Below are 72,089 nucleotides of genomic sequence, written 5' to 3'. Positions count from 1 at the left end.
AACAAAACATAATATAAAGCAAGCCAACAAAAGTCATGAAAACATCAAAAGATATGAGAAGCCTAATAATTCAGTGATCATAATCAAGGAACTACTTTCTTGAGGTGAGGTCTGTTCTTCATTGAATGCCTTGGTGGAGTTTTAGATGAAATATGAGACGATATAGATTCCTCCCCCTGAATTGGAGACTCCCCTTGGATATCAGGATTTGTCGAACCAATTATATCTCCTGGTAGGACAAAGCTCCCCCTCAACTGCAGGCACTGCAGAGACTGTATTCTCCATTGGAGCTATAACTTCATTCTGAATTGTAGATGCTACTTTGAGCATAGCAGCTTGGGATGACTCTTTATTTCTAAAGACAACACGAAGAGATGACATATTAGATTTGGAGGTGCCATGACCACCAGATGGAGAAGAGCTCCGCTTCGAAGACTGACCCGGAGACCCATCAAACTCGACCCCAAAATCAAGTGGTTGAGACGAAATAGTAGGAGGTAACCTAGATGGAACATATTTTGATAGAGATGGACTAGTTGAAGCCGCCATTAATACTACACCCGACCTTTTGATTTCTAGGGTTTTGCTGCAAAAAGAAACAAAGCTTATAGTGCTCTTATAAAATGTAATTGTAAGTGATATAAGCTCTCTCTTATGGAAGTATGTGACACAAAACAAAACAGCCAAACAAGGCCCTTACTTAAAAAAATATCCAATGAACACGGTATAACAAACAAAACAAATAATTATCAGATTTTTTTTAAAATTTAAAAGTTGGTTAAAACAATCATGTTTTTAAAAATACATGAAACCACATACAATAAAAAAATGATATTATTCACTAAAAAAAATGCACACTAACCTCATGTTCACAACATATAGGATAAAAATGAACCTCTGTTCAAAATAAAATCAATAGCCAAAATTGTAAGAATATGTTGTGATTCATAAGATCTCATAAAGCAAAACTCTTAAAATGGGGAAGTGAACAAAACATCACCTATATTTTCAACAAGAGTTTTGAGCCTAAATTTACCTTATGTGGGTGCACTTGACCTCATGTGAGCCAAAGTTATAGCTCACTCAATCCTATTTTTTTTGTTATTTTTTTTAATGTAAAAACTCTCTTTTTTGAATGATCTACTTATAGTGAGTTTTACAAAGAAACCATCTATGAATTTCACTCATCTCTAGAGATGTAGCCATCTCCCTTAGTCAAGACACTAAGAAGAATGAGCAAACTTCTCAAAGCATAAATTTCCAAAAGGGTAGCTCTTCCCATTGCATCCAAAGATGGTAGCCTTTTTAGATGAGACAAATAAATGCTCAAATCAATCTTGGAAAAATGGGAGATGACAAGTACCTTTCAAGTTAAGATGATGAAATGACAAGCAAAAGTTGAACCACAACACAAACAAACAAAAATTAGATAAGGAGTTGCCAAAAAAGTGAACAGATGCAACAAAAGAGAAGTCAGATGGCTAAGAGACCAACGTTGTTTCTTAAGTGAACATAAGTGTCATCATTCAATGATTTTGTGAAAAGATTAACTAATTGTGCACATAAACATGTGAAATAGTGAGCATTTTTTATTGAACTAAACTTCTAATGCAATGATGTCTGATGTCTATATGTTTATGTCTAGAGTGCTGAACAAATTTTTTTGAAATGTTAATGGCACTTGTGATGTCACAATATAGTGTTAAACACTCTTGTGGTTAAACATAATCAGTTAACATCTTATTAAGCCAAATAAGCTGAGTGCAACAACTACCAAGTGCTATATATCCATCTTCAGTTGTGGACAAAGAGATCAAATTTTGTTTTTTACTCAACTAGCTAACAAGATTGTTACCTACCTAAAAAAACCCACCAGATGTGTTTTTACGATCATCCAAACTCCCAGACCAATCAGAGTCACTAAAACCCATTAATGAAAGAGTAGTATCACTAGCATACCATAGACCAAACTCCACGGTTCTAGATAGGTATTTGAAGATTTTTTTAAACATCCATCTAGTGGGATTGTTTGGGATTTGATTGATATCGAGCACAGAGACCCACACTAAAACAAAGGTCAGGATGACTGGCTGTAAGATACAACAGGCTGCCTATCCTACCCCTAAACATTGTAGGATCTACAGATTCTTCAGACTCATCTTTGGTGATTTTGGTAGTAGTGCCTATTTGACAAGGTCCACACAATCTGTCACTGGACACTTTGAAATCTAGAATGCCTCTTACAGCTCCTAGTTTAATAATATTCCTTAGATCTCTATAATTGAGGTGGCTAAGGAGATAATGCCACAAATCAGGTTTGTCAAGGAAGGTACGATGACACATAACATTATTGCTGAGAGTATAACAATTATTAAAAGGCATGTTTCCTGTCAGAATTGAACACCCGTTAGATGAAACTAAACATTGAGTTTTAGCAAAGCTTACAATGTAGCTAGTATCATACAGTTGACTGATACTCAAAAGATTGGCCTTTAGACCTTTGACATACAAGACACCCGTGAGAGGTGGGAGCCCTGCAAGAACATCTCGCCTTTGCCAAAAATAATACCCTTATTACCATTGCCAAATGTAACAAGTCCTTCCTGAGACTCTTCGAAATTTAACAAGAGAGATTTTTTTTCCAGCCATATGTTTAGAGCAGCCACTATCAAAATACCATTGGTAATTCTTGAACGTTGAAAACGAGGTATGAATGATAAGAACACAATTTTCGGTGGGTTTAGGTTTAGGTCTCCATTGACCATGAGGAGGCTGGCCATAGTTTCTAGAGGGTTGAATCAGGTTGCCACCCCATTGAATCATTACTATTAAGGAGTGCTAAATTTTGTAACACCTTGGTCGTATATGGTCACGCTTGTGGAAAAAATGACATTTCTGAACAAATCTCGAGCTTTGAGGTTGTGGTACTAACACGGCGGTTTCTCGGAGAGAAGAAACTTTGGTTGAAATGGTGGACTCTTTGGAGATCATGATGAAATCTGCAGATGAGCCATAGTCATCAGTAATTTTTCTTACAACAGCATAGATAAATGGTAACTTTGGTACTGATGAAGATGATAATGGCTCATCTATAGTTAGATCCTTTCCCTTTTTATATAGCATTTTGTAACCAAGAGTAGTTCTGTCACCATATGGCTCTTGAGTATGGAGAGATTGATTAATCACCACTATCCCAGGTGGAATGAACTAAAGAGCTTGTCTGGCACGAACTAGATCAAATTCTAGCTTGTAGATCAATTCATCATTTTCTTCAAGTTTCATAGTGAGTTCTTTGACAGTGCCCTCCATCTGAGAATTTGTGTCATTCAAATCTTTAAACTTCTTGGCCATAGATGCCCATTGTCTAAACATCTGCTCATATGCAATTTGCTTGTCCACACTATCAGAATCTGAATCAACAGAATCTGCATCCTCCTTAGATGAGTCGAATGGGTACTTTTTGCAAGGAACGCCACCATTTGCTTTTCTTGATCGGAACAATCACTACCACTTTCATCTTTATCTTCATCACTATCGCTCCATGTAACTGCTAGTGCCTTTTTCTTCTTCAGTGTGTTTGCACATTCAACTTGTATATGGCCCAAACCATCACATTCATGACATTAAATACCTCTATTCTTCTTATCTAGTGACTATGTTGGCTTATTAGTGGCAAGGTTGAAATTCTTGAAGGAATTTTATTTACCTCCATAGTTTTTCTTTTTGAAAGTCTTTTTCAAAAACTTAGTTCTTTGTCAATAAGGTAAATGTATCATCAACTAGACATTCATATAGGTTTGCAGTTTTATCTTGCAATTCTTTGTGAACAAAAGCAAGACTATTGCTAGGCTTTTCATTCTCATTTTCTGACTGCTTCTTGTCTTTAATCCATCTTTTCAAAGTCAGCTCAAAATTATGCAAAGATCCAATTAATTCATCAAGATCTAGGTCTTCTATTTCATGTACTTCCTCAATTGATGTGACTTTGGCCTTGAACCTTCTTGGAAGAACTCCAAGAACTTTGAAAACAAGCTTGGCATTAAAATAAGTCTCACCTAGGGCATAAGACTCATTGGATATGTCACACAATTTTGCATGGAATTCAGCAATAGATTCATCCTCCTCCATCGTCAGATTCTTGAAGGCCTTATCAAGAAAGCGAAATATTGGAATTTTTGACAGCATCAGTACCCTCATTCTTGACTTTAGATTTTTCCCAAGCTTCTTTAGCGATCTCACAATTGGCAATGACCGTGAGCTGATTAGTGGAGACTACATTAAAGAGAACATGTAAGGCCTTTGAATTGAAATTAGCCTTTTCGATTTCGGTAGTGGTCAAGTCCTTCATGGCTTTGGCTTTTTCGACATCACCTTCCTTGACAGTGAGAGGTTTCCATCCATCGGAAACATCCATCCACACATGCTTATCTAATGCTCTGAGAAATGCTCTCATTTGCGTCTTCCAATAGGGGTAATTGGCTCCTTCCAGCATATGAGGTCTTGTGGTAGGTCCACCTTCCTTAAATGTCTCCATGATCAACACAAACAAAAAAAATACTCCCAGAGATGAAACTCATAGAGTTTTAGTTGTAACAAGAAAGTAAAAACAAAAAAATAACAAACAGATGGAGAACAAGAACGTAATCACATAGACAAAATAAAGCAACTAACAACGAAAACACCCTACGAATCATAATTTCAAACGAAATAGGGTTCTGATACCAATTTGAAAAGTTAATTTAGTTGTCTAAGAACAATATGAATGAGCCAAACAATTAAATAATCAAAAAACACAAGGAAAGTAAAGAACACACGAATTTTTACAAGGTTCACTGAATAAATCAGTTATTCCTTGGGTCACAAAGACCAGGGTAAAAACTTTCACTATATCAAATCCTTTTCTTAACAAATTGCAATCTCAAATACTAATTTGCTGAAGAACAAATGAAACATATAGAAAGAATTACATTCGTCCACTATTGAGTCTCTCACTCAATCTTCTTTCTTCTAAATCCCTTAGAAGTAATGATGCAATCCCTTCAACACTTTTTCTGAAATCCCTTAACAACTCTTTGAACAAATCCCTTTGTTCTTCTACTTCAAGTATTTCGAACTCAGCTTCAAACCCTAATGAAATCCTACAGCCAAAAACAAGAGAGTCGATCCAAGAAGACAACAACAAAAACTCTCTGCAAAAATAAGTTCGTAAGTTTTAACGTCCAAGTCCCAAAAAGACCTATATATATGTCCTGCTAACTAATCCTAACAGAACACTTAACAACCACTTAACCAGAACTAGTTAAAGCTAACTAAAAACTTATCCTATGTGGCAAGTGAAAATGTTGAGATCCCTAGATGCAACAAACCCACAATACAGATGCATCTAGGATCATGATTTTCCATTCATAAAATACTTGCACAAAACATGGTTATTATAGTTAAGAGGTTGGATCTTTTCTATTGTTAATGTATGAATATATTTCAAAAAAAATTTAGGATTAGGGTTTGTGGTTTGTTATTGTTTGTTTGATCATTGTCTCTTGTTTCTATGATACTGAGTTATTCTCTAGTTGTTGCATGATTATCTTTTCTCATTTTATTATGGTTCTCTAATTGTTGAATCTCATTGTCAAAATTGAGACCTAACCATGTATTGTATTTGTTTGTGATGTATTTAATAAAATGTTAGAGAGGGCTTCCTTCTTATTTTGACCTTTTGTAACTTTCTGTTTCCATTCTGAGCATTTGAACAAATGAGACTTTAGATTTTACTTTATGAGAATGAATTGAAATATTAATTAGCTTTCGATTCATACACTAGCTTTGTAGCGCCCTGGATAGCCAAGACCGCTATACTGTGTACTTTTAAAGGTGCAAGACTTGTTAGTCAAGTCATTAATTTAAAAACGTGCCACTAACATGTATGAGCTAGGGTTAAAAAGGTTTTTGTCTCAAAAGTTTCATTTTATATAATTAAACAGTTATATACATGGGATCCCAAAAGAGACAGAGTCTAAAAGTTGGATTATAGACTTCCAAAATAACACAAACAAATGTTAGCCATACTAAGGCAAAATGGACAATCTTTGGGTCTCGCGTCCCTACCTAAACCTCAACCGTGGCGGCTGAGCAACTGGCCATGTACATTCCGCCCGCAGATGTAATGCCCCGAATTTCCTAATAAGGGTTAGGACCTTAATTAGGAGGCCGGGAGGGCTAAATTGATTTATTATGATATTAAATGATTATAGGCATGTTAATGTGAATTATATTATTATATGATTGTAAACGCATGCATATGGGTTCATTTTTAATTATAAGGGCATTTTGGTAATTTGGCCCGTTGAGGGCGTGATTGTGTATTTTCATGCATGTGGGTGAATTATAAATAATACCACATTATATGTGGATTGGTTCAAGCCATTCGGCATGAGATGATCATGGAATGCAAGTTTTCGGTCTAGTCATAACGGGATTAAGTTTGGGGCTTGGAGTGAGTCTCGGGGTAATTTGGTAATTAGAACGTTGCGGGGAATTGGAGGGTAACGGGATATGAATTATTGGTGTTTGAGAATATTGAGAATAACGGGAATTGGAGGGTGTTAATTATAATTAACAAGACAGGCGGGAAATGACGATTTTACCCTTGGGAGTCTTTAGAAGCCTTTATTTGACCTAGGGGCAAAATGGTCTTTTCACCCCTAAGATTTATATCAGCCTTTGAGTTTAGAAGGCTGTGGAATTATTGAAAACAGAGCATCCTCATCTTCATTTCTTCTCTCCTTCCCGTACACCATTTCTCCTCCTTCTTCCTTTCAATTTTTGAGAGCCAATTTGAGGTAGCAAGCTAGGAGATCAAAAGTGGGAGCTTAGGACTTTGGTTCAATCATTGAAGGGGATCTAAATCAAGCTTGAGGTAAGGAAATTCAGCCATGAAAATCTTATATACCCTGTTTTTCTATTAAGTTTTCAGTTGAGGATTTTGATGTGTTAGTTGAGAATTAATGGAAGTTCTTGAGTTTGGTTGCTTGGGTTTTGATGAGGGTGTGATGTAGATGAGGCTTGGGTGTTGAATTTGATGTTTTGATGATGTTTGGGATTGGTTTGGAGGTTTGTTTTTCAAGGGAAATCGCAGGGGAGAAGACCAGAAAAGTTTCTGGTCTGCTGATGGCGCCCCAGCGCCATTCCTAGCGCCCCAGCGCCATTCCTAGCGCCCCAGCGCTAGGTAGGGCTGATTCTGGAGCTCTCTGACTTTGGGGCAGCGCCCCAGCGCTAGTGTATTTTCCAACAAGCTTATTTTAGGGCTCGGGAGGACTTTTAAGGCTCGGGGGTTGGTTCCTTTACCCCGTTTGGGTAGATTAAGAGTCCCGAGAGTGTGGGATGGATCCCGGAAGTGAGGTTTTAGATTGTAAACCTTTTTATGATTTATTTTATTGATGGGATTCCATATTTGGTTATGACTAGGTGACCACTAAAGGATAAAAGGATTGATCGTTCTCAAGGGTTGTTCTTTTACTAGTTCTTGCTCGAACCTGAGGTAAGAAAACTACACCCTGTGTATGTGTGACATGCATGGTTATTATTGATGCATGTTGGATTATTAAATGTGGCATGCATGATTATTGTTGAGGCATGTCAAGTGGTTAAATATGATGCATGTGATGCATGAGAAACATGTGATTAGGACATGCTTTGTATACTGAGTATGATATTGTTCAGAGCTTGAGCCTCTGTGTTTATGCATGATCCTAATTGTGCTAGTATTTGTTAAGTAAGCATGCTGAATGCCTTGTATTCGGATATTGGATATGTGATATATGTTTGGTGGCATTGCTTACTTGTATATGTACTGACTAGTTAGGGATACTGACCTAAGAGTCGGAAATGGCATAGCGTCATGAACGCCGAGCCAAATGAAGATTAGATCTAATCGATATCAACGTTGAATGACTCATATGGGGTATTAATGTTGGATCGACCTGAAGGTCGATGAAAATTATAAGCACTTGTCAAGTCTTTGACTAGTTATTCAGAGCCAGGGCCTAAGGCCTCGGTGACTGCTTGTCACGTGGCTAGGGAACAGAGTTCCATAGTTATGACTCTAGGGTCAGGAGGAAGGTTATGTTGATGACTAATCATCATGCACCTATCCTGTTTAAACTAGTGAAAGGTTCACTTATCTGTTAAGCCGGAAAGGCTAAGGTGACCTACACGTCACATGGGTAGGAGGGTATGGGACCTTCGAGAATGACTTATTAGTCATCTACCTCAGAGAGACTTATTAGTCATCTACCTCAGAGCGAGAGACTTATTAGTCATCTACTCAGAGCGCAGGACCTCACAAACATGTATTTGTATCTGCTTGCATGCATGAGTAGGGTTATTACTGCTAGGCATGCCTATAATGATTTAGCAACATGTTATTACTTGTTCATGAGCATATTAAGTTTTCTTGCTGGGCTTCGGCTCACGGGTGCTATGTGGTGCAGGTAAAGGCAAAAGAAAGCTGGACCATCCTTAAGTTGGAGAGCCTAGGTGATGATGTGTACATATCCAGCTGCTCGACCACCACGGCCAAGGTTTGAAGAGGAACTTGGGTTTAACCCTGTTTTGCCGCTTAGATCGGCCTGTTGTAAATATTTTCTTGTAGTAGACTCTGAGATTATATTTTGGGATCCCAATGTATATATTAAACGTTCTAATGAAATGTTATATCTTAACCAAAATTTTTAATCCCTAAACTGCTAATTATACTTAGTTACACGATTTTGGCCAAATGACTCGATTAGCGAGTTTAGCACTGTTTCCAAGGCACACCGTAACAGTCCCTGGAGTTAGGGCGTTACAACTTGGTATCAGAGCGAGCCAAGGTTTATGGTTCCCGAAGACAAGCTGGGCATGTACACTCATCACTGAAGATAGCTTCAGTCAGGGAATGGTAACTATTTTTGTAGTTATGTGCTTAATCTGCTTAAATAGAATGTAAATGCTTTACCTGCACATTGTACTAGGGAGCATGAGATTTTGATAGAGCATGACTCTTGACTATATGATTATATGCTCCGTGATTATGTATATGATTGTGATCATATGATTACCTGCTCCATGAATATATAATTGTGATATTTGCATGCTGGAGTTGGAGGCATGGTTTGAATATTGGAAGAGCAGGGATTATAGTTGATGTATGAATGCTATGGGCATGTGTTTAGCACTGAAATTGGTTGTGATTGTGGTGTGGTAAGATTTATCCCGTGGGGAAAGTTCTTGATATGCTCATCATGATTAATGGGTCAAGTTATTGACTGCAGATTCAATCAGCAGGTTTATAGCCAAGGCAGATAATGAGGCCAGGTGGTGGTTATGCAGAGGCTGAGAATTTTAGCTAGGGTATCAGTTCTTCATCTGCTCCTATGAATTTTCAGCAGATGATCAGAGATTTGCAATCAAGATTGCAAAAGCATGAGGAAGAGATTAGGTGTCTGAAGCAACAACGGAATCAGTTGGGGGCACCTCTTCCTTTGTTATGCCAGGAGTGGCATTAGCTTTGGCTCAGCCTAGGGTTGAGAGTAGATGGGAATTTATCTGTGGAACTTTCCAAGAGTATTACCCTCCAGTCTTTGAGGGAGGCCTAGATCCAGTCGGAGCTGAACAATGGATAGGCATGATCAGTTCCATTCTAGATAGTATGGGGCTGGTAGGTCACGATAGGGTGATCTGTGCGACTTATGTATTGCGGGATGATGCCTGAACGTGGTGGGAGGTAGTATCCCAGACACGAGACACAGCTGTGATGGATTGGAAGGAATTCAGGCAGCTGTTCAATGAAAAATATTATTGTAATGCAGCTAAGACTGCTAAGATGAATGAGTTTCTGAATCTCGTTCAGGGAAAGGCATCAGTAACCGAGTATGTTAGCAGATTTGATGGGTTGGCCAAGTTTTCTTTAGACATGGTACCCACAAATATGGCTCGGAAGGAAAAGTTTGTTCAGGGATTGAATCATGGAATAGCTCAGGGCATTAGAGTTGCCCCAGTGCATGAAGTCTCTACCTATGCTCAGGTGGTAGAAAATGCTCTTGCTGTTGAGAGCATAAGAGATGGGAAGAGGAGTGCTAGGGAGCACGGAGCTCAGATAGTGGTATCTCCACTTGTTGGAGCAAGTAAGAATGAAAGCTGGAAGATTTATCCAATATGTGTTCGGTGCAAAAGGCGCCATTTGAGAGGGTGTTGACCAAAGACATGTTTCTCATGCGGAATGGTTGGACATATAAAAAGGGATTGCCCAAGTCGAGGGACAGAGGATGAGAAAAATGGGATAGATAACTCGATTCCAACTCGAGTGTTTATTCCGAGGCAGTCAGAGTCTGAGACTGAGACTAGTTCCTTAGGTGTGGCAGGTTAGTTTTTAGTTCTGATTGTTAAGTTATGCTGATTGGTTTTGGTGCTATGCTGTTCCTTTATTTGTAGCATATAGAGAGGCATAGAGTTGCTATGCAGATCACATGGTTATGTTGTGATGGGAAGATGGTACTGTATCAGTAATCCAAGGAATGAGTTGAATTGCGATGAAAAAGGATTTATCAGTGATTTGATAAAGCCAGTTATGACTAGCTTTAGTTTGATCCAGGGTATGGATTGGCTACGTAGTTATGGGGTAATTTTAAATGGCAAGGAAAGTATAGTAACTCTTGGGTTTGAGAGTGGGAAGCTTTGTAGTAGTTGACAATGTGTGTGGGTTCTGTATGCTTATGATATCTGTAGTGAGAGCTAGAGTTTTGTTGCAGGGAGGTGCATGGAACTCTTAGCTAGTGTGGTGGATATCACTTAGATCGTGCTAGAGAGATCAGGACAGACTGGATTAGTTTGTGAGTTCAGGATGTGTTTCCAGGGGGCTTGCCAGGGTTTCTTTTATATGAAAGGAGACTAGGATGGTGATGGGATCAGTGCCAGGGATGGAACCAGATGTAATCACTATTTTGAATGGCTCAACGGAGTTGTAAGAATTAAAGGTTTAGTTATTGAGTAAGATGAAATTCTCTAAGGTGAATCTTGGATCTGGTTAGGACCAGTTAGGGATCAGAGATGAAGTTATTGTAATGCCCCAAATTTCCTAATAGGGTTTAGGACCTTGATTAGGAGGCCGGGAGGGCCATAATTGATTTGTTATAAGTATTTAATGAATATATGCACGTTTATGTGAATTATATTATTGTACGATGGTAGATGCATGCATATGGGCGTATTTATAATGATAAGGGCATTTTGGTAATTTGGCCTGCTGAGGGCATATTTGAAAATTGGGTGCATATTGTAATATGTGAATGAGATTTCATTATTATGGAGATATATTCGAGCTATTCGACATGAGACGGTCATATATTATGGATTAGCGGTTTTGTCATAACGGGGTCAATTTTGGGATAATAGAAATGTTTATTTGGTGATAGATTGGGAATATTTGAGATCAGGGTGAAATTCTAGAAGTTTTGACTATAGTGTCCCCGGGGGTGTTTTCGGGACCCCGGGCACTAGGTTCTATTTGAGGTTACTTAAGCTTGAAGTAGCTTGTCAGATAAGAACGTACGTTAGAAAACCTTTCGTTCTCTCTCTGACGGTCCGTTTTACTGTTTGAGCATTTTTGAGGAAATCTTGAGTTCTAGGAGTCGGAATCAAGCGAGGGTCGAGGCATAGCGATCCTAGGAAAGATTAGGAGCTTCTTAACCGAAGTATTTGACGGAAAAAAACCCAATCAAAGGTAATCTAATTTTTAAGTTTTAAGTTTTTAAAGTTTCTAAGCTTAGAATTGGACTTTGTTAATTGTTGAGTTTTTGGTCGGTTTGAACTTTGGGTTTTGAGGGTTTTGGAGTATTGGGAAGCTTGGGAACTTTGATTTGATGATTGGGGAATGTTTGGGTATGTTTTTGGAGGATTTGGAGTGCTTGAAACACGTTTGGGAATGGCCCAGGGTTGGGGGCCGCGGCCCTGTTCTTGTGCGCCGCGACCCTAGTTCGATGAAGCAGGTGTCAGGGAACTGGCCTTGCTGGGCGCCGCGACCCTTGATAGAGGGTGCCGCGGCCCTTGCTTCAGAGAACCCTGGGGGCCGCAGCCCAAGGTGCTAGGGCCGCAGCCCTTGCCCTGTTTTCACCCCGTTTGCTCGTTTTGACCCCGGGAACTTAGCTATGGGCCTCGGGAGTGTCCCTACTACTTGGGTTAGTTTGGATTGATCTCTTGGGGGCTAGATATTGGTGTGGAAACCTTTGATTATCATGTTATTGATGGTGTTCCATAATTGGCTATGATTAGGTGCCGCTAAGGGCTTAAAGGTTGATCGTTCTCAAGGGTCGTTCTTATATTGGTTCTAGCTCGAATCTGAGGTAAGAAAACTGCACCCTGTGTGTATGTGACATGCATGGCTATTATGGATGCATGTTGGTTGATTATTGAGCATGACATGCATGGCTATTATGATGCATGTTGGTTGGCTATTGAGTATGACATGCATGGCTATGATTGCTGCATGTTGGATGTTTAAATGTAAACATTGATAGCATAATGAATGCTTGGCAAGCTTTCCCATTTGCATATGATTATTAATGAGGCATGCTGGATGACTAAGTGTGATGCATGTGATGTACGAGAAACATGTGAATAGGGCATGCCATGAATGATGAATATGAGATTGGCTAGAGCTTGAGTCTCTGAGTTTGTGCATGATCATGATTATGCTGGCAACTGTTTAGTAAGCATGCTGAATGCCCTATTCTTGGATAATTGGCATATGATATATATTGGTAGCATTGCTTACCTGTGCATGGTACTGACTAATTAGTCAGATTTGGCAAAGGTGCTAGTATCAACTGTGAAGCTGTGACTCATTAGTCAGGTTCGGCAGTGGTACTGGGCACTGATCACGTTGCACTGACTCATCAATTAGAATTGGAAAAGGTGTTAGTATCAGCTGTGAAGCTGTGATTCATTAGTCAGGTTCAGCAGTGGTACTGGGCACTGGTCACGTTGCACTGACTCATCAGTCAGAATTGGCAAAGGTGTTAGTGTTAACTGTGAAGCTGAGACTTATTAGTCAGGTTCGGCAGTGATACTGGACACTGGTCACGTAGCGCTGACTCATTAGTCAGAACGGCCTTAGCGTGTATCACGCAAGCCAACGGAGATTAGATCTAATCGACCATCGGCATTGAATGACTCAAAGAGTATTAATGCCAGACCGACTGTGAGGGTCGATGAATGAAATAAGAACTTGGAGGCTAGTGCCTTACCTAGCAGCCACTCTCCCTCTTGAATTATGTGATGTTCACTCATTGGTTTGAAAATTTTACGCTCAGTATGGTTATAATGATAATCATATGATAATGATTATGAAAAGTATTATGTTTTCTTGCTGGGCTTCGGCTCACGGGTGCTATGTGGTGCAGGTAAAGGCAAGAGGAAGCTAGACCATCCTTGAGTTGGAGAGCTTAGGTGATGACGTATACATATGCAGCTGCTCGTCCGTCACGGCCGAGGTTTAAAGTGAAACTAGGGTTGAACCCTGTTTTGCCGCTTAGAACGGCCTGTTGTAAATATTTTGTATAATAAACTCTGAAATTTATGTTTTTGGGATCCCAATGTATATATTAAACGTTCTAGTGAAACGTTACACCCTAACCAAAATGTTTAATCCCTAAACCGCTAATCATACTTAGTTGCACGATTTTGGCCAAATGACTCGATTAGCGAGTTTAGCACTGTTTACAAGGCACACCGTAACGGTCCCAGGAGTTGGGGGCGTTACAGTTATATATATATAAAAAAAAAGAGATCGTGTTTGTATTAGATAAGAGCACTGAGAGTGCTGAGTATGATTTGGGGGAAAATCGCTTAATGCCAAGTGTTTATGAATCAGATGAATAGAGCATTCAAAGGATTATTTGAATGGGATCTGTGATCGTCCTGAACGATGGTATTGTGGTATTTTCTCTGCTGAGATTTTCCAAGGTCAAGGAACACCTTAGGGGCAGGAGTTTCCTTGGGCGGTAAAGATATTTCAGGTGCCTTGGGAAATAGTTCTGAGTCTTCTTGTAGATTAGAACCAGTTAGTAGGTCGTTATGACATCTTAGTGACAGAGAAAAATAATTGCCTAAGCAATATGTTGGTTAAAGGATCTGACCAGAACTAGAGTAGAGTTTCTGGTGGGCCAGGTGGCCAGTTTATTGTTTGAGATTATTATCTCAGGGAAGATAAAAAAGAAAAAGAAAAAAACAACTAAATGAACCACAGATAGGAAAAATTGAATGGAAAGCTTTAGTTGGATTAGCTAAGAGTTGTGTAGTGTCAAATATGAATTTATTGTGGTATAAGGGTCGAATTTGGAATCCGATGGACATTGAGATTAACTGGGAGATTTTGGATGAATCTTGTGTTATTCTTCTACTCTTTTCATTCAGGCATCATGAGAATGTAACAGGATATGAAAGCTTTATAGTGGTGGCCTGAGTTGAAGAGGGATGTAATGGGATGCGTGGTAAAGTTCTTAACCTGTTAGCAAGTCAAGACAGAGTTTCAGGAATCAACAAGACCATTACAGCCTTTGAGTATTTCATAATGGGGATAAGAGAGCATCGCGATGAGGCTCGAGGTGGGATTTCCAGGTTAGTGGATCAGCGTGAGTTGGCATTGGGTCATTGTGGACCAGTTTATCCAAGTGAGTTCACTTTTATCGGTAAGGATAAGTAAATAGTACGGCTGATCAGTACTCAAATCCGTATGTAAAAGGAATAGAGCGCCTTCATGAAACACAAGGTCTATCTTATAAGATGAAGACTCTACTACGACTTCCAGGTTTTGGAAGGGTTAAGAAGGCGATGAGAATATAGATGGAATTCAGTACAGTTTATTACTCTCAGACTGATGGTAAATTAGAGAGAGAGGGTTATCCAATTATTATTGGAAGAACATCTTATAAGATGAATGAGTTAGTATATATCTGGATCCTGAGGTGGTTCAGGGGACTATTGAGATTATTAAAGAGTGGAGCTTGGATGCTCACTTCTCAGAATAAATTGAAAAGTTTGCTGAATTGAAAAATAGAAACGTGGAATTCCAGGTAGAAGAATATATCTTCTATAAAGTATCGCCATGGAAAGGGGAGAGGAGTTAGGGCAAGCTAAGCCCTAGATTATCTCGACAGTTGAATCATGCATAGGTCTGATTAGGTTGACTTTGGATCAGCCTTACTTTTGGCACTGTCAGTTGTAAACAGTGTGTTATGTACTTCCATGCAGTGGACATGGGTTAAAGGAACTCATAGGTTGAGTAATAGGAATCTGAATGTTAAGGTTAAGTATTCCGGTAAGGAATAGCATTTCAAACTGTAACAGAAGTAGCAAGGTTCTGAGAAACAAAGTGTACCTTGGGATAAGGTATGTGGCAGAAACAGTGAGGTCAAGAGAATGACCTAGGAATCTGGGATCAGTTGTGCGGAATTCTTATTCCGAGCTGTATAGATAAATTTCAAGGATGAAATTTCTGTAAGGAGGAGATAGTTGTAATGCCCCGAATTTCCTAATAAGGGTTAGGACCTTGATTAAGAGGCCGGGAGGCCCATAATTGATTTATTATAATATTAAATGATTATATGCATGTTAATGTGAATTATATTATTATATGATGGTAAACGCATGCATATGGGTTCATTTTTAATTATAAGGGCATTTTGGTAATTTGGCCCGTTGAGGGCGTGATTGTGTATTTTCATGCATGTGGGTGAATTATAAATGATACCACATTATATGTGGATTGGTTTGATCCATTCGGCATGAGACGATCATGGAATGCAAGTTTTCGGTCTAGTCATAACGGGATTAAGTTCGGGGCTCGGAGTGAGTCTCGGGGTAATTTGGTAATTAGAACATTGCCGGGAATTGGAGCGTAACGGGATATGAATTATTGGTGTTTGAGAATATTGAGAATAACAGGAATTGGAGGGTGTTAATTATAATTAACGAGACAGGCAAGAAATGACGATTTTACCCTTGGGAGTCTTTAGAAGCCTTTCTTTGACCTAGGGGCAAAATTGTCTTTTCACCCCTAAGATTTATATCAGCCTTTGAGTTTAGAAGGCTGTGGAATTGTTGAAAACAGAGCATCCTCATCTTCATTTCTTCTCTCCTTCCCGTACACCATTTCTCCTTCTTCTTCCTTTTAATTTTTGAGAGCCAATTTGAGGTAGCAAGCTAGGAGATCAAAAGTGGGAGCTTAGGACTTTGGTTCAATCATTGAAGGGGATCTAAATCAAGCTTGAGGTAAGGAAATTCAGCCATGAAAATCTTATATACCCTGTTTTTCTATTAAGTTTTCAGTTGAGGATTTTGATGTGTTGGTTGAGAATTAATGGAAGTTCTTGAGTTTGGTTGCTTGGGTTTTGATGAGGGTGTAATGTAGATGAGGCTTGGGGGTTGAATTTGATGTTTTGATGATGTTTGGGATTGATTTGGAGGTTTTTTTTTCAAGGGAAATCGCAGGGGAGAAGACCAGAAAAGTTTCTGGTCTGCTGATGGCGCCCCAACGCCATTCCTAGCGCCCCAGCGCTAGGCAAGGCTGATTCTGGAGCTCTCTGACTTTGGGGCAGTGCCCCAGCGCTAGTGTATTTTCCAACAAGCTTATTTTAGGGCTCGGGAGGACTTTTAAGGCTCGGGGGTTGGTTCCTTTACCCCGTTTGGGTAGATTAAGAGTCCCGAGAGTGTGGGATGGATCCCGGAAGTGAGGTTTTAGATTGTAAACCTTTTTATGATTTATTTTATTGATGGGATTCCATATTTGGTTATGACTAGGTGATCGCTAAAGGATCAAAGGATTGATCGTTCTCAATGGTCGTTCTTTTACTAGTTTTTGCTCGAACCTGAGGTAAGAAAACTACACCCTGTGTATGTGTGACATGCATGGTTATTATTGATGCATGTTGGATTATTAAATGTGGCATGCATGATTATTGTTGAGGCATGTCAAGTGGTTAAATATGATGCATGTGATGCATGAGAAACATGTGATTAGGACATGCTTTGTATACTGAGTATGATATTGTTCAGAGCTTGAGCCTCTGTGTTTATGCATGATCCTAATTGTGCTAGTATTTGTTAAGTAAGCATGCTGAATGCCTTGTATTCGGATATTGGATATGTGATATATGTTTGGTGGCATTGCTTACTTGTATATGTACTGACTAGTTAGGGATACTGACCTAAGAGTCGGAAATGGCATAGCGTCATGAACGCCGAGCCAAATGAAGATTAGATCTAATCGATATCAGCGTTGAATGACTCATATGGGGTATTAATGCTGGACCGACTTGAAGGTCGATGAAAATTATAAGCGCTTGTCTAGTCTTTGGCTAGTTATTCAGAGCCAGGGCCTAAGGCCTCGGTGACTGATTGTCACGTGGCTAGGGAACAGAGTTCCATAGTTATGTCTCTAGGGTCAGAAGGAAGGTTATGTTGATGACTAATCATCATGCACCTATCCTGTTTAAACTATTGAAAGGTTCACTTATCTGTTAAGCCGGAAAGGCTAAGGTGACCTACACGTCACATGGGTAGGAGGGTATGGGACCTCCGAGAATGACTTATTAGTCATCTACCTCAGAGAGAGAGACTTATTAGTCATCTACTCAAAGCGCAGGACCTCACAAACATGTATTTGTATCTGCTTGCATGCATGAGTAGGGTTGTTACTGCTAGGCATGCCTATAATGATTTAGCAACATGTTATTACTTGTTCATGAGCATATTAAGTTTTCTTGCTGGGCTTCGGCTCACGGGTGCTATGTGGTGCAGGTAAAGGCAAAAGAAAGCTGGACCATCCTTGAGTTGGAGAGCTTAGGTGATGATGTGTACATATGTAGCTGCTCAACCACCACGGCCAAGGTTTGAAGAGGAACTAGGGTTTAACCCTTTTTTGCCGCTTAGATCGGCCTGTTGTAAATATTTTCTTGTAGTAGACTCTGAGATTATATTTTGGGATCCCAATGTATATATTAAACGTTCTAATGAAATGTTATATCTTAACCAAAATTTTTAATCCCTAAACCGCTAATTATACTTAGTTACACGATTTTGGCCAAATGACTCGATTAGCGAGTTTAGCACTGTTTACAAGGCACACCGTAACGGTCCCTGGAGTTAGGGCATTACAGTAGAGCTCTCCATATCAAGGATGACCAAGTTTACCTTTGCCTTTACCTGCACCACGTTGCACCCGTGAGCCAGGGCCCAGCAAGAAAACATGATGTGCAATACAAGCAGTAATAACATATAACAAACTCACTAGGCATGAACTCTCATCATATAATCCACATTAATCATTCAGCATAAATTTAGAATCATGGTGCAATCAAACACTTATAACATTCATATCACATAATAATCAGGGCCGAAAACTTAGGCCGCACCCTCTGTTTACCCCACTGACTCCGGCTCGCTTAAACTGAGCTCAGTGCATATTAAGCTGTCCTCGGCTACCAGTGGCCAAGTCGCGCCCTGTTCGCTAGTGTAACCCTTGGCACCCTTAGGCTGTTGGTTCACTAATTAGCTTGCATGGCGTAATACCATCTTTTCAAGCATACACAATAGGGAACCCTTAGTCCCATTACATATACTCAACCAGGTGCAGTTTTCTTACCTTTAATCTTTGCAGTTACTTATTACGAGCAACGCTCCTCAAGCACGATCTGTTCTCGAGCCTAAGCTTTTATCACCTAGTCACAACCAAGGTATAGGGTTCCATTAATATTCAGATAAGGGTTTCTCGATACTAAAATAACTACCGGGAATCCGAATTCCACCAAGCACGGTGGTGAAATTGATCCCGAGCATTCTAGACCATATTCCCATGCCTAAGATCTCCAAAAGTTCAAGTGTGCACCCAAGGGCTGTGGCCCTTGAAGCTTAGCCGCAGCCCTGCCCTCAAAACAGAACCAAGGGCTTGCCTGGAAGGAGACATGCGCTGCGGCCCTTGCCTTGGGCGCCGCGACGCTCACCTTTGGCCGAGCCCTCCTGGCTCATCTTCATCCTAGGGCCGCAGCGCTCTAGAACAGAGCTGCGGCCCTTCCCTTCGTGCCCAGAAAACCCATCATTTCCAACATCTAAACCTCATCCATAGCCATCCCAAAGCTCTCCAATTCAAAACCAATTAATCCCAACACCTTTAGAATGACTTAAACAACATAATTCCACAAAAAGACCCAGCCTAACACATACTAAAATCTCTTTTCAATTTCTGAAACTTAAGAACTTCAAAGCACTAAATCCAACCATACAAACTTTGATTAAAACCTCCAAATCACGAGTTGAGACTTACCTCTTCTCCAGAACCACTTTACCAAGCCAAACCCAAGCTAATTCCCAAGCTTTCCTCCTTAATTTTGCCCTTAAACATCAAAACCACATTTACCTCAAAACCCAGCCAAAACCCAGAATTTCTAACCACAGAAAAGGAAATTCAGTGCTTATCTTAGTCTTGATTAAGTTCTTAATTGATTCTTGAACTAAGCCTCTAAATCACTCCTTCAATCAACTGAATTCCAGCTGAATTCCCCTAAGATTTCAGTGTTTCTCCTTGTGTTTTCCTTGAGAGAGAATAGAGAGGAAAGGCTGAAAATAAAGGTCGGTTTAATTCCTATCTACTACTTTCCTTAAGCCTCAGTCTAATCTTATCCCATTAAGTCAATCCCTAGGCTCGGGGTGCCGGAAACGTCCCCGAGGGAAAAACGGTAAAATTCCCCAATATTCCCGCCTAGACTTCCTAACCTCAAATATATCTCCATATGTTTATTTTCATAACCCGATAGTCTAAATAACTACCCTATACCTAAAATACCCCTGACTTATCCAAAGTCAACTGTTAAGCCCTGATGTGACTTTTTCCCCGCTATCTAGCTCTAGGATCGTCTCGAGTCGTGCTCTGCAAACCTACCCACATAATAATGTGGTTCTCACAATGCCATATATATATATCATATTAACACCAATATAATCATACAAGCATTATTAATCATATAATTATGCATTTAAATCAATAAAATCATTCAAATTACATTTAACCCAATAATGCCCTCCCGACACACTAATCAAGGCCCTTAAGCCTCATTAGCGAATTTGGGGTCGTTACAAGCTTTTCTTGTCAAATTACAATGAATTAAATGTCAATTTTGTATTTTTAATTTCCTATTTCATTGTTGATTTTCATATTCTGGTCATCATTACTTCGTGGATGATATTTTGATCGGTTAATTATGAAGTTTTTATGTTGAATTTTGGCCACTATTTGATAAAAACTCAGGTAGACATGTTCATACACTAGCTTGGCTTGTTTGATTACAATGAATTGAAATGTCCTTTATCCATTGTTAATTGCATATTTTTTTGGTTGGCTTTGGTGTTTCGGTCATGGTTACTTTGTGGATGACATTTTAATTGACTGATTTTGAAGCTATTGCTCTGAATTTTTGTCATTGTTTGATTAAAAAATTCATGCAGACATGTTCATGCTCTAGCTTAGCTCTGCTTATTTTGATTGAAATGTCATTTCTCCATGCAAATGAGAAGAATGACATTTGATAAATTCAATATATCTCTAAAAAAGATCTTTTTATATTTATTGTAGTAGTTGGTTTCATTGTTTTCCTTGCATTGTTTGGATTGGAGTGAGAATTATGAATAAGCAAGAGTGACCTTTTTTAGTTTATGAATCTTTAGGCATATATTCTCCTAGACAATCATAAGATATCCCAAGAACAAGTATATGCAATTTGTTAACACCTAAAACTAGATTAGAAAGACTACTAAGGGCACAATGAATAATTTTCATTATAATTAATTGAAAATGGTATAAGTTCGTTGACACAGTTTTTCGCCAATAGTAGATTAAGAAATCTAGTAAGGATATTAGTGCTAAATTATAAACCGTAACAAAATAATAAGAACCCTCTCGTACACACACAACTTTTACGTGGTTCAGTGGTTAAAATCCACCTAGTCCACAAGACAGTATTATTGTTTTTCTTTCACAATTTCTGCAGAGTTTTAGTAATACAAAAAGGTTGTCCCCTTCCCTATCCATTATCCTTAGTATTTATAGGGGAACTTCCTGAACAGGTTTGGGTAACCGCGTGAATAAATAAGGTATACATTTAATACAGATTATTCCCATTTACATTGAGATATGATTTAATAACAGAATATAATATACTCCTGCTATCTCAGATAATAAATGATAGATATGCAATACAACCTAGGCATTAATGAGCGTATAAGGAGCCTCCAAATCTCTTGGGATCCTTTAGTATGCGTTCTGTCTAGTCTTCCATGAGTTGAATATCTCTCCCGAGCTTGTGTTCAAAGATTATCTAAACCTTAGTTAATGTTAAGCTCAAAGCGCTCGAATGTGGATCTAGCCACTACAAATCTCGAACTGGATTGAGTCTCGAGTTGTTCACATCATTGTTAGCCAGATATTCTACTTGGCTATTTTTCCACATATTCATCTGCCAGCCGTACCCGAGCTGAGTAATTGAACTCATGCTAATTTTAGGGTACAACATTTTCCCCCTAAGCTCCTGCTCGTGCTTGATGTCGTCACTTTTTGACATGCATAGTAGGAGCTTTTAGGCTTATGCCATATAAAATCGTGCCTACCCACTACTCGAGTATTAGACACATGGCTATTTGTAATTGGCATCCATTCGGGTTTTGAGGATTGTGACAACTATCCTGTCAACTTTTTGCCGCCGCATGGTTCATTTAATCTTGACCTTTGGATCTCAAGCTAACCCAATCGGATGGACTGAATTAATTCCCATAGTTTACGTATAAATAAGGTGTTCAGACCCAAACCCTCACCACCTTTGCATTAAAAAAAGTTTCCTTTTTCAAAAACAAAATTTCCCTTTTTCTTCTCCAACTTCTCCGAAAAACCCTTCATCGCCTATTCTAATATTGATATTAATTCAAAACACAGTTGCAATTCTACACCATTAATTGCAACTGGAATATGTATATGTTAAAAGCACAAATTAAATAATCTAGATTAAATTGAATCTAACTCCTCATTTCATAGCATATCATATTATATATCTAAAATAATGCAGTAAAAGACATACAATATAATAAATATACTAAAATAAATTAACAATCTAAGTTACATAAGAAAAGCATGACTGAACTTATGTAAAAGATGCTAAATAATTTTAGAAAAGAAATTAGAAGATGAGAAACAAAATAATTAATGAGATATGGAAATGAAGCATAAGAAGAATCAATATCAATATTGAGAATGAAAAGTACAACAACTACACTCCAACCTCACCAATATTTCTGAAATAATTCACTCATTTTTGTCACCTAAAACAAGCAAAATTAAACTAGAAATAAGAAAAGAAACAAAATACAAAGTGTCTTTTTCCACTCTCCAATATGATGATTCACACTGGCTTTGGTTCTCTATTTATAGAGAAAATAAGATAAAAAACATGTAAAATCGTGTACAAAATAGTGGGGGAAATGGCTGCATAATTGGAGCAAAGTGGGACAAGTGGGAGACAAGCTTCAACAATGGGGAGACACGTGTCACGCGGTGACTGGCTTCGGTAGAGATGTGTTGGGGGCGTGGGAGACAAAAGCTAGGCGAGTGGGACAGGTGGCAGGCTTTGGTTGGCTCGGCAGGCTGTGCGTCAGGCGGGTGGTAGTAGCATGGCAGGTGTGGTCGGGCGCGTGGGGAGCATCTGTTGGCGGCGTGGGACCCGCGGGGCAGATGCATCAGGTGGCAGTTTGTAACGTCCTGCATTTTCGGGTACCTTTAAACGACTCGGGTCGGGATTTTTCCCCCGGGTTAAGAATATTATTTTAAATAATATTATATTTTGTTTGTAAGTATTCTATGAGTTATTGCTAGCCAAAAAATGAATTTTGTGATTTTAAAAGTCAAGATAAGACTTTCGGTCCTGGACCGACACAAAAACCCTGATCGGGTAAAAATCTCGGAAAATAAAACGAAAAATCATGGCAATTATATTTTGGGCATAAAATACATTCATAAAAGTTAAAGTTTGGTAAAAAAATAATAAACCTAAAAGAAAATGGAAATTTTAGGGCATTTTGTGTTAAATGCCTAATTCTACCGAAATGATGAATTTTATTCCATGAATGGACCTTAGGTTAAATTTTATTATGTGATTAATTAAATTAAATGTGAGAGACATTTAATTTAATTAATTAATGTTAAGTTTGGTGATTAAAACTTAATAAGAGTGAAAAAGGTGTCAAAAGCCAATTTGAACTTTTCTTCTTATGAAACCTTTTTTTAACCTTTATTAAAAAATAAATAAATGAAATGATTATATATAGCAAGGGTTGGCCAGCCATGTGGTGTTTTAGGTGGTGTGAACCCAACTTAATAAAGATAAATCTCATTTTAACTAAGTCAAGTCAAGTGGGCAAGTGGGAGGAAAACACTTGAGTGTTTTTGAGATAAATTAGATACCATAAACTCTTCTAACCCCCCCTAAGAAACCGACCACTCTCCCTCTCTCATTCACTATCATCTTTTTTGAAGACCTCTCAAAGTGTTCTCTCAATATTCAACCTCAAGAACACCAAGGAAAACTTGGAGGCTAAGTCTTGGTCTAGGAAGTATTTTCCCTAAGGTAAAGCTTCACTAATCTAGGCTTTTGTAAAGTTTTAAGCTTAGAGTTTCAAATAGCTAATTAACTATGTTGTTGGGGGAAGTTGGTTAGGGTTTTTGAAAGGTTTTGGAGGAGCCAAAGCTAATAGGAAGGTCCAAACCTTAAGCAAGAACACCAAAGAGGTAAAAAGTTTACTTTTGATGATTTTGTTGTAGGGTTTTTAGTTTTAAGCATTATTTTGTATATTTAATGCTTAAAGTTTCTTGTTGGTGATGTAATAAGGTTATGGTAGTTGTTTAATAATTTTTATGATGCATGTGTATTGATTTTTGAAAATGGGAACCAAAACCCCCAAGGGTTTTGTAGGATACCCTAAAACAAAACATGTTTTGAGCTGTGACTTCCAAGGGGTCAAGCAGCCACTGTATATTGTTTTTGTAAAATTAAATTGTACTGTGATGTTTTTGAGATTGAGTACATAAAATTGAGCTTTTGAAACATTAAAAAATGTTTAGAAATGAGTAAGTTATGCTATTTCAAAGATTAGGTAAAAAACTGTTTTTTCGTATTCTTATTTTCGGAACCAAGTTTGGACAGCCACTGTATAGGGCAAATGAACCCAGTTTTTTCTAAAATTTTGTGGACATATTACTAGCATAACCTATTATTCCACTGTAAAATTTGGTAAGAAAATATTGAACAGTTTGAAAGGTATTAACTGTCAAAGTTTGGAAAAAATAAGGACTTGAAAATAAGGTCATTTTTACCTCATTGTTGGAAAATGATTTCACCAATAAAAAATGCTCATTTTGACCTAAGATTTTACAAAGGCCTAAATGGCATAACAAAAATGGAATTGGGAAATTTTGGTAACAATTGGGTAAGTAAATTTCAAGTTATGAACTAACGAAGTATGTAGTTAAAAATGTGAAAAATAGGTTTTTCACACTTAGTGTAAAAATGAGATTTTGGAACATAAGGTAAAAAGTAAAATTTTGCTTATTTCAAGATATAAATTGGTAAGTCTTGAAATCATATTTTCACTAAAATTACCCCTTTGAGTTTAAATGAATTATTTTTATTAAAGAGTTTTTATTCTTTTTAAAAATAAGAGATTTAATTTATTAATAGTTAATAAATTAAAAGAGGGTTTAAAACCTTATATTTTGAGAAAATAATTAAATGAATTATTTTTCTAGTAAGTAAAAATTGATTAATTGCTTTTGGAAAATTAATTAGTCAAGATGAGAAATTTATAACGGTTTTCCTAATTAAGACAAATTATGCAATTTTCTTAAATCGGTTTTTAGATATTAAAAACCTTAAGAAAACAAAAAGGAAAATTTAAAGAGTTTATTTTCTTTAAAAATAATTAAGGAATTTATTTGTATTTTCTGGATATAATACCGGCTAAAATCTTACATATTTTAATCGACTAGTCGAAAGTGCGGGTTAATAGCGATACCTTGAAATAGTAAGATTTTTAGCGGGTTGTGGGGAAATACCATTGTGATACCCGAGCCTAGGTATCGAGACCTTAGGATAGGTCTCCCCGAGACTTAGGGTTTAGTCTCGAATATTTTGTATAACTTTCCTTAATAGGTTTAAAACCAAATAAGGATTGTAAATCCTTACAAATGACTTTTATTAAAATGACCAAACTGCCCAAAATAATAATAATGAATTATGAGTGCCATAATTAATCCGAGTATACTGTATGGATAACTACAGTATTGGCTAAGCGTGACTGGACTGAACGTTGGAGGGTGAAAACTTGCTGAGCGCTAAGGACTCCAAGTAAGTCAACTTATATTGTATGGCTGCAACATGAAATGATTATTGTCTTGTATGTTAGTATAGGGATACATGCATATATATAGGCTGTCATAGAAAGTTTCTTAGAGACGTTAGTCTAGTGAGTGCTGATTTAGAAAATATGAACGGTAGAAGTCCGTCATATCCTAGACGGTTGATCCCCGTCACACTGCTTGATTTTATTTATGTCCGGTTCATTACCGCGACGAGTGGCCATGAGATGAGGATAAGCTGGTTAAACCTAGGGGCGCCAAGATAAATGGGACCTAGGGGCCCTCATGCTTACTTAATCATTGGACGGTTAGAATCCGAGCAAGTGCTCTGATAAGTTATTCCCGGATAGCAGCCGTGAATATTGGCCATTTCGTGAGAGTGCCTAGAGATACTAGGGGTTGCCAAGATTGAGTGAGGTTGAACACCCTAGGGGCAGCTGCTCACCAGCACCACTGATTAACATAGAAGTCTCCGTAAAACCGTGTAAATTGGATTACACTCTTGGATAAGTCGTGATGCCCTAGGTAACACGATAGTTACCATTGTTGAGGATATTTATTGGCTAGATCTTAGTGTGGAGACTCGGTTCTCTTTTACAGATTAGCAATTATGTTGGAGGGCGCGTTACGCCTGATTTGTTGGAAATTGTCGAGCGTTGGTCTCGAATTATATGGTGGTATAATATATCTGCTTGCTCTGGGATTTTCTGAGTGTAGGGATATAATTGTTGATAAGATATAGTTGTGATATAATATATCTGCTTGCTCTGGGATTTTCTGAGTGCAGGGATATAATTGTTGGTAAAAATTAGTTGCGATATAATATATCTGCTTGTTCTGGGATTTTCTGAGTGCAGGATTTTTATCTAGATGTGAATTAATTTATCCTTGGTTATCAGGCATGACCATAAGTTTGCCAGGACACTTTAGCGTTCTTGAAATTGATTGTGTAGGGTCCGGATGGGTCCGGATCCCTATTTCTCTATCTGCTTTGTTTGGAAGTTGATCTTATTAAGCGTTTTCGCTTACCTAGTTGTTTCATGTTGTAGGTAAGAGCAAGGGCAAGGCAGAGCAGTGAGCGCTGGAGTCTTCCTTGCAAATGTACATGTGGACTGACCTTTTGGGAAGCCTTTTTATTTTTGGAAATGTTGTGTAATTTTCATAAACTAGGCTCACTCTAATCTTTATAAAACATGTTTGTAACTAAATGTTAAGTATGGCCATATGACTTTTTAAAAAGTTTTTTTTTTCTATGGGTTTTTGAGACATTTTGTTAAATGAAAACATTTATATTTCTGCATTATCGAGTCTTGAAAATCCGGGTCGTTACACAGTTAGTGGCAGCGCGTCAGGCGGCTCGGCATGGCTTGGCTCGGCTCGCAGCTCGGCTTCGCTCCGTGGGCACAGCTAAAAACTTGGGCCTAGGCTCATCCTAGGCTTATTTGGGCCAATTCATCTTCAAAAATGCCATTTTTTTTCATGATTTATTCAATTAGAATCCTTTCTTTCTTCTTTCTTTTTCTTTGTGTCAAAATACATTTTATTTCTTGAAAATTGAACACAAATTAAATTAAAATTAATATTTTCAAATATAAAATATATGACAATAAATACATGAAAATATTAATTAAGACTTAAATTAATTTTAAACTTTAAGACTAATAAAATGATATTTTTGAGCACTAATCACTTAGTCAGCTTCAATCTTTGCTTCCCTAGCCTTTACTTATCCCTTTCAAGTCTCCAAATTCCAAGTGAAAGCTGAACTTTGTTCCTTAGCTCCAAAACCCTTCTAAGAAGGTAACCAAGAAAGAAAGAGAGAGTATATCACGTGGATGTCCCAAAGTGCTAAGCACTTAGACTCAGTTTTGTCTAATATCATAATCAAAAGACCACTTTACCCTTACTTCCAATCGCACCACAAGTCTAAGCCCAAGGGAAAAATAGTAATTCTCAGCCTAATCTCCCATTAACCTCATATTACACCACATATTTCCAATTAAATCCATTACGCTCAATTGCCCACCAAATTAATTCCCATTAAGAAATAAATCTTGGTAATTTACCAAATTACCAAAAATACTCCTAAACTCACCTTGAGTTAGGTATTTATCCCCGTTGTGACTTTACTGCTAAATTGTTCACTAGGACCGTCTCGTGCCAAATATCCCAAATATATCCCACATAATAATGTGGTCTCAATCACATAGCAAATATAATTACAGATATACCCTTTGTGGTTCAAAATTACAAGAATGCTCTTTCCAATGAAAATAGACCCACAAGCATATTTAATACACACAAACATGCATAAGCAGTCATATCATAATATAACTCATGTAATTCACATAACCACATAGATATATTCATTAAAATCACAAATACATCCAATTATGCCTTCCCGACACACTGATCAAGGCAATAAGCCTTATTAAGAATTTTGGGACGTTGCATGAACCACCTCCTATAAGGCGGCGATGCTACTCTTTTGAGCCTCTATTTCATGTTGCTGGGAGGCTACTTGACCTTTAAGGGCCACCACTTCTGGTGGCTCCTCCGTGTGGTATGACTGTGAGTACTCACTTCCATAGTTGTCTCCATCCTCATCTTCGTAGCCATCGTTACCTTCGTAATAGTCATCACGGGCCACCTCTGGATGAGCTTGTGGAGGTGGTCAGCTTGGTTCTCCTCCCACTGCGATGGTGGAGGGAGCATCTTCAGTGAAGTTTCTTCTAGTGTTCACCATTGCTGTAACTCAAAGCTTTCCTCAAGCTCTCAATGATAGCACCAAAATGTTGAATAGTTTTTTCGCTAACAACTAATTATAATAAAGCTTAAAGAAATGAAAGTTAAGACACAAAGGTTTATGTGGTTCATGTTATCAATAAACCCTAGTCCATGAGTCACTTGTATTAGGATGATAAAAGCTTGGAGGTATCAAGCTTCTATGGAGGTTTTCAAGCAGTGTTTTGGCAATGCTCTTAGTATAAGGTAAAATTTGGGATCCTTTACAAAGTGTGCCCTAGCCCTATTTATAGATGACAGGGGCAATTAATTCCCTAGTGATGGTTTATTGCAATTATTCTCCCTTAATGGGGTTTTAAATGAGTAATAAATGGTAAAATCCATCACTTAATGTGCTAGCGGGCCCCTGCGTATCTTAGTGGGCCCAATTACGAGGTTTCAGCCCACTATTTTATGGGGTAACACGCTCCTGATAGTGTCAGGAGGGTAGCTGAACGTTTTCTCATGTCAGGCGGCATCGTGAGACATCTTGCTTGTCACTTGTACAAAATCGACACCACGACTTATGCAACAGTGAAAATGTCAGACGGCTGCTTGTGGTGCAAGGTCACTATGCTTGATAGGTGGCAGTTCTACTCCCGGTCCGGAGGAGGAATCTCGTAGACCTGAAGGATATGAGTGGAAGAGACAGTCTTGCTAATGACTTGGAGTAACATCCTGGAACGTGGTCCTCAGGAAGTAGCTTTTCCACGAGAACATACTCCTCCAGTGGTGGTGAACGGTGATTAAAGGCTAGACTTTCCTTTTGTGGAGCTCCAAGCGAGCTCAAGGGGACTTAATTAGCTTCCGTGAATACTTAGTTAATATTTAAAGCATGCCACGTGTCGCTTGGTGAAAACACAGACAATAAATTCCTATTGTCATGTTTAGCAAAATAAGTAGTAATTACATAGAAAAATAATATTATGTAATAAATACTGTTTAAAATTGATAGTAATTAGCAATTACATAGTGTAATTACGCCCAATTCTCATTAGGGGCTATGAGAATTGGAAAGTGTGATTGTGACCATTTAATTACCTCAAATTACATAGTTATTGTGTAACTACTACAAATTACACTGAATTCCAATTACATAATGGCTTTCCAAACGCACCCTATACATTTAAAAAAAAATACTTCTTTATGTTCAATGAGCTTTTTATGTTGGTTATGTACCGGTTAATCTACTTGATATGTTTACAGTTTTTTTTAATGCAATTTTAATGTATAAATTAAGTATTTTTAAAAAAAATTAGTTTAAGTGTATGTAATATAGTTTTTTTTGGCATTGAGGGAAGGTGATTCAAATTTGAGACATTCAATTTGTTGAGGAAAAATGTAGTGACACTACTATGTCTACTACCATTGTTTGAATGTATTAATTGATTATAATAATAATAAACTTATGGGCAAATTAAATTATATCGTGATTTACAACTATGTTGAGACTGAAACTTAAAATTTTGCTACTAAAAGAAAATCACCATACCCATATCATCATTAAAAATGTATAGCTAAAATTATTTGTCATAAAATTTATAATCTATTATGAGTAAATGTGTTTTTAATCACAATAAATTTTATTATTATATATAATGTTGCGACTAATGTCGGTAATTAATTTACCAAGTGCGCAGTGGAATGCACGGGGTGATGGGCCCAAGAGTTTTCAAAAATGTTTATTTAAACAAAATTTATATAACTAGATCTATTAATATGCGTGCATTAATCAATGATATAGAAAAGATAAGGAATTTTACTAGTTGAAGAACTATCAAGATTCATTGCTATCTATTTGTTTCTCTAACAAGATCTTCCAATATATATTTCTATACCTTAAGATGCGAGTGGACACAGAGTAATTGTGAGAATTTCAGTGATTCATCACAAGATATTCTCAACACATGGGAATGGGAAGTTGAGATCATTATTATTAAAGACCAAAGTTCAGGACATTCATAGCCACAATAGAAAAGAAGCAATCATTTATAATTCGATCCTAAATTATATTCTTGATCGTTTGAACAAAAAGATAATAAAAAACTCAATAGCACAAAACCTGGATACACATCATGATATTACCACATGCAACAACCAAATGTTGTGGCTCCTAATTACATAAAACATATATAAAATCAACAGATCATAATCTCTATTTCTAAGAAATCAAACCTCACCACAGCAATCGATCAACATGTAACACAGGGAAAAAATAATCAAAAAATTAAATCATGTTTGATACACAAGTATATAAACATCAAATTAACAAATGAGATCACTGTCCAAGCTAGGTAGAAAATAATTAAAAGCATATATATCTTCAAACTGACATATGATCAGGATTATTATTAATCTTGTCAGAGTTCAAGGTTGGAGGTATGAATGATTTGTAAACTTGTTCCAAGTCAGCAACTTGTTCAGAGGCTGTAATTTCGAGAGCAATGTGGTGGAATGAACGGTGGAACCTCTTCTGGCAAATGAAGCCAAAGAGAAAGGTAAGGATTGGGAGTGGGAGTAGGAGTGGTGTATAGTAAAATTCCTTCACTCCAAAGTAACCAAACATGGTCACTTGGTATAATATCATTGCAGCTAGGATGCGAAATACCATGTGTGGCCACAACTGTCCGTAGCTTTCATATTGTGTCACATATACATTCAGAGCCTGCAATCATATCATATACATAATTATTTAAAGAAATAGGGGTGAAAAAGCAAAAAGTATTTTGAAATAATTATAGCTTTATTTTTTTATGGTGGCCCAACTTTGACTACTCTCAACATTGGGAGAAAAATCCGAAAATAATATCCCAAGTACTAATATTTTTAAGTGGAATAAAAGTTTCAACGTGTTTCTCTGAAATTATTTTTTAGTACTATTTGATCCTTGATGGACCAGTCACATATTTCTTTAAATGATAGAATATAGTCAATCTAACTAAGGTTGACATTATAATTAAGTAAGGAAATCTTCAAATATGTACATGAACTTATTAATTGTAATGTCTCGAAATACCATCTTATTACTTGTATATTAATATAGATAAAATAGAAATTGAAATTTTAGGGTAGCAGCAATAATAGATAGGTATGTAGATATTGGAAGAAGATTAATGTAATGTGTGGTACGTATATACCTGATTTCGTACAACAAGCCATCCAATGCCAACATGTGCGACCCCGAATGCAATAATTATTGGAGAAATGACAGAATAGCATAGAACAATAGTCACCACAAGCATGTCTTCAGGAACCTTAGTATGATATCCAAGATCTCCTGTAGGCCAAGCTTCTTTCTCCTCAGCTTCTGTCTTGAAAATTAATTTTCTCTTTATATGGAAAGCAGTCAGAGCAACAATTCGAGAAAGTTCAACCCCATACCCCACGAAAAACCTAATCAGAAGTCCTTAATTAGCTAGTTAATTAGTCAAACAAAGAAGCTCATGTGTTACTATAACTATATATATATATATTATTAAATATTATCTTACTTTAGAGCGACGTAGGAGATAAAGAAGGCTGCATTCTGCGGAATACTACTAGCTAGTAGTTCAACAATGGAGTTTGGATTCTTCTGAATTTCCTTGAATGTACTGAACAAAGTTCCTCCAAGCGTAACACCAAGGAACACATTCAACACTGTGAAGTAGAAGAACTTTCCTGCAGCAGCTCTCTGTGCATGGCTCAAAGAAGAAATACCCTCGGCCTTGGACAGAAACAAAAGCAACATAGGCAAAACAGATAAGAAGGTAATGAGCACAATCTGTGGTAAGTATGCTTCCAACACTGTCCTTACTATGCTCAGTTTCAATAGTGGGTTCAAAAATATGAGAAATTTCTTCAAGTTCGTCAAGGTGGTGAATGCTGATATAAACGTTATTGGAATCATGTAGAAGAAAATGGTGAGAGCCACAATGAAGTAGACAACATATTTCCTTAGATGCCTCTCAAAGAACTTCATTCTAAGATTGGGCCATAGTAGTTGACATGGCTGTGGAGCTTCGGTCACTGTCCATTGGTCGACCAGTTGGGAATGGAGAGTTTGAGCCGCAGAAGCTGCAGCCACTCTACTTGTGAAAAAAACAAGTGCAGCATTTAACTGCTTATCTCTTAGGGTTTTTTTTCGTTCCTCTTCAAGTTTGGGTTCTAAGTTATTAATTTTCTGTGTGTAGTATTCAATGCTATCTACTTTTCTCCCACATAGACCAAGAAAGCCAATTTTGTGAGTAGGTTTTGCTCCTTCTTCAGGTGATGATGACTTAATGCCTTTTCTTTTCGACTCCTCATATATTGCTTCAGCTTGTGCAAGATTCTTCCTATGCTTTTCTAACTTTTTCCAAAGTACATTAACCTATAACATCGAATTAATTAGAATATTTTTGTGAGTTCAACAAACACAACTAGCTAGCTAGTACAGAGAATACAATTTTTAAAAAAATATATTTTGAATTAATGAAAAAGTTAAGAATGCTTAAAAGCAATGAGACAGAGAATGACGAGTTAAAGTGACAGAAGAGAAGAGGAAAAGAAAAATGAGAGAATAACTATGGGCCTGTTTGACATTGTTTTTTATTTTTTGTTTTTAAAGTTGTGTTCTTAAATGAGAAAAATAGTTTTTGAAGTTTTTAAAAAACAAGAGGTATTTGGTTAATGTTTTATAAAAATAATTTTTTAGTTTTATTTTATAGAATCATAAATAAAAAATTAAAAAATATATTTACAGAGAGAAAAATCTTTTAAAAGTTTGTAATAAATAATGAGAAAAAATAATTTGAAAGAAAAAATGATAAAAAATAAGAAGTGAGAAAGTAAGGAAAGAAAATTTGAAGAAATAGAAATTGAGAAGAGAGAAATTGATCGATGCAAGAAAAAATGAGAGAGAAGGTGATGGCAAAGAAAGCGAAGAGAGAAGAAATGACGAGAGAAAAAATGAGCATATATTAAGTAACGAGAGAGAAAGTGAGAATATAGTAAGGGATGAAAGAGAATATTATAACATAATAATAAATGATGCAATAGAAAATAAGGAGATAGAAAATAAGAAGAGACAAAATAGCGAGAGAGAAATTGATGTGAGAGAAAGTGAAGAGAGAAAAACTAATAAGAAAAAAAAATGATGTGACAATAAATGATGTTAAATAATAATAATAATTAAAAAAATAATGTAAGAAAAAAAATAGGCAAAGAAAATTTGAAAAAAACAGAAAACAACTTTTGATTGTTTTTAAAATTTTATGTTTTTTGTAACTTTGTTTTTAAAAATTGTTTTATGATAACAATGTCAAACAAACTAATTTGTTTTCAAAAAACAATATTTAGCTTTTAAAAACAAAAAACAGTTTTTTAATTAAGAAGTCAAACACCCTCTATATTTTTCCTGTTTATCAATCTAGAAGAATATATATTTTTTTTGGTACCTAATTAGGTCCTTAAATTTTAAATAATGTTACAATTAAAATTTATTGCTGAATTTTTATCAAAATTTGAAAATTTTGAGTGAAATCGGAAGTCCCGTATATTATTGTATACACACCTAATTTTTTTTAAGACAATATAAAGACTTAATAGGTACTAGTTTTAATATTATATTTTTTTTTTGAACATGATGATATGCTAACCGCTCATATTAGTTCTATAAGAGTATTTCAGTTGCAAATTAAAAACAGTGTTTTAAGAGTATTAATTAATAATGTATGTCACATATATCCTGGTGAAAAATGAAAATAAGAGGTTGGAGATATATACTGAAAGTAGTGATCGAGAAGAGGATAATAAATTAATATAAAGAAAGTAAGAGTAGATCGAGTATATAAGAGCTAATTAATATTAAGGCAAAAGTAGTGACATGTATACATACCGCTCTATTGTCAGTGGCCACCATTGATTTGTAAAATGTGTGAGGATAGATGGCCTTAAAGTAATCATCAACCTGTTGTTTTCTAGATTTTCCTTTGACTTGAGGAGGAGGAATGTCTCTAACAAGAACTGCATATTGTTCAGGCTTCACTTCTGATGACATCAATGCCTTGGATCTCAAACCAGAAACATGTTTGTATGCCTTCCACAGCAGGTAATAACTAACAAATGAGACGCAGTACACACCTATCAAAAATGCCCACAATCTTGCACTTTTTTCCTACAGTACATAATCAACACATTTTCAGTTCTGTAGAGAAGAGTCGACCCTGGACAAAAGGGTCCCTTTTAATTAATTAGTTCAAATACCTCCGATTTGTAACATTAATTTGTATAAAGAGTGAAATTAATAAGTATATACATACATCGACATTTCCCATGGATAGTTTTTGAAGATCGAGAGGGAGATCGTCCTTTATCTCATCTTTTATTCGCTCCAATCGATCATCGGTTTCAGCAACCGGTAACAGAACTGGTAGCAGAACTAAGCCAGATAAAAACAGTACTTTCAAAACTGCATATGCCAATAAATTTGGAACAAATTAATTAGAAAAGTTAATAATAATATATATTTTTTTGTATTTAATTGTTATTAAAGTGGGTACACGGTAAGAAACATTAGTTTCCATCTCAAAACAAATTAGTTTCCATTTTAAAACAAATTAGTAGAGTAACTCATGCTCTTATAAATTGTTGAATATATCAACATATTTTTTATGTGGGATATTTTTCTCCAACATTCCCTCGAGATGGTAGCTATTTTTTGCTAAATCTTGGATGACTTGATCATAAGTGACTTTTTGGCTCTTTTAGCTCTTTTCGGCTTACTATCCCTGAATCACAATAACTCTTTTTGGCTATTTTTTTTAATCGATTTTGGATTTAGATCGTGTTTACTAGTTATAAATTGTTTTGACTCTAATACAATATTAGAATATAGAAAGTAGTCTAGAAGTAAAATAAAATGTATAGTCAGAAGGATGAGGTTACATATCAAAATAATTAGTGATGAGAGGAGTAAATCAAATTCTTATAAACTATTGAATACACATGCACATTTTTTATTTTATATTTGAAATATTTTTCTCCAACAAAATATAAGTATTATATAGATATGAGAATGGAGTTGGAAGGAAGATGGAGAGTTGATGACTACATATATATATATATATATATATATATATACTTACTAGTGGTGAGGAAGAGGAAGTAGACAGCAGTGTCGACCCCAGACATGGAGATGATGTCCTGTTCGGTAGAATGAAGAGCTTGTCGGATCCAACCAAAGGGATTCCAAGTACAGCAGTTGGTGGATCCATAATCTTTATTCGGATAATGATCCGACCCTTTCTTCATCCGATTGGGGTAGTAAACGACGGCGTTCACTGGCACCCTCGAAAGCCATGAGTAAAGCAACACCAAAACCAAGAATATCGCAAATGAAGTTCCTAACGATGTCAAAAACGAATTCAAATCCATCTCAACACAATCAGATCACTACTCTCACCTCTCTCTTACTCTCATATATAATATAAGAGTCAACTCAGATTATTATATATATATATAAGCTGGACTCCCAAACGTTTTTCACGATGTTTCACTTAATTATATATATATACTTTTTATTTATTTATTATGTAGTTTTATTACTTACGTACGTTATTCTTTCTTTCCATCCAAATCATGATACATGTGTGATTGTGACTGGTCATTCATGCAAAAAGAAATAACAATAATAATAAATCGTGAGTTCGATCATTTCGTTCCACGTTCGATCAATTCATTTGTCATTTTTTTTTATCAATGTTATATATAGAAAAAAATAATTATTCGATAGTGATTGTCTATACTTACTAAGTTTTTTTAAAAAAAAAGTTTTTTCAAATTTTGGTGAGAAATTGGTTCATTAACAAATTTATTATGTAAAGAATAATATTATATAGTATAATAATATGTAGTACTAATATAATAAATTTATTTATGACTAATTTTTAATAAAATTATTTATAATTTTAATTATATGAATATGATTTATATATATTTTAAAAATTACAATAATTAAAATAAAAAATGAAATGATAATAGTAAAGTTTGTTTTATATTTTATATTGTCTTTAAATTCTCGAAAGAGAAAATTTAAAAATATGAGAGAAGTGATTAATAATTAACAATTTGAAATTAATTATTGTAGTATAATTTTTGAATCACTACAAAGACCCTTATAATACATAAAAAAAATTATATATAAATATATATATTTATATTTGATGACATTTCGGACGTAAACAGTGTGGTTTGAAATAGACTTATAATTAGTGATCACTATTGTATAGACATTTGTCGTTGATTTTATTTTTACTTTTTTGCATGGTGTTAAATTATTTAATCATGGCTTACAAAATTTGGTCAATTCTCAACTCATTAAAGATGTTTAAGTACCCAAAGTAGATGTTTAAATTAGAAGGGGTGGAAGTCATATCACTACTCTTTGGATTATTCTATCTTATTTCCTTACATGGAAGTTAAAGGTGACCCTATTATTCTTTATCCATTCTTATCATACCATAATTAACATTAATTTTCCATCAAAAAGAAAAGAGAAAAAAAAAGAAAAAGAAAAAGAAAAAGAGATTAAAGAAAAATTCCATCCCATTTCTCCAAGCAAAACTAGTAAAAAGGATATCCATCCTAATTATTTTTGTTTCTTTAGTGCTCGATGGAACCAATACTTAGCTTTTTATGTTGGTTTTTAATATGTCGTCTAGAAAAAAATAGCATAATTAGTTTTTGTTTTAAAATTAAAAACAAATCAAATTTATTCTACTGATTATTTATTTTTTTGTGTGATTTATTCTATTATAGATTTACTAATTGATAAACTAATCAATATATTTTATGGTGTTGTACTTGTAAATTTTAAAAAATGGTACACATCTATAATTTAAATAAGTGACATTTGTATAAGAAGTTACCCATAGCTTTTATACTTAAATTAAATCTATTTATATAGACTTTAGTAAGGACCAAGAGATTAACTAAAGAAATATAGATAGAAAATGAATGATATGTGATTAGTTAATCCACCAAAACTGCCTCCAATTTGGAATTTTCGGGTCCCTACTCTATATATTTTTTAAAGATATATAGTATATTATGTAATTAATCAAAAAACAACTATGATTAAAATTAAATTATTTAAAAAAACAAGAAAAAATAGCCATAAAATATGGGTAAAGGGTTAGCAATTGTTGAAATTGTTTTTCGTCAACTTAATTATGTAGAGCAATAAACAATGATTTAGAAAAAAATAGAAGAAATCAGAGTTTTTTAATGTGGTTCAGCAGTTAAAATCTGCATACGTCCACGAGTCACTGTTATTATGAACACTCTATCAAAGCTTCAGATGAAAGCAATTTGGCAAAGTCTATTCTCAGTACAAATTTTTGCGTCAATACAAATGACCTAGTCCAAGCTATTTATTTATAGACTTGGTTGTAGGAATATTTTCCCCCAAATTCAGGGAAGTTACACTCAAATGTTTAAATTCAAATAAATACACGAATTAATAATACAAATCAAATGCATTAATTAAATAACGATCCACTAAAAATAGGGATTTGTTACACGGTGTTGCTCAATCCCAAAGAAATAGGGATTTTCTGACAGCTTTCTCGTGTGACAAATGTGTCATCAAGCTTGATCGTCGCCTTAACACGCTTTTGAGACCAACCAAACTTCGAGCTCACCATTCCAGCTATTGCCTCCTTCTCTTTCGCTGAGTTGATCGAACTCATCCCTCGGAGAAGGTTGGTATGTTCGAGCCTGCAACTCATGCTAGAACGCTGATAGAAGATCTGGAATTGTTTGTCAATTTATACAAGTTTACTACTAACGCTTGCTATTCCTGAGTTTTCTCTTTACGATCCTACATTTTGAGGCTATTTATATAATCTTGAAATTCGGGTGTAACATTTTTCCCCCTCAAAAGTCTTGTTTCGAATCCTCTAGAAGGAAACTTTTGAACTTCACTTTCGGAAACACATGCCCACCTACCACACTCGAGTGTGGACATGTGTCCCTAGGGGATTGCATACCGAGAGTACTCGAGTATTCTTTTTTCTACGCATGTCTTTTCCTATTCCTTTTTTGCCGCCAATTCTTGAAATCATACGTGGTCCATCTGATCACGTTTTAACCCAAATCAAAGGCTCAGATTTCAACCATTCAGAAAGAAAAACCAAAGCAAAAAAGAACACAAGACTTTTATGTTTTCCGAACCCAAGAAGCAAATCAACATCGGTTCGTTTGGTTCTGTTGCATCGTTCCTACTTCCGACCCTTCGATCCAGCATTTCTTCATTCCCCGCATCAACCTTGTGTAAGTTCACCAGGCATTATCACTTATTTTTGTACGGTTTTTTTTCATATCTTCATGCATGAAAGAAAAGCTAATCCTTGCTATATTTTTATGATCTTTACCATACGTAGGAGATTATTATTCGTATGGTGTATAAATTTTGATGGGTAGAAACTTGTTTATGGAGAAAAATTGGTAAAAAAAAAAGCTTATTTCTGATTATGGGGTAATCAGATATAGGTTTTGTGTAGAGTAAGAAATATGGCTTTGGATTAGGGTTTTAACGCACGTATCTCGATAATATCTCCTTTTTGGGTAACTGCCCATTTTTTCCTAGAAATTTGGGATACCCCAAATTGACAGTAACTGCTCCACCATCGCGTGGGTCCACTGTCGATGCCCCGAACTTTTAATAGCTCAGTTTTGGCATTTGAATCAAACTCGCTTTTTTGAGCCTTAAGACTCGATTAATGTGATCTTGTTATCTCGAGATTGCAAACTCGAGTTATAAAAAAAAAAAATTAATCCTTCCCATTCTTTCTAAATGATGGGCCCTCACCTTTTTCTTTCTTGTTAGATGACGCAGTCTTCAGAGAATCGGTGGTGGCCCGAGCTTGCGATCCTTTACCATCCACCCTCTCCTTAACCTGAGTCACCATTTTCCCGTAATCAATGATTGATCAGGGAGCACAAATAGCACCTTGAACGGGAAGACATTAGGGCCCACTTCTGATGCCAGATTGACGAGGTCAAAGAGGGAAAAAGAAGGAGGTTGTGATTCGCCGTGTATCCTGACCCGGACCCCGAAATACAACCAGTTCCACTAGACCCCAAGTGTAGGGTCACAATAGCCTTCTCCCCAGACGAACTATCTTTCGAATTCATAGAGAGTACTTCGAACCAGCCAACCACACACACCGTCTCCAAAGCTCTTTCCATCCCAATCTTGGAGAGTTCTATCTTCGAGGCATAACATTCTCAAAGTTCCATCACTTCCACCAGGCAGATTTCAGAACTACTGTCTTGCCATGGATTAAAAATATCGGGAAAATTGGTGTGTCGACCCGCTAGCTCAAACGAAAGGAGTTGCTTTGCTCCGGGTGAAGACGACCCTACCAGGAAAGTGAAGCTCGCGGCCTAGAGTCGCGAACATATGCAAGCTGGGTCATTACGGCCCTTGAAAGGACTATTTTCGGATCTTTACTGACTATGTCGGTATCGCCCCGTTCTAGCTTCAGTCTAATTCATACAGAGTCTTGGAGGCTCTAAGGTCGTTATACCACGAGATGAAGTGGGAGGGACCCTCGACACGCGAGATCCTATATATTTTCTGCCTCAAGAGTAATCCTTCTCGAGCTCATGGCAGGGATGGCTTTTATTACCTCTTGAGCAATCCAAAGGAGAGAAGGTTGTTCTAGAACATTCCTAATCATCCTCCCAACTTCGAAACTATCTTCTTTTGGACAGACGGTCTCGCTCCTTCCCAATTCTATTTGTTTCAACGGATTCTTAAGTATCTTGTCATAGTTCTCTTTAGTTTTTCCGTTTCGAGCTCAAAATGCTCATTCAAACTTTTCATGCAGCCAAATATCACTACCCACAACTCTCAAAGGCTATGAAAGACCACAAGGAAGTGATTCCCAAGATCCTGTGCAGTCGGCGGTCCCTTAGCTATCTCCTTCATGAGGATAAGCTCCGACTATGCGGTCTCCTTGGTGAGGGCGAGTCCACAGACGATGCGGGAATCCGAAATTTTGCGAGATTGGAAGACGTCCCTATCCCAATTGCAAAGCTTCCCTCCAAAAATAAAACCTCAAGCTCGCACTCCCGGACCTTCATTCCTCGCTTAGCTGAGCCTCCATGCTCGAGAACTGAAGCACAGGATGAGGCCTCACTGAGCTTATCCAATGGAGATAAAATCGTATTATATCTATCCAAGTGGTCCCCCACTCTTCTTAGACGGGAGCCCAACGTTGTAGTTCTATCTTATGATCCCCGCAATAATTTTATGGTTTGGTAGGGGGTAGATCTTGAGGTGCATAGGTTCGATAGCTGGTTAGGCACATACCAAACTATGTACAGTTTAAATGAAGTTTGGGATGGGATAACTGTCTAGTATGGGACCAACTATTATAGGGACCTATCGAGGATGTCCCCCACTTATAGAGAGGGAAACCTTTTAAAATCATCTGAAGACATGGATTTCCTGGTCCCCGAGCTCAAGCTTGACGAAATCTTCCAATTAGGTTTCTTTCACCTAGAAGTCTCAACATATACTGTAAAATATGATTAGCTCTTGATGTCTTTTCCTTTCCCATTTACAGGTCAGATGGGTTCGGACCTTGACAGCATCCTCAACCAACCCGTTGCATCCAGGAGAAATGCCACCGGGTGTCCTCAAAGGTAGGTCGTCCTTCTAAACTCACAAAAAACTCCAAGCTACCCCATATCAGCCTCGAAGTAGCCCAACTTGGGCCTTGTCATTGACCCTCCAGCACTTCCAGAAGTTGTGGCCCCTCCCCCTACGAGCCAACCAAAGAAAGTTCAGCCTGCCTAGCCTCCAATCTAAGATCGAAACTTACTGTTTCGACCTACGTCCCAGAGTTTGTGGTCGACAACGCCACTGTTACTCCCAGAGTCCAGCTCGGTTCTGATCCATTGACTCGTGTTGGCTAATCCCTTAGAAACCTTAGGGCTCCCCAGTGGGAGTTCTTAACGACATGCGAGAGTGCCAACACTCTTTTTGACAAGAGTGGATAGTTTCTTTCTTCGGTAAGTTATTCTTTAAGAATTGATAAGCTTCATGTTTCCATGCCAACTCTTTATTTCTTTACCTTTAACATCAGTTTTTAATTGCAGACCCTTCTAACCTTCGTTCAGCACAATTATGTCCTGAATCGCGAGGTCGCGACGAGCAAGGTGCATGCCCAAGATGCTAGAGATGCACAACACATGGCTAAAGACGACCTTAAAAAGGCTCGACAAGAGTAGGAAACGACTCAGCAGGGATTGGAGGCGACTCGGCGGGAGCTGGAAATGATTTAGCGAGAGGTGGAGGCTAAGGAGACGGAGATTAAAAGGATCCAAGAATTGAATGCCAAAATGGAGGAGGACAAGAAAACGACTTTCAAGTTCATAAAGAGCGAGAAGGCTCGTCTTCTTGGGGAATTTAGGACCAAGAAAGACCACGTCCTTGACATGGTGATGTATTGCATTTGGGCCACCAATCCCGACCTCGACACAAGCTTCCTGTCCATCAAGGAGACCAAGTATGTCAACAGATGGCAAGTTCAACCGGAGGAGGAAGAGGCCAGGCTCGAAGCTCAAGAAGCGGTGGAGGCCACAAAGAAAACCGAGATGATGGTTAACGGAGCTGCCAATCCTTGAAGGGCAACACATAGGTTGTGACCCGTAGTTTTTATACCCCTTGTAATTGCACTTTTTGTGCCCTTAGGGTAAAGACAATTATAACTCGAGCTCGAGTTATTTGACGATTTATATATTAATGTTAGTTTTTTTTTTTGCTTAAATTTCTTTCTCAAAATCTTTATGCATAATATCTACATATAACTTTTTTATTATCCTTATGCATCACACTCCAGGTTCGGAATATTTCGAGCATACATGAACTTGTTTTTATATATGTTTATTTATACAAATATTGTCGTGCTTAAGTTCAAACTTCCATATATTCCTACATAGTTTATTTGATTGCACATTTTCGACTTCGTTATCATCAAATCGAATGTTACTTTTACCACGTATTTTTGTTAAGAAATACTTATCGGTGTGTAACCTCGTTAGTCTAGTTATTTCTTACTTAAATATAGTAACTTTTCCTCATCCTCAAGTATGGTCTCGAGGTTACGAGATCGAAACTTATTTGCAAAAATTTCCAGCTCTGTCTCGACCCATGAATTTTGTTGGTTTATTTATAATTCCAACTTTTAATCGTATTGATTAGAGTTTGCAGGTTGTTCCAAACTTGTTTAATCCGTGTTTGGTTAATAATCCATACACTGTTATTATTTAATTCATGTTCACTTAATAATCCATCCACTTATTGTTTAATTCGTGTTTTGTTTATAATCCATACACTGTTATTAATTTTATTTTTATTAATGTTATATTTTTGAGCCTATGGTATGATTGTATACCACTTATGCCCCCTTAATATCCTATGATTGCAATCTTAGGTTATTGAATTTTGAGGGCTTGCAAAACATATAACTATAAAAATATAAAATTGGAATAAAATTCAGTGCTTTATTAATGAAAAACAAGAATTAAGTACAAGCTTGGTTACAATTGAATAAACATCATTCCTACATTACTGGTAATAAGGTCGTAGATGTTCACCATTCCAAGCTCGTGGAACCAATTCTCCATTTAACCTCGCTAGTTTATAGACACCAAGTCAGATAATGGATTCAATTTGGTAGGGTCCATCCCAATTAGGCTTGAGCACGCCTGCAAAGGGGTCTCATGTGGCCAAAAACACGTGCCTAAGCACCAGATCTCCTAATCCAAAGTGTCTGTCTCGAACCCTCTTATTGAAATACCTTGTAGCCTTTTACTGGTATGCGAGGATTTTAAGTTGGGCTTCATCTCATTTTTCTTCAATTAGGTCTAGAGTTTCTTCGAGTTGAGATTGGTTTAAGGTCTGGTCGTATGCCTCACATCTGATTGTTGGGATTTCGACCTCAATGGGCAGCATAGCTTCGCAACCGTAAGCTAGGGAAAAGGGGGTGTGTCCGTTGAGGTTCGAGCTATTGTTCTATAAGCCCATAGGACTTGTGGTAATTCTTCTGGCCATTTTCCTTTAGCCTCTGGAAGCCTTTTCTTAATGTGTCTCTTCAGAGTATTGGTCATAGCTTCGACCTGACCATTTGCTTGTGGATGGGCTACTGTAATGCCCCAAATTTCCTAATAAGGTTTAAGACCTTGATTAGGAGGCCGGGAGGGCCATAATTGATTTATTATGCTATTTAATGATAATATGCATGTTTAGGTGTATTAAATATACATGTGAATCCATTTGTGATTAATTGGGTGATTTTCATATTTTGGCAATTTCGGGCATTTTTGGCATATATGTGAAATGGGCGTGGTGCTTTATTATTGTTTGGTTATGCCAGGGTTACCCAGCACAAGACGAACCTAGGAGGTAAGCTAGTGGGAAAGTCATAACGGGATTTAAGCTTGACTTGGAGTAAGTCAAGGGGTATTTAGAGCATTACCGGGTTATTGGGTAATGGGAATTAATATTTGGTGATAAATTGGGAGTTAGTAAGATCAGGAGGAAATTCTGGAAGTTTTGACTATATTGTCCTCGGGGGTGTTTTCGGGACCCCGAGTACTAGGTTTTATTGGAAGCTATTTAAGCTTGAAGTAACCTTTTTAAGAAATAAAAAGAACGTTCTGTACGTTCTCTCTCCCTAAAAGTTCCCTTTTCGTCTCCTGATCGCGTTTTCGAAGGTATCTTGAGTTCTAGGACTCGGATTCAAGCGAGGATTGAGGCATAGAAATCCTAAGGAAAATTAGAAGCTTATTAGTCGGAGGATTTAGTTGGAAACAACTCAATTAGAGGTAATTCGAGTTTTAAGTTCTAAGTTTTTAAAAGTTTTAAGCTTGAATTGGATTTTGTGAATTCTTGAGTTATTGATTCGTTTGAGCTTTAGGTTTTGAGGGTTTTGGACCATTGGGAAGTTTGGGAACTTTGATTTGATGATTTGGGAATGTTTAGACATGTTTTGGGAGGTTTTAAAAGGTTAAAAACGAAGGAAAATGGCTGCCCCGAAGTTAGGTCGCGGCCCTGTTCTTGGGCGTCGTGGCCCTTGCTCGATGAAGCAGGTGCCCCAGTTCTGTTCTTGCTAGGCGCCGCGGCCCTTGGTGTTGGGCGCCGAGGCGCTTGCTTCAGGTTGTGCTGGGAGTCGCGGCTCAAGGTTCCAGGGCCGCGGCTCAGGCAGGCTTTTGAGCCCGTTTGCGTGTTTTGACCCCGGGAACATGGTTTTAGGCCTCGGGATCATTCCTACTACCCGGGTTAATGAGGATTGATGTCTTGGAGGCTAAGTTTTAGTTCAAGGATTGGTTTTAGAACTTGAACTCATTGGATCACCATTTGTGGTTATGACTAGGTTTTCACTAGAGGCTTGGAATCGGGATCGTGCTTGTGGCTCGTTTGTTGGTAACCTGTGCTTGGACCGAAGGTAAGAAAACTGCATCCCATGTGTGACATGCATGGCTATTATTGATGCATGTTGGATGTTTAAATGTAAACATTGATAGCATAATGAATGCTTGGCAATCTTGCTCATTTGCATATGATTATTATTGAGGTATGTTGGATGATGAAGTGTGATGCATGCGATGCACGAGAAACATGTGATTGGGGCATGCCATGAATGATGAATATGAAATTGGTCAGAGCTTGAGTCTCTGTGTTTGTGCATGATCATTATTATTCTCGCAATTATTAAGTAAGCATGCTGAATGCCCCATCTTTGGATGTTTGACATATGATATATGTTTGGTAGTAATGCTTACTTGTGCATGGTACTGACTCATTGGTCAGAATTGGCAAAGGTGTCAGTATCAAATGTGAAGCTTTGACTCCTTAGTCAGGTTCGGCGGTGGTACTGGGCACTGGTCACACGGTGTTGACTCATAAGTCAGGACGGCCTTAGCGTGTTTAACGCAAGCCAATAAAGATTAGATCTAATCGACAATCTGCATTGGATGACTCAAAGAGCATTAATGCCGGACCGACCTTAAGTTTGATGAATATTATAAGCGCTTGTGTGACTTACCCATTAGCCACTCATCTGTTAAGTTAGAGACTTACCCATCAGTCTCTCATCTGTTAAGGCTAGTGGCTTACCCAGCAGCCCCGTAGTGACTTGCTTGTTGGTCACTCAGTATGGTTTATCAAAACCTCAAGTGTCGAAACACTCATCTGATTAGGATTGACTTGATAGTCCTCCAATCAGAAGGGCAGGATTTCTTATCCTGGATACCCCAGCATTGTTTGAATTCATTTGCATGCTTGAATAAAGCTATGTTTGCTAGGCATGCCAGATATGATTTGTTATCATGATATGACTGTTCATGAGCATATGAGTTTTCTTGCTGGGCTTCGGCTCACGGGTGCTTTGTGGTGCAGGTAAAGGCAAAAGGAAGCTGGACCATCCTTGAGTTGAAGGGCTTAGGTGATGACGTGTACATATGCAGCTACTCAACCAATACTTGGATGAGGTTTGAACGAGGAATTAGGGTTAAACCCTGTTTTGCCGCTTAGAACGGCCTGTTGTAAATATTTTCTTGTAATAGACTCTGAAATCATTTTTTTTTTGGATCCCAATGTATTCAGTAAACGTTCTAATAAAACGTTGTATCTTAACCAAAATTTTTAATCCCTAAACCGCTAATCATACTTAGTTACACGTTTATGGCCAAATGACTCGATTAGCAAGTTTAGCACTGTTTGCAATGTGCACTATAGCGGTCCCTGGAGTTGGGGCGTTACATCTACTAAGGAAAAACTCGTGATTATCCCATTCTTTTTGCAGATCTATGTGAATAATTCAATATCGAACTAGGTTCCGTTGTTTGATACTATTTTCCTTGGTACCCCTATCTGCAGATTATACTTTTTACCATGAAGTCCAAGACTTTCTTCGAGGTGATAGTGGCCAGAGGTTTGGCCTCAGTCCATGTGACAGTCAGTATCCCATGATCCGTAAGGGGAAAGATCAAGTAAAGCTGTGCAATCCCACACCGCTTGGGGAAGGTCAAGTGTGATGTGTCTAAGACTATGTAGCTATGGGACTACACAGTTGAAGATGGCTTAAATGGATTGATGGGTACTACCTATGCCAACAAAATGCATATTCTTTTCGGTAGCCCATCACTTGAGAACTCTAAAGTTAAGCATGCTTGACCTGGAGTAATCTAATGATGGGTGACCTCCTGGGAAGTTTTCCCAAGAAGCATGCGAGTGAGGACAAAGCACGCTGGAAAGACACGTGATGGTTTGTAGGGTGAGTCGTCATTCGGGGAAGCAACCATAGTGATGTGGGGCATCACAAATGGTATCAGAGCCTTGACCCAGCCGGAACTGTGGCCGATGGGGACGTCGGACCCCTAAGGGGGGGTGATTGTGACAGTCAGTATCCCGTGATCCGTAAGGGGAAAGATCATGTAAAGTTGTGCAATCCCACACTGCTTGGGGGAAGGTCAAGTGTGATGTGTCTAAGGTTGTGTAGGTATAGGACTACACAGTTGAAGATGGTTTAAATGGATTGATGGGAACTACCTATGCCAACAAGATGCATCTTCTTTTCGGTGGCCCATCACTTGAGAACTCCAAAGTTAAGCGTGCTTGACCTGGAGTAATCAAATGATGGGTGACCTCTTGGGAAGCTTTCCCAAGAAGCGTGCGAGTGAGGACAAAGCACGCTGGAAAGACACATGTTGGTTTGTGGGGTGAGTCGTCATTCGAGGAAGCAACCATAGTGATGTGGGGTGTCACAGTCCACTTAGTGAAGTAATCAACAATAACTATGACATATTTCACTCCCCCTTTCCCTGTGGGTAGGGATCCAATGAGGTCGATTCCCCATACTGCGAATTTCCACAGGGAGCTCATCATGGGGAGCTCGGTTGGTAGAGCTCGCAGGATTGAAATAAATCACTAACATTTGTCACAGTGTTTAACGTATTCGAACGATTCCACTTTTACTGTAGGCCAGAAGTATCCTTGCCTAATTACCTTTTTTGATAGACTATGCCCCCGGTATGATCTCTGCAAAATCCTTCATGGATTTCTTTGAGGATTTTTCTTGCCTCGGGTGGAGTTACACACCTCAATAATGGCATAGAGTATAATCTTCTGTACAATCTTCCCTCCAAGATAGTGTACCTTGGTATCTTGTACATTATTTTTCTAGCCTCATTCTAGTCTGCTGGGAGGCTCTCGATTTCGAGGTAATCTATTATGGGATTCATCCAAGTAGGTTGCGAGTCTATCATGTTGATGTCATCTTCTTCAAGCTCGGCTATGCTCGGTATCAGTAGAAATTCAACCGGCACCACATTGAGTGTACCGACTTCCTTGGTTGTGGTGAGTTGAGCCAAAGCATATGCATTCGAATTTTGCTCCTACGAAACTTGTTCAATTGCGTAAAACTCAAATTGCTCGAGTGCTGCTTTGACCTTCTCCAAGTAAGCTATCATCTTAATTCCACGAGCCTGGTATTCTCCTAAAACCTAGTTGACAACCAACTGGGAATCACTATAGCAGTGGATGGATTTTGTTTTAAGCTTGGAAGCTATTCGAAGTCCTACTAATAGTGCTTCGTATTCAACCTCGAAGCCAAACCGTAAGGCTGAGTGAAAATGATTTCCTATCGAAGTAATTAAGATAACTCCTACCCCCGATCCATTCTCGTTCGAAGACTCATCGACATAAAGTCTCCACAGCTCACGGGCTAGGGTTGTGACTTCCTCGTTGGTAATTCCTGTCCATTAAACTATGAAATCTACCAAGGCATGTCCTTTGATCATCGTTCTCAGGTGATATGTAATTTTGAACTACCCAAGTTTGACCACCCATTTTAACAATCTCCTAGATGCCTCAGGTTTTGGCAATACCTGTCTCAATGGTTGATTAGTCAACACGTGTGCAGGATGCGCCTAGAAGTAAGGTCAGAGTTTTCGAGATGCATGTATCAAGCACAAGGCTAGATTTTCCATTAATGGATATCTTGACTCTACCCCCAGTAACCCGAACAAGTACTGCGCTAATTGCATGCTCGGTTGTAGTGAGGTATAAGTACAATATTTCCCCTGTGACTGGTTTGGATAAGATTGGTGGTTCATCGAGGTGTTTTTAGGGGCTTGAAAAGCGAGCTTGCACTCATCTGACCATTCAAATTTCTTGCCTCCTCTCAAAGGATTAAAAAATGAAAGGCATCTGTCCGTAGATTTCGATATGAACATACTTAAGGCTGCCATTCATACCAGTTCTCCTGTTGGCAACAAGGTCTGAAATCCCCTAGCATACACACCACTAGGTCTACAAAGCTGATCTATCACTCTAGCAGATACAAATGAATGGGTGGCCCTTGAATCAAACAATGCACTATACAAAGAACCAGCACTAGAGATCTAACCTGTCACAACTGAGGGGCTAGCCTCCGCCTCAATCTGTGTCAAAGCGAATACCCTGGCAGGAGCAAGATTGTCACTCTGCTTCTGCTCCTCCTTCTTAACTTGAGGGCAATCCCTCTTCAGATGGTTGGCACTCCCATAAACAAAGCAGGCCCTGGTCCTGCACTCACCTTGGTGTCGACGCCTGCACCGTGGACACATAGGAAAACTCCTCCAGTCATCACTGCCACCCTGACGGCTAGTAGAAGCACCCCACACTCTCCTATCAGAACTAGGAGGAGTAAATGAATCTGGAACCCTTCTTTTCTGCTCACTGGGGCCACTGCCCCGACTAGACCCAACAAAAGGAGGCACCATCCTCCTGGCATCGCGCCTAACAGCGCTGTCCTTCCATATCTGATCCTCAGCCCTCTCTGCAGTAAGGGCCTTATCCACAGCTTGTGCATAAGTAGTAGTCTCTGGAATCAATGTAATATTCACATCACGGGCGATCATCACATTCAACCCCCGTATAAATCTATCCCTCCTGGCCGCATCCGTCGGCACTAAATCTGGCGCAAACTTCGCCAGTCTGTCAAATCTCAGGGCATACTCAGTAACTGATAACCTGTTCTGAGTCAGGTTGATAAACTCATCAACCTTCGTAGCTCGAACTGCTATGCTGTAGTATTTCTCATTAAAGATACTCTTAAATTCTTCCCATGTCATGACTGCAACATTCCTCCGCTGACTCACCACATCCCACCAGATGCGGGCATCCTCCCTAAGCATATAGCTCGCACAAGCAACCCTTTCACTTCCTTCGACCCTCATAAAGTCCAAGATCAAGGAAATCATGTTCATCCACTGCTCTGCCCGCAGTGGGTCCGATCCACCTTCAAAGGTAGGAGGTTGTTGCTTCCTGAATCTTTCGTACAAGGGTTCCCACCTGTTCTCAGTCACAGGCTAAACCGGCACTGGCACCACATTTTGCTGTATTGGCAACCCTGTAATTTGTGGAGGGGCCTGTTGCCTCATCTGACGGAGTTCTTCCTCTGTTCTCTGCAGTCTAGCCTCTATTTCGGCCAATATCTGTTGCCAGTTCTGTGGGGCAGGTGGAGGGTCCTGACCCTGGTTGTCATCCTCGGCCCTACTGCCGCGGAGTCTAGTTGATTGTCGAGGCATCTCAACAACTATGCCTGCAACCAACGACGCCGCTCATCAGGCATAATAACAACATCCAAAACCACCTCCCAAACACATCAGTCATCCACAATAATATCTCATATAACATACAACACACAACAGGCCATGCCCTAGCATCATGAATATGTTAACTCATTCATCATGCTCTATATAAAATAAGCAGGCATACAGGGCATTCAAACACATTTTCAGACATATTAGCCAATCTTACCAACCAACCCTGAGTTAAGCTTGTCACTGACTGCATGTGTACATGTTCGGTCAATCTCCAGAACCAATAACCTTGGCTCGGTCTGATACCAAGTTGTAATGCCCTACTGCCTTAGAGCCGTTACTAAGTGAGTTTAAAAACGTGCTTTCAACTCGCTAATCGAGGTGTTAAGTCAAACAGTGTAATTAAGCCATAAACAGAGGGAAAATGTAGAATTAACTCTATATCACTGAAGATCATAAAAGTTTGACACCTGGGATCCCAAAATACAGTTTAGAAATATTTACAACATAAAAATTGTACTAAGTCGGCTAAATGAAAAAATCTAAGTTCCTTTACACGAATTTCCCAAAATCCTCTGGCTGTGGTAGCTAGACTGGCCAAACATGTACACACCGCCTCACACCTGCTGTACTCATGGTTGGTTGATCTTCTCTTTACCCTTACCTGCACCACAGAGCATCTGTTTGCCTCAGCCCAGCAAGAAAACCCATAAACAGATAACATATGCAACATGTATACCAAGCATATAAACAGGCCACCAATTGGCTAAACACATACGGCCTAGCCGTCCCAGGCGTTACCAAGCCCTGGATTCGCGGACCACGCCGTGAGGATATCCCAGGTATCCATCTAGGGACTCGCCCTGGCAACTCGCACTCCATGTGCTCAGCGCTGCTCACGGCCCCTTGCCGTTCTCGGCCTTGCACTCAATGTGCCCAACGCCGTTCCCGGCCCTTCGCCATTCTCGGCCTACACCGTTCCCGGCTCTTTCCGATCATTCACATCACAATACATATAGCATAGCAAGCAAGTACAGAATTCTAGCATAGTCAGTTAAAGGGCTACGCCCCGCAGTTCTAACATATTGGGCTCGGCCCTGCATATCAATTCTATTCAAATACATTGGGCTCAGCCCTGCACATAAGCTCTATGGGAACAAGGGTTTTCTTACCTGAGTTCCGAGCTTTCTGAGCACCGATGCCCCGAGCACAGTCCTCTAATGTGAGCCTCGCCGAAACCCTAGTCACAACACATTAACAATGCCCATCCATCAAATTCTAACCCATTAAACAACTTCAAGCCATAACCCTAACCTCCGAGACCTTGAATTCTATCAATCCAGGTGATAAAATCCATCCCGAGCCTTCCCTTGAGTTCCCAAGCCTAAAATACCCTTAAAAACTCAAACTGGCACTAAGGGCCACGGCCCTACCCACAAGAGCCGCGGCTAGCCTCGAAACAGAGGCTAGCACCCCACTGACCCCCATACGAGCCGCGGCGCGCGCACCAAGCGCCGCGACGCGCATGAACCTCTCGGCCACCCATGGCCGCGCGCGCACACGGGCCGCAGCGCACCCCTCCTAGGGCCGCGGCTCTCACCTCCAAACCCAGATTTTTCCACCATTTTTCCACACCTTTTGTCAAGCCAATTCACCCAAAACTCATCTATTAAACCCAGATAACTAACACAATTATTTCAGCTTAGTAACAGCACCAAAACCCCATTGAATCCTACTTCAAAACACAGCCAAAATTCTCAAAAAGTAAACCAATCTTGACTAACATGCAATCCACAAAACCAGCAGAAATTCAAGACCAAACCTTAATGGTTAGAACTTACCTCTTGCTGAATTAAGCTTCTGAACCAGTCCCCCCTATGCTTCAATTTTCAAGCTTCAAGTTCCCTTAAATTTCCCCAGCTGAAATCCCTTAGCTTTAAGTTAATTTCCCTTAAGTTTCCCTTTGAATTTTCCTTAGAGAGTAAAGAAGAGAAGGAGATAAAAGATATCTCAGTTATGAAAGAGTGTGTATGTCGCTTTCCCCAAGGTTCTAAGTAATTCCTCCTTTTTGTTTTACTTAACTTAAGTCTAAAGGGTTACCTTAAGGCTCGGGGTACCAAAACGTTCCCGAAGGAAAAATGGTAATTTCCCCAATATTCCCGCCTAGACATTCTATCCTCAAATATATCTCCAGATATTTATTTCCATGTCCCGACAATCCCATAACACACCTAATACCCAAATTACCCCTCGACTCGCCCCGAGTCTGAATCTCAACCCTGTTGTGATTTTTCGACTAACCGCTCACCAGGACTGTCTCGGTCAGTGCTACACAGACATATCACATATATATAGCATTTATTACATTTATACCCCTAATATCCAGATGGGGTCCACATGCATATTTAACTTAACTAAACACGCATCATAATCATATATACACATAAATCCACATATTAGCATATTAAATCATTTATTGCCCTCCAGGCACACTAATCAAGGCCCTAAGCCCGATTAGCAAATTCGGGTCGTTACACCTAAGCTCTCCAACTCAAGGATGGTCCAGCTTTCTTTTGCCTTTACCTGCACCACATAGCACCCGTGAGCCGAGGCTCAGCAAGAAAACTCAATATGCTTATGAACAGGTAATAACATGTCACTGAATCATAATAGCATGCCTAGCAGTAATAGCCCTATTCCATGCATGTAAGGAAGTCCAAATAAATGATTGTGGACCCTGCCCTCCAGTATGGATGACTATCAAGTCAATCCTAAGTGAATATCAATAATGACTCTGGTAATCATGTTGGGGCTTGCAGCCCAATTAGATAAGTGAATATCAATAATGATTTTTGTAATCATGATCGGGCTTGCAGCCCAATCAAAAAAGTGAATAATGAGTCACAAACTTGAACCAGATAAATAACTAATAAGTCACGAACTTGAACCAAATAAGTAACTAATAAGTCACGAACTTGAACCAAATAAGTAACTAATAAGTCACGAACTTGGGCTTCGCACCCTAAGCCATGTGACGTTGCAATCACCTGAGCCTTTTGGCCCTGACTCTATGTAACTAGCCTTTAGACTAGACAAGCACTTTTGTTTTCATCGAACTTGGGGTCGGTCAAGCATTTCATGCTTATGTTGATAATGCTTAAGTCGATTAGATCTAATCTTTTCGGCTTGCGTTAAACACGCAATACCATTCTTGACTCGTAAGCCAATACCATACTTCCAGTGCCCAGTACCACTGTCGAACTTGACTAATAAGTCACAGTTTCACAATAAATACTGACACCATTGTCGTTGCTGACTAATAAGTCAGTACCATTCACAGGTAAGCAATGCAACCATGCATAAATCATATGCCAAATATCCAAATATAGGGCATTCAGCATGCTTACTCAACAATCACTAGCATAATTATGATCATGCACATTTACAGAGACTCAAGCTCTAATCAATTTCATATTCAATATTCATGTCATGTCCTAATCACATGTGCTGCTATGCATTTTCAATGCAATCAATGTCCATATATTGAGCACTCAACATGCCTCATCAATAACCATGCAATTCACATACTGGGTGCAGATTTCTTACCTTTGGTCTAAGCACATGTTACCAATAAACATCCTTAAGCACGATCCTGATTCCAAGCCCCTAGCGATAACCTAGTCACAACCATAATATAAAACCTCATAAAAAATGAGTAAATAATACTTCCAGACCCAACCCAAGCCTCCGGGATGTCGAATCCTACCCAATTGGGTAGTAGGATCGATCCCAGGCCCTTAGAGTTAAGTTTCCATGACTAAAAACCAAATTTGAGCAAAACTGCCCTTAAGCGCCGCGACCCTCCTCCAGCCTTGTGCCGCGCCCTGCCTCCAAACAGAGGTCGAGCCCTTCTCTACCTGTGCCTAGCGCTACGGCGTGCCACCTTGCGCCGCGACCCTAACTACCCATCAGCCAACTTTACCTTCTTCATCAAGCCTGGGCTGCGACACCCAATAACAGGGTAGTGACCCAACCACGAACCCAGCTGAAAACATCATTTTGTCCTTATAAAATCCTTCCAAAAACCTATCCAAACATCTCTGAATCCCAAAATCAAAGTTCCCAAACATCCTAATTATCCAACACCGATAAAACCCAAGCTTCAAATCATCCAAAAACTCATCAAAACATAAAATTCAATCGAATCTTAAAAATTCGGATTACCTACGATTGAGTCGTTTCCCAACTAAATTCTCCGGCTAAAAAGCTTCTAATATTTTCTACAATCGCTATGCCTCGATCATTGCTTGAATTTGAGTCCTAAAACTTGAGTTTCCTTCAAAAATGTGATCGGTGTCAAAAAGGGAACGAGAGGGAGAGAGAACGTTCTTCTTATAATTCTAATAGGTTATTTCAAGTTTAAGTAACCTCAAGCAAATCCTAATGCCCAGGGTCCCGAAAACGCCTCCCTGGGTAAAATAGTCAAAACTCCCAGAATTTCCCCCAACTCCCAATTTATCATCAAATATTTATTCCCATCACCCAATATCTCGGTAATGTGCTAAATACCCATAATACCCCCTGACTCACTCCGAGTCAAGTATGAATCCCGTTGTGACTTTCCTACTAGCTTGCTTCCTAGGATCGTCTCGTGCTCAGTAACCCAAGCATAACCAAATAATAACGAAGTACCACACACATACCACATATATGCCAAATATACCCAAAATGACCAAAATATGAAAATTTCCCAATTGAGCAGAAATGGGCCCACATGCATATCTAGTCATATTATAATATAACTCACATAATCACATAATGATACACATAAATATCACATAATCATATAACTCAAAGATTTGCCATCCTGGCTCCCTAATCAATGCCCTAAACCTTATTAGGAAATTTGGGCCGTTACTTTTATATTTTTTCAAATAAATATTGTTCTTACATATTATTTAAGTTCTTTTAAATTGAAATACATTCAAAGTATATGCATGAAAAGTATCATACTATCACTCATACTATTTTAGAATTTACAATATTATTGAGATTCCAATTGGAAAAATTAAAAATTGGGCCCCCTAAAAAAAAATCTTAAGTTCATTATGTTGACATTAAATTAGAAAAATAAGAATATGCAGCGGAATAGGATCTTTTTAAAAAAAATTATTAATACCAGCCAGGATTATGCATATATAGATATATTAAATAGCACATAAAATGAATAGAGATTATCTCTCGTAGCCTATCAAGTATCCTTGAATTTTTTCGTAAAATCAACGATCTTCCAATCCTTTCTGAAAGCTCACACCTTAGCATTCCAAGTCAATCCTCAAACACACAAGGACGTGTGTGGCACGTAGGAATCAAATGTTGATTTAGAACTCTCTAAATATATTCAGCACATGAGATCTAGAGAGATTTGAGAAGAGATGGGCTATAGAAATTTCTAGAATTTCAGGTTAAGGAAATTCTACCGTTTCTTTCTGGAGAAAGTTTGATAGTTAACTGCTTAATTCAACTTCTGAAAAACTTCTTATGAAAAGTATCACCTTTTTTTTCAGGTTTATAAAGATAATTAACTAATTTAATTAATATTTATTTTATTTAAAATAAAACTAACCAGTTACATTTATTTTAATTATTTAATTTTAAATCATATTTAAAAAGAATAATTAAATAAAAAAATTAATTCAAAATTCAAAATTCAAATCTCAGTGATAGAAAATATTCCTGGTAGGCGCCACTCACTGTGGAGTATCATTACTCTCCCTGATTTTCTCATTTGTTTGTTTAATTAATATTTAAGATAATATATTTATCCAAAATAAATATCAATTAATTCAAAATTAATTTTATCTTAAAGTATCAGTTTTGAATAAATAAATATATTATTATAAATATCTTATAATAAGATAATAAATAAACTCTCTCTATATTAATCCAAACATGATTAATATTTATGTTAACTATAGTTTATCAAAATAAAAACTATATTGTTAAATAATTAATGAATTCACAATTAACCAATTGTCCATAATTATCACAATTATTTCCTTGCCCTGAAAAATTAATTCATTTGCAATTTAGTCATTCTCTATACAAATCTTCCTTATGACATCCTTACCCTTGACAGTGTAGGACAGAGGTGACCTGGGGACCATGGACCTATAATACAAAGCTCCAATAAACCAGATTATTAATCAAATTCTTTAATCTAATAATCGTATTTATTAATTCCATGATTACTCTACTATAAATATAGAATTGCACTCTAAGTATTTATAGAATTATATTTACATAAATTTCTTTGTAGTCCATTGATATAATCAATAAATGTAGTTTTGTCCTCCACTTATTGGTTCGTTAATTAGAGTTAGTCAAAATTATCATTTTACCCCTCAATTACCTCTTGTTCTTCGCTGGTGAATAATTAATTTATAATCAAATTATAGATTTGAGCTCAATAATTATTCAGTTCCAGAAACAACCCTTAAGAGAACCAATATTCGATCCCTTAGGAAAGTATGGATTCCAATATTGTAAATCATGTTCCCAGCCATTCATGATATTGAATTTCCAAAACAAAAGTCACTAGCCTCATTATACTAGGAGACCTTAACGAGTGAATCAAAAGATCCAATAAGCACAAATAGGAGTTCATGATTACTCATGAATTAGACTGATCTACAAATAATCATTTATTATGATAACAATTAAATCTTTATGGAAAGCAGTAAGTTTATAAAGATAGTTAATTCATATCGGTTCTGTCATATAAAATCTCTATTATATACAGTACATTTACCAATATATCTATTCATATTAGTAATCTGAATCTAGATTACTTGCATTTTGTATGCTTAGTAAACCGTACTAGTATTCATTCATTAAAAATTTCTTAATTTAATATGATTGTGACTATTTTATTATAACACTAGTGGTTTAGGAGTAACAATTTAGGGTAGACCAGATAAGTCTGACCAACATAGAGACAAGTAAGTTGGGTCAATATCAAGCCAATGCTGGTGCTTACATGGCAGGTTCCGGTTGGTTCAATGCAATGAACTCAGGTCCAGCTGGATACTGAGTTCAACTATGATGACTCACTTGACAAGCATTGCTCACAAATCATTGACAGAGATTAATAACTTGGTTTGAACGTAGGGGCAAAAATCAGCAGGCAATTACTCACTGCTTTCAAAATTCATTGATAAGATTCTTAACTTAATGGAACATATGGACAAAAATAAAAACTAAAAATAAAGCAAAAGAAAGAATACAAGAGAGAGAGAGAGAGAGAGGGAGAGGACAGAAGAGTGGCATAATACTTTTAACAAAGCTCAAATGCTTCTTTCTTTTTCTATCTAAAGTTACAACAATGAGCTTGACCTCTAGCCAACTTATCCCAAAGACAGATCATTTGCCTTGGGGATTGGTAATGTGCAGTATAATAATCTACTAAACATCCATACTGACAAAACTTCCAGTTATGAGAATATTGGACGGCTGAGATCGAACTGTTGAATTGCTCAACCCACATTCCCATGCTCACATCTTCCATCTTGAAAAGCTAGATGAAGCAGACAGAGGAACATGATTTGTTTAAATATGTAAGTTTTCAGAGCACAGAAAGTAATAAAGGAGGTACCAAATCAGAGAGAGAGTAGAAACGAACCCTTAGGCTTCTGTTTCCATGTTGAGACACAACAAACTTAGCAATGTCACTTGAAATTATGTATCCAGGCCCATTGGCATATGGAGGATAAGCTTCTTCTGGCCATTCCTGTCACAAGCAGCAATAAAACTTTTGTTATGGGAAGAAAATAGAAAATATTAATATCCATTTCATTTCAGAAGTTTCCGATCTTCTAACTTACATAACAAAGGCGAAACTAGATTTACACAACACGTAATTGTGGGGAAACTATAGTACTTTCTATTCGTTCTATACCGTTGTTATGATTAGGCTAGGTAGTGGCCTTTGCAAGCTTAATTTGAGAAACAAATCCATCAAACTTCTATTTTTGGTCAATCAAAAAAAGGGGCTCCGAGTAAACAGAGCGAGACATTACAACATTACTTTTGAAAAGATAAACCACTCCAACCAAAGCAGGTAATAGACGAAAGATAAAAATTCAAGCACAAAATTAAGCCAACTTGCATACCTCATAAGTTACCGCCCATTTACCACTTCTAAGAGGCCGATGCAAGAGGTTGAGATTGCCCATATAAAGAGACTTTTTTCGAGATACGCCCTCAATCTCTTTCAAAACAGTGTCCACCCTTATAAATGTGTCATCATCACACTTCATGATGTATGCAGCCGTCACATTCTGAACCTGCATTAAGATTTATATGACTATTGATCAGAAGCAATAAAAACTCTCACCAAACACAATAAATTTCCAAACTATTGACAGAGAAAATGAGCCACGTTTAATTCAGAAAGCTCCATCATAAAGATTCATTGAAAGAAGATCAGAGAGTAAAACGAGAACTACTTACCCCATACTCACAAATAGCAATAGTTTTAAGAACAACAAGCTCATAGCGATCCATGAAGGGTAAAATCACAATATCACCGAAGTAAGCAGCCTCCTTCTTCATCATCAAATTCACCTCCTTCCTTGGATTCTAAACATCCATTTGAGAAATGAGTCTAAACATCATATATGAAAAGAATATGCTAACAGAAAAAATTTTAAAACAGAAAATCAATTTAATCATAAATAAATTTACACGCACATATATCATAGGATGTTTATATGCTCATTTAATAATCTATGGTAGCATTCAGAATCAGAAAGGCCAACAAGGAGGTTATCACCAACAGAGTAAGATTACTCCACAAGTAATAGAGGACTTGGCATGGGGAATTCTGTGCAGTGCATTTTATATGCCCATGAAATTACCCATAGCCACAATCACAGCACATAACTGGAACAATCTTTCTATGTTATGTTGTAATATGTAAGAATAATGTGGCACTTAATACTTATAAACCACATATTTAATGAGAATGAGGTATGCTAAAAGATCGAAGAAGCCCTCCACAGAAATTATTCTTGTCATAAAAGTATAGCTATATATCAAGAACTTGTGAAAACCCAATCCACTAGACCTTTTGAACAAGGTTAGCAAGACTAATCCACTTCGTCAACCTGATACATCAGAAGTTATTAAATTCGGTAAATATGCTAATAGAAGGCAAAATCCTTACCAGTGCAACAAAGAAGCGTACAACTACACGTGAAGATTTGATTGCTGATGATTGCATCCAAGTTTTTCTCACAGCCATCCGCTCTGCGAAGTGATTGGTAGCAGAGAGAACTCCAATGAAAACTTGCACAGGGTTTTTAGGTACAGGATGGGATTTCCACTTCTCCGACATTTCTAATACTCTTCGAGGGGAGAAACTTGGATGTGAAGCAGGCAGAGATGTAGCATAAACTGAATGAATATCCACTTCTCCTTTAACTGCTAATCCTGTTGCATCTTCAAGTGTAAAACCCTAAATGTATAGAGAAAAGGTGAAACCGAAGAAAGAATTTTAATGTATCATACAACAAATTGGTAAAGAAAGTAAAGGAAAAAAAAATAGCTGTAGTAAAGTGAAAAGGCTCTAATAACATGCCCATTATGTGCAAATAATTACCGTTCGATATGGAAATGAGGTCACATGCCTACCCCCAACAGTAATATGATATCCTTCTACACCAGCACGTATGGTCAAAACAAAGAGTCTACCCTCCACAAATGGAAATGGCCAGGTCACTTCTGGCTTTTGCTCACGCCCTATGAATCGCTTGAACCATGAGGTTGTCTTGGACTCCTTTGAATCTACAATATCATTCCTCATCCACTTTTCACATCTCCGAAATCCATCAACTGCCAAATATATGGAATAGAAACAAGTTATAACAAAACAATGCAAGGGTGAACTGACCGTGTAGAGAAAAAGAAAAAAAGAAAGAAAGAACATTAGTTAACTGAGAACATTTGCAAAAACAATTACAACACACAAGCAAAAATTGGGAAAGAGAAGACAAGAGCATAAGTTAAGAACATAAGCAATAGTAAATACAAGATACAAGCAAGAATTTAGCAATAAGGAGCATAAAATTTTAGTAAAAGCTTTTAGAGGTCACTAACTCTTTAGCAGTATATATATCCTTATAAACGATTTATATTTCCCCCAATCTAATACAATATTTTCTTCTCACTGCTAAAAAATAATAGTTATTGATTCCTTTCTCACATGAGTATATTCAAAGTAGGCTTTTATTGTTATTGAATAATGGGTTTGATGATATTCCTATAATATTATTTCTTTGGCCGGCATATGCATAATAAGAGAACTATAACTAAAGCAAATATATCATACCAAGCATGTCTTCGTCACTTTTTGATGGTAAACCATCACACCTTTGAGCTCCCCCCCATTGCATCCTGTAACAGGTGTTGTGCTCTATGACTGGTCTGTGGCTCCAATCTCCTTTCAGTCGAGGATTCAAGTGCATAATCTTCGGTGGGTCCTCTCCATCCACTGCCTTCAAACCTTGCAATTCAACCATGAATTGTGAAACCATAACCAGTGGATCGCCACGCCTCAACTTTGCGAGCTGGGGCACAAACTCCTGATGAGCATAATGAGGTGTTCCCACTACAGTAATAGAAGAACCAGCAGCAAGCCCACAAGGAAGGAACATCACTCTATCTCCCACTGCCAATTCTTCTCCGCTCATTGATAACCATGAAGGACACGACTCCGGCTTTCCCTCCATTATAGAGGTCTCAGCAGCCTCCTTTACATCAAGTTTATCTAACTCCTCCCAAGCCTTCAAGCCTAATGTCCAAGCCTCATCTGCCATTCTCTCAAGCATCGACAAATTATTCGTCCTATTCCTCCGTTTCATAATATCACCAGTTATTCGACCATACCGATGTTGAAGCGGTCTTATAGGTGCAGAGCCATTTCTCCCCTCTTCCAATGGTTCCTCATTAGGCCTGACTGGGGCATCTTGGTTTTGGTTATCTTCTAATTTCCGGTGAAATGTATCCTTATAAACAGAACTGAAAAAAGGTTTGTTTATATCTGCATCTTCAGAATCCCTCACCTTTGTTCCATCCAATTCAATATAACTATCATCACCATTCAACACTGCTGCACTTTCTAAAAACTGGGGAAACTTAAACGATATGAAAACCAAGTATAATGCCGCTAAAACCAACAAAAGGTGTGATAATCTGAACCTCCTAGACACCAGAGGTTCACCTTTTGGTCTTTTCATTTCTACCAAAAAAAAAAACCGCCTACAACACAATCCTCTCTACCATAGCCAAAAGCTTCTCAAACCCATTTTAGTAAATATAAACAGGAATCCAAAAACAACCACCAAAACCAGACAAAATCCTCGAACAAAACGACACCCAATACTAGATAACGATCAACAAATGAGAAAAACCAAACCTTTTTACGAATCAACAGCTGGGGTTGCCAAAACAACCAACCATAAGCCGAATTAATTCACAGGGATCGATTTTTTCCAAAAATCAAGCGATGTTCACAATTCCAAAACACAAAAGCGACCCAAACCCGTCAAAAGCTGACTCGCCAAAAAGCTGTATTCATCGTAATCTCACCGGCATTCTTTACATGGTGCTCGATCTCGACCTGGATTACAAACCCAATCTTGAGACGGTTCTAAAATGGCCGATTTGAAGCCAAATATCTAGAAAGAGAGAATAAAAGACGGTGTGATACAGAAAGGAGGGAATTAGAAAAATGAACATAAAAATTAAGTTTAAAAAAAAAAAAATTAATAAAAGTAATTTAAGAATGAATGACTTAAATAAAAAAGAGAATTTTTCTTGACTTTGAAACAGAAAGCAGATAAACTGTTGATTTCATTCTCCAATTTTTTTTCTCTCTCATGTTTTTTTATATAAATATATATTATATTTTAATCCATCTAGGCTGGAATAAGCACTAACTATTTGCTTGCAATATTATAAATGGTGTGAAGTTTTTTTACTAAAAAATATTTTGATTTTATTAAATTTAAAATCTTACCTCTTTTATAATTGTAATGACTTCACTTTATTAGATTTAATAGATATGAAAAGAAATTAATTTAATGAAGTGTAAGATTATATGATCATAAATATCATAATTATTTGTAGTGACAACTTTTTCAACTTATTTTTAATAAGATAGATAGCGTTATAATGATATCAAATTTGGTAATAGAGCATTGCGAACTCACAACAACATTTTTTATAGATTTTACTGCTCAAAAAATAATAAATATATAGTAAGAGGAATGCTTAGCACGATTCTTAGGTCATAAAAGCCGTAGATTGTATTTGTTTATGTATAAAATAAGTTATATTTAAATCTCAATATACAAGTGTTATACCTACTTTTTAGAGCAAGAAGGGGTAGTAGAATTATACAACGTGAATACTGATTAAGCTAGGACTAAAACATAGAAGGGGCTAAAAAAATTTAAATAAAAATTATACGAATACATATAAACACATAATTCTTCCTTCAATTTTAAAGGAGACCAATATATACATGAATTTTTACATATATTTATATTAATTTTTTCAAAAATATAATGTCGTAGTACATGAGTGAGAATGAAGCCCAACCAGCCTTCTATGTCCAAATGTCTTTCCCGAGCATCATCAAGCACATTCCTGCGAGCTTGTGGTGAAGAAGATGAGACAAGATCTCATCTCGTACAACACATACAAAAGAAGGTAAAGACAAAAGAAAAGACTCCTTGTGAGAAGGGGTTTGAATTGGATCATTGTACATGAAGCATTCAAGAGACATACAAAGTTATTTCTCAACATCTTTTTATTGTTTCATTCTTTCACTATTCAACTCCAAAATCCAAAGGCTTTGTTTTAGTTGTGCTCATTCCCATCAAGTGTAATCACTTATTAGTTTCATGCGTTAACAATTATATTAAACATTTTTTTTTAAATATATGATATCACTTAATCGTAATGAACCACTTAAAAATGTAAATTTACAAAGTAAACCACTTAATTAAAATAAAACACCAAATATATATCAAAATATAAACTTCATTACACGATAAATAAACATGTTGGGTTAACATGCATGCGGGCAGTAGAACAAAACATAAAACTTAATGCAAAAGGTTACAACTCAATAATCAAAATATAAGTAAATGTAGAAATAAGATAAAGAAGAGAATTATAAGAACTACAACTCTAAAATAAAATATACAAATAAATATGTAAATAGAAAATAGAAGAAGAGAAGACAAAATCAATAGTAGAAAAAAATTAAATAACAAGAACTAAAGCAAAACTCTCTCACTCACACAAGTGCATTGAAGATCACTAACTTGAATAAGGTTTACAACATTTGTCCAAAAGTTTATTTCTCCTTATCTCAAGCACTAAGGGAATCTCTCAATATTGGAAGTAGTTCTCTCAAATAATCAAGTATTTTTGTGTATTTCTAGTCAAGTGCTCCAGTTGATATAAATAGAGTGTATTACAAGTGAGCATTAGGCACCTATAGAGTTTGAGATACCTTTTGAATTTCAAATTCCACCAACCTCATGGTTGTTATCAATGTTTAATTGAATGTTTATGGAATTAAAATGGAGATTTGAGAGTTACTTAGGATGTTAAAACTGTTCAAATTGGAAAAAAGTGAAAAATGGTTTTGGTTGTCAGTCTCACTAGCCGCGGCTAGGAGTATCAATGGCCACGGCCACTGACCTCTGTCCCCCAGGGTGCGGCCAAGGATTATCAGTGGTCGCGGCTACATCTCCAATTTCAACAACAAAATTTCAGTTTTTCCAAAAATGTCACAAACTCTTTCTCACCTAATTTTGTAACTTCCGTACACCTAATGGGAGTTAAAAACATGTCTCCAACAACCATACTTCATAATGGCTTTGTGAAATCCAAACTCAAATGTGTAACACACAATCTACACATTATTGGGCAATATTTGAGAATTACAAATTTGTAACTGATTTTATAATTCCAAAATATATCACATTTGGACATACATACACATGTACAATTTTGTGACTCTCAATAATATGTTACAAGTTGTGACAAATCACATTTTGTCACATTATTTAATCTATCATTATATTATTTAAAATAATATAACATTCTTTCTTTCTTTCTTTTGTGTGTTCTATGTTTGTCTTTTCGGTACTAGTAGTAATTGTAATTGTGAAGTTTGTTAAAGGGGACTTTCCAGTGCTTATTATGGCATACCATGTTACTGATAAGCTGCCATTGCATCAAACGAGGTTGCAAGGAATAGTAACAACAGTCTTTGTGGCTTTGCAAGCACCAGTAGATCAATACAAGGTTATGAGATACCAAATCATGGGAAAAACAAGGTTCTGTATCGGACTTTCACTGCACCGTAGAGAGCCGTCGTTTACTACACCCTTAATAATGCTATTGCTCGGAATAAACTCAGTGTGATTTTTTTAGATCGAAAAATATATTGAGAGTGTTCTTTTCTAAAAAGTAATCGCTCTCTTTTTAAAGAAAAAATAGATTTTTTTAACGAAAAAAAAAACGTTTTATTAAAACGTAGGAGAGGTAGTTGGAATCCTGAAAAAGATAAAGAGAATAAGTCTTCAGTTTTACCGAATACAATACCAACTCAGCTCGAGTCGGTCGGACGATGTGCGCGTGTGTGGTGGTTAGGTGAGCCTTTGTGTGACTCCTCCCTCTTCCACAAAAGTGGGTACTCAAGGGGTACAATCCCAAGGCAAGTCCACTATTTATATATCCTTACAAAGTAGTATTTTAAAACAATGTGGGACTCTTCCTCTAGGGAGTCAATAAAGCACATTTTCTATTTTTTTAATAATTCATACTTATATAGATTATAAGTTCCAACATAATCAAATGGTTGAATTACATTGAAGATGAAAATGTTGTTTGATTTATATTCTTCTCTTTCATTTTGCCATTCTGCGGGTCTAGATTTTAATGTCTGTTGCAGAAACTCAAGTAGATGTATTGTATTAATTTCAAAACTGAGCTTATTCTTCTTCTCGTTTTTTGTTCATTCATTCTTTCCTTCATTCGCCCAGACCCCTTAAAAACTAGTTAAGTATATTTTAGTTCCAATAGCTTACTATTGCCAGTTTGAGTTCCAATAGTTAAGTTTTACCATTACTGCTTCATATATTTTGTTCTGTATCATATTATCTGAAACTGAGAATTACTATCATCACTCTAATAATAGTGGAGTAATAAACTCTGTTGAGTGAAGAATAATTAACTTTGACAAATATTCTTCAGTTTCTTACTGTAAATTTTAAGCCAATCTATGTATGTCTTGTTTTCTGCATTTGTTCTAGTTAAAAATGCCAAATTAATGTAAAAAATTGCTAGTCAACTTATTATGAATAAAAAAATTAACAGTATGATAATGATAGCAGAAGAAAAATGAACAGTATGAGATATTGTGCGTTTTGTATTGGTGATTCTTACAGGTTTTAATGTAATTAAGAAACCTTACCTTCAACTTGTGTAACCCAGATTTTGAGCCTATTGTAAGTATTGTCATCCCTTGTTACCATAAATATGTCTATATGACCTATACACGTACTATATTACACCCACAGCACTATATTTAACTACAATTGACACACTTGCACAGACCGAGTAAACCTGCTATGTATGTATTGTTTACTGCTTACTGGCTTGATTATTTATCATCAATTTTATTCTAACAAAAACCATTCCGTCTCGTGGGAGTAGTTTTTCCAAATCCCAACTAATTCTATTAATGAGTTGTTTGGTTCTCAACTATCATAACAACCCCATTAGTTTTCAGTCCTTGGTCTATAAAAGGACTTGTGGGATTCACTTGTTAAAGAGACACAAGACACAAAACAGAAAAGAGAAAAACGAAGAGAGAAAGAACTCAGTGAAGAGCACTACACAGATGAAATATCAGAAAAGCCAGATTAGACGAGAGAGCTCAAGTGTGGAAATCAAGATTGAGTATTGAGAAGGTTGTGAGAGCTGGGTTTGAGGAACTGTATTGAGAAGCACAACTGTTGGGAAAGTGCTTGCTCAGGGATTGAGAGGAAAACACCTGTGATTGAGTGTTTAGAAAGTTTGATCCAAGATTGTTCCAAGAAGCTCCATTGAAGCCTTGTACTCATTTCGTTGATTGAATAAAGAAGAGATAGTGGTTCCTAAAACTGGATTAGGTTCAAGATCACATTGATCTTGTTCTGAACCAGTATATATACTTGTGTTGATTTATGCTTTCATATTTTTCGTTTTTTAATTGTTTGATAATTAGTCTTGCTGATTTGTGTTCTTAGATTCATTTCTGGTTTTCCGAGATTCATCTGAAGTTCTTAAACTGGGAAATTTATCCTCATTTCCAACAAGTCTCTTTGTAAAGACCCAATGTTTTCTTCAGTTGTTCTAGGTATATAAAGTTGCATTTGACAAGATCACAAGCCATTTCAAAAACAAGAAGCTTAAGGGTATAACAAAGAAAATTTGTGAGAAGATCTGCAGTAAAATTATACAAGCAATAAGCTGCTAACAACTGAAAAAAAAAAAAAAAAAAAATCTGTCATCAATTCATGTCTCAAGTCAACTATTTAAATTCATATTTTCTAACTTAAAATTTATGTTAGAAATAATGCTTCATAGTAACTATATATGGACTTTCGTTCCCTTAAGAAAAATTTTGTGACTTCCTTCTCTATTTTAATTGGTTGATTGGGTTGGTTTATTCAGAGAAGGTTATGCCTTCGGGTCAACACGAAATTGATGGGGATTGCTAAGCAGACTAATGATCTGCCAGTTTGATTTAACTGAGTGTTTACAACTTGTTGACTAGTATGTGTCCCTTCTCATCTTTTTGTGGAATTTAGTTACTTACCAACCTTTCAAGACTTTCAATTTATGATACCAGATTAATATTGAAGCTATAACTTGTGTTTTGTTAAGATATGGAACCTTTAGTTTAAATATGATGCAACCACAACCACGGGAAAGCATTATAATGATTGCTAAAAGTATATGGAAGTGACATACAAGATTAGTTTTGGAGTTTTGTAATCATCTAACTGGGATAATAGAATCTTAATGTTATTATTCTTTTCATTAGACTTAGATATGTATGAATATCGTGTAAAATAAATGGATTTTTTCTTAAATAAATATTTTTGTAATTTCTTTTTACATATTTAAACAACTAAATATCAACAAAAACAACATAAAAACAATTTGAAAATAACACAAAAAAAAAAAAAACAGTAAAAATTGAAAAGAAAAAAAAAATCTTTAACTGTAGAAATGTAATATTTAAGTAAAATTAAGTATTTTCGGTAAAAATATCAATTTATCTCGCTTTGAAAAAAATCCCTTGTTTTTGTCAATTTTGCAGGGCTTGATGCCTCCAAAGCTGTGTAATTACAAGCATTTGAATAATATAAGCTTTTATCCTCGTATAAATTTTATGTATACTACGGATAATTTGAAGAACTTTACAGGATTGTTCTGTAGTTCTTTGAATTCTAGACAAATTTAAAAGAGGAAGATCAAGAGTAAGTGAGGCAGATTCCCAGTGTTTGGATGGAATGAAATGAAATTGTAATGGTAATAAGAATAGGTATGAGACTGAAAAGGGAATGAAACTATGTTTTGAAAGGGAATAACATTCTTCCTAGAATTTTGGCATCAACATAAGATTCAGGTTACTAACTGAGCGTAGTAATTGAATTGCATATTCCATAAGAACCAATATTCATACTTAACATTCTAATTTCTTGTTGAACCTTGGACTCGACTCAACACCGGAATAAGAAGAATTACAATGTTATAGATTACCATTTGTAATAGAATTACACAATAAAAATCACCTACACTTGTCTCTATGGTAGAAAACTTAGTGAACTTTCCTTGAGATAAGAGGAAAGGACTCCCCAAAAGCAGAGGAGACTCAATAATTAGAATAACAACTAGCAGGGAGCTCACAAGGATTGATATCCCCAGCAATATTCATGGCAAAGACCCATCTGTCAATATTACATCAAAATAATTGGAGTTCACAGAATCGTATGAAAAGGAAAAACAACTTAAAGACTTCAGCGCCTGTGCAAGATAAATCAAACTAGAGACACTTGTATCCTCCTGCAAAATCCTATCATTGAAATGGTTAAACTCTGCTACAGAGTGACCTTATAAACTGCAACAGTAGAGGCCTCTCTCATGCTACTTCACTCTTAAAGCCTACAGCTCCGTGCACATCTCGCCCAACAACAACAATTCTAATACTCCTAATCAAACAAAACATGAAAATTAATCTTAGTCCGTCCATGAGGACACAAACCATCATGGAAACAGCAGACAGGGGAGCATACGGACCTAAAATTAGTAAATAAGCACTGATTTAATACCAATGCACAATGTATGACTAAAACGATAAACTCAAATATCCAAACCTATACCATGATTTCAATGTGATTGCATCATACTTGTAAACCAGACAATGAATTTGGAGATGTGAAATGTGTTCAGAAGGGGTACATATCACACATTCTTAAACTAAAGTCTCATAACAAAATCCATGATAGAGTTGACAAAAAGCAAAAAATAGAGTTGAAAAAAAAAACAAAAAATCTGCAAGGGATACAGAAAAGGCTAGACTAAAAGACTCAATGGGAACTACTTCATTCTTCGTCTTCCTCATCTCCATCTCCACCAGCAGCCTTCTTGGCAGCTGCCTTCTGGTTCTTTCGCTTCACTCGGCCAGGGCGACCACCTCCGAAGGGACTTGTGAGAGAGAAGTCAATGTGTTTCTGAGAGTCAACCCTAACCATGAATGAGGGGATATTGACTACTTGCCTCCCAACCCTGAGAAGAATAAGAGTTGCCAGTATTGTAAGATAAGAGCAGTCTATACAGATGGAAGTGAACAAAATAGACTTAAGTATTGCAGATGAAAAGGCAACTAACTGAGACCCGTACCGAGTTACTAGTCTAGACTCATATTTAACAAATCAATCCATTGAGTTCACATGCAGAGAATGCAGTGACATAGATCACTAAATACCCCTAATGTGAAGTCATCCACAAAATAGAAACATACAAAACCAACTTAATACGGCCACAATTACCCACAAAATTACCACATAAAATGATACCTTTAAGGCAATAAGACAACAATTGTTCTGAATTACACAAGTACTTGGGGAAAATGAAAGCAATATGAAAAAACAGAAGTAATTTATTAATAGGATGTTGATATTGATACCTAATGTGCCTTTGCCTGATGAGAACTCGAGCATGGTGGATGGACTTAGCCATACCAGACTTGAATACAAGGGTCTGAAGACGGCGCTCCAAAAAGTTCTCCACAGTAAGTGCGAGAACGTAATCGAGCTTGTTCTGGCTCTCGTCCAACAGCCCATATCTGTTCATCCTCCTCAAAAGGGCTTCCCCCTCGAAAATACGACGTGGGTTTTTCTCATCAAGGGTCAGAAGCATTCTTGCATTGTTACGGATTCGGCTCAACACATATTGGACTCTCCACAGCTCTCGCTTGCACCGCAGACCATACTCTCCAACAAGCTTCAGCTCAGCGTCCAAACGCTCCTTCTCGTAAGGGCGTCTGGGCTTCTTAAACGTCTTCCCATCTGCACAACACGATGCGGATCAAAACGAAGAAGATTTTCTATATCTTTGTGATTGATGCGATTAAAAATAACACGAAGCAGATCATTCTAAGATGAAATTCTCTAACAAAATTCAGATCAAACTAACAAATTTCATATCGAATCAAATCAGAAATACTTACAGTTCCTGTAGAAGTTGACGTGAACCATGGCTTGATCAGATGGAGAAGAGAAGGAGGAGGAGAAGGAGAGTAGGGTTTCCTGTGATAAAAGCTAGGGTTTTGAGACGTAAAGTTTAAATATATAGTGGAATAAACTTTACAAATGACACGAAATGTTTGTTATTTTTCTAAACTTGATATTAAATTGTTCTATTTTTGTAAAACATTTTATCAGGCTAAAAATTGAGAACCAAGCCCAGTCCAGTTGTCTGGTAGCAAGCCCAATTTACAGGAAATTGCCATGGAAATGCTTTTGTGCCCTTTCATAATAAATTACATGAGATTTTTTTATAAACTTCGAATAGTTTTTTTTTTAAAGTTTTTTATGACATAATTTTTTATTTATATTTTTATGGGAGTATTTTTCCTATATATTTGTAGACTATATTTTATATTTTATACTTTTTTTAGTATCTATTTTTTTTTATTATTTTGAGATTATTTTTTATAATTTTAATTTATTTGTGTTAATTTTTATCATTTATATTTTAATGTCATATCATAATTAACCATCAAGCACTTATTATAGCACTAAGATATATATATATATATCTCTTCTATATAAAAAGTGTGTAGATAACGGAAATTCTTAGTTTTAACGGTTTTTTTTTTCTGTTAACTTTAACGGAATATTCTTATATTTAACAGAATATTCTTATATTTAACAGAGATTGTAAACATGACTTAAACTTAAATAAATAAATAATTAAATAAATTAAAATAAGATATTTTTGAGATATTTTACAATGACAATTGTTTAAAAATAATAAAATCATATATTTTATAACTTAAATAAAATTTAATTAAACTTAATATCATATTAAACATATAATATATAATCTTTTGTTGTCACTGCCAAATTGAAAAGCTATAACAAACATAAACTTAAGCAAAAATAAATAAATTAAAATAAGATATTTAAAAATATTTTATGATAATTTAAATAATTAAATCACATTTATTTAAAAATAATAAAGACATACATATAATTTTTTTATCTTATAAATTTTTGTGATAGTTTATTTTTTATCAAGTGATTGTAGTTCTTTTTCTTCATAAAATTCATCAAAGGACATTACGAGATATATTAGCAACTAAAAATAGTTGATGCATATATACTTCTGTCTACACTATGACTTTTTCTATTATTATTTTATTTTTATTATTAATTTCTTTTTAAATATTATTGTATTTTATATATATGTCATGTAGCTGTGTAAATATATATCTATGTCAACGTTGTGTTTAAATATCATATATGTAGAGATTATTGATATATACTATAGAACTATAATTTATTCTATTATATATATATATTTTAAAATAGTAAACCAGTTTTTATTAAAATTATAGACAATGTTTACAACTTTAAAACTAAGCAAACGTGCATTGCACGTTGCTTCTACCTTGCATATATATATATATAATGCTCGAATAATAATTAACGCTATCATATATTGGAAATTTGGGTGACATGTTATTACGTGTAGTGATAATACATAATTAACTATATGTTTAATTAATTAATTACTTTATAAACAATTGTGCTTATTATAACCCCAAAAACATATCGCGTAAATTCATCAGGATATTTTTGTTTTTTTTTTTTTTTTTTGAAGAATGATATAATTTTAATTTATTTGTGTTAATTTTTATCATTTATATTTGATAAAATATTTTACCATCAAATATCTAAATAAGGACTAGCAGCATATAACCAAAGACCGAAGGCATTGCATAAGGCGAAAGTCTTAGGACCACAAAAAAAAAGATAATTTGAAACTCTTGACAAATCAAAAGAAAGAAAAGACTAGTCATTTGTTCGAGAAGAAGAAGAAGTACTTGCAGAGGAAAGGATTTAAGATCATCGCCATGTGGAATGCAGTGCTGCAGCAGTGGCGTTACCAACAAAGTTGGCTTGAATTTCTTGAGGCAGCAGCCGGTATTTTATGCCAAGTTCTTCAAATATTCTCTTCAATTCTAATACTAGATCGGATCTTCGGCTGCTCTTGTCCCCATAGTTCTGAAAATTTATGGTATGAGTAACGTACAGAGTTATTGTCATCTTGTTCACATCTTGAATATCCTTAACCACCACACTATGACTAGGACGCCAGTGCTGAGGTTTTCTCTCCAGGTACCTTAGGCATTCAAAGATTCAATTTCAATATTTTTTCAGTGGAAAATGGTATGTTATGTCTGTTGTTTTAGCTATTTAATCAAGTGGTATGCTATTCATATTTTTGTTCATAGTGATTATGATAGAACAAGTTGTCCATTTTTTTTAATGATGTGTGG

General features: G+C 36.9%; 3 protein-coding genes and 1 long non-coding RNA gene across 4 annotated transcripts; 1 reads left to right on the top strand and 3 right to left on the bottom strand.

Annotated features, from left to right (window-relative positions):
• Window positions 1–23,564: 23,564 nt before the first annotated feature.
• Window positions 23,565–26,740, top strand: LOC133801794 (uncharacterized). Its single transcript, XR_009876982.1, has 4 exons — window positions 23,565–23,696; window positions 23,779–23,857; window positions 25,407–25,472; window positions 26,533–26,740. It is a non-coding gene; the product is annotated as an uncharacterized LOC133801794 (long non-coding RNA).
• Window positions 26,741–30,400: 3,660 nt separating this feature from the next.
• LOC133801995 (CSC1-like protein ERD4) lies at window positions 30,401–35,694 on the bottom strand. The gene is made up of 6 exons (XM_062240237.1): window positions 35,374–35,694; window positions 34,549–34,697; window positions 34,125–34,403; window positions 31,759–32,618; window positions 31,405–31,660; window positions 30,401–30,932 (listed from the first exon to the last, which is right to left on the bottom strand). Exons 1-6 carry the CDS (start codon window positions 35,660–35,662, stop codon window positions 30,591–30,593), a joined length of 2,175 nt encoding a protein of 724 aa, XP_062096221.1. The 5' UTR covers window positions 35,663–35,694; the 3' UTR covers window positions 30,401–30,590.
• A 21,361-nt stretch (window positions 35,695–57,055) lies between these two features.
• On the bottom strand, window positions 57,056–61,782 carry LOC133801994 (hydroxyproline O-galactosyltransferase GALT2). Its single transcript, XM_062240236.1, has 7 exons — window positions 60,279–61,782; window positions 59,550–59,782; window positions 59,115–59,405; window positions 58,400–58,528; window positions 58,060–58,233; window positions 57,570–57,677; window positions 57,056–57,464 (listed from the first exon to the last, which is right to left on the bottom strand). Exons 1-7 carry the CDS (start codon window positions 61,183–61,185, stop codon window positions 57,255–57,257), a joined length of 2,052 nt encoding a protein of 683 aa, XP_062096220.1. The 5' UTR covers window positions 61,186–61,782; the 3' UTR covers window positions 57,056–57,254.
• Window positions 61,783–68,388: 6,606 nt separating this feature from the next.
• Window positions 68,389–69,908, bottom strand: LOC133802356 (small ribosomal subunit protein uS4y). The gene is made up of 3 exons (XM_062240656.1): window positions 69,753–69,908; window positions 69,210–69,591; window positions 68,389–68,809 (listed from the first exon to the last, which is right to left on the bottom strand). The coding sequence occupies exons 1-3, from the start codon at window positions 69,778–69,780 to the stop codon at window positions 68,626–68,628; spliced, it is 594 nt and encodes a 197-aa protein (XP_062096640.1). The 5' UTR covers window positions 69,781–69,908; the 3' UTR covers window positions 68,389–68,625.
• Window positions 69,909–72,089: the final 2,181 nt, after the last annotated feature.

The sequence above is a fragment of the Humulus lupulus genome, chromosome 9, assembly GCF_963169125.1.
Source record: "Humulus lupulus chromosome 9, drHumLupu1.1, whole genome shotgun sequence".
Classification (NCBI taxonomy): domain Eukaryota; kingdom Viridiplantae; phylum Streptophyta; class Magnoliopsida; order Rosales; family Cannabaceae; genus Humulus; species Humulus lupulus.
This window is presented reverse-complemented; position numbering and strand designations above follow the sequence as displayed.

What these genes read in the sequence shown, in the direction of transcription:
- LOC133801994 (XM_062240236.1), bottom strand. Translation starts at nt 61,185, where the DNA reads ATGAAAAGACCAAAAGGTGAACCTCTGGTGTCTAGGAGGTTCAGATTA. An exon ending in AAGTGACGAAGACATGCTTG is followed by an intron (nt 59,783 to 60,278) that starts GTATGATATATT and finishes TATATTTGGCAG; the next exon opens with TTGATGGATTTCGGAGATGT. An exon ending in TTGCTATTTGTGAGTATGGG is followed by an intron (nt 58,234 to 58,399) that starts GTAAGTAGTTCT and finishes ATCTTAATGCAG; the next exon opens with GTTCAGAATGTGACGGCTGC.
- LOC133802356 (XM_062240656.1), bottom strand. Translation starts at nt 69,780, where the DNA reads ATGGTTCACGTCAACTTCTACAGGAACT. An exon ending in CGTCAACTTCTACAGGAACT is followed by an intron (nt 69,592 to 69,752) that starts GTAAGTATTTCT and finishes CGTGTTGTGCAG; the next exon opens with ATGGGAAGACGTTTAAGAAG. An exon ending in ATCAGGCAAAGGCACATTAG is followed by an intron (nt 68,810 to 69,209) that starts GTATCAATATCA and finishes TATTCTTCTCAG; the next exon opens with GGTTGGGAGGCAAGTAGTCA.
- LOC133801995 (XM_062240237.1), bottom strand. Translation starts at nt 35,662, where the DNA reads ATGGATTTGAATTCGTTTTTGACATCGTTAGGAACTTCATTTGCGATA. An exon ending in ATCTCCTACGTCGCTCTAAA is followed by an intron (nt 31,661 to 31,758) that starts GTAAGATAATAT and finishes ACTTCTGATTAG; the next exon opens with GTTTTTCGTGGGGTATGGGG. An exon ending in GGCTTGTTGTACGAAATCAG is followed by an intron (nt 30,933 to 31,404) that starts GTATATACGTAC and finishes ATATGATTGCAG; the next exon opens with GCTCTGAATGTATATGTGAC.